The following is a 72,089-nucleotide window of genomic DNA, read 5'->3' as shown; positions in this document are numbered from 1 at the left end:
AGAATGGGCGACAGAGGATGAAAAGCATTTCAATTGCAGGAGAACAGTGTTGTTGCAACACTGTCACATCAGAGCACCAGCGGTTGTTCACAAAGAACATTAATCCTCCTCCACTTGACTTCCCAGCCGCAGCGAAGTCTCTGTCACAGCGAAACGCGGAGAAGCCATCTAACTGTACAGCCCCGTCTGGGACTGTCGCCGTCAGTTTTGTCTCCACGAACGCGAAAACAGCCGTGGATTTGAAGTCATTCTCCCGTGAAACAAGCATCCGGAGTTCATCCATTTTATTGGGTAAAGAGTTCACGTTGCAGAGGAATATACCTGGCAGCGGTGGACGCGAACTTCTCCGCCGTAGGCGAACCAGACAACCTCCTCGCTTCCCCCGTTGTCTTCTGGTCCAACGTACAGCGCTGGCAAAGAACGCTGTCCCCCTCAGCAGAATATCCAGTACATCCGTGGAACGGGTGAGTAATGATGGTAAAATGTCCAGTGGGGTAGAACACCCAATGTTCAGCAGCTCTTCTCTTGTGTAAGAAGGCTCACACGACACGTACAACACGAATAACAGACAGAATGCAACACACGTAGTCACCATAGCAGCCCTGGCCGGCGCCATCTTGGAAAAAGCTGTTCTTTGGCTTCAATGAAGCAATCTGGGAGCTGGTACTGATTGTCAGCTGATTGTCAGATGGGCTTCAGGTGTGAGGCTGAGCTTCCCCTGCATGGTTTGAAACAATAAATGAATAAATGAATGCACTCAAACATCATTACTTTATAAAGAAACTTCAAAGTCATTACTTCAAAATCAAATCAAACTAGGAATGAGTGTCACTGCGGCTGCTTTTTCCTACCCATAACCATAGGTCAGACAGGATTGTGTCAGTCTTTCTGCAGGCTCGCCATCTTTCAGATTCAGTTCTAGGCAATAAACCTGGCCTGGATCAAAGAAAAAGGCCAAATGAATAGAAAAACAACAAATTCAAATAATCTGCTGCACTACAGGCTTGAAACAAAATAATTCCATTAATCTCCCCAACTAGGCATTGGCATTAAACTCAAAATACATCAATTCAGTAATCAACGTTGCAGCTAACATACACGCATTACATTCCAAAAGAAATCGTTTAACATTTAGATACCAAAACCAAAAACAACATAACATTTCAGAGCACATGGTCAGCTTACCAAGTGACACATTGTTCCTCCATCATACACAGCCAGTGTATCGAGTGGATCAGGTAGGCATGTTCAGGTGAGGTAAATCTAAAAGCCAAATTATAGTATGGGTAAGTATAATGAATGAAACTGTTAGAAATTGGAATAGTTGTTGGAATAATGAACAGTGTACAGACCTGCAGCTGCTGCATAATGTAGCAGTGAGTAGCAGCAACCACCAGCACCATGCGGCTTCCAAACAATCTGAGAGGGGGGGAGTGGCCTCAACTCAACCACTATTTATACCCTTGCTTAAGAAGGTTGCCATGTTTGGTCGGGTTGCCATGTTCAGTTGCAGTACCAGGGTTTTCACGGCAAAATGTTGTAAAATGTATTTTAAATGCATGAGGTAAGGCTTGAACAGGGGACTTCTGGAATGATAGACAAAGGCCTTACCAGGTGAGCTATGCACAGCTCTGCACAGTGAGAAAATATTACTTTAAATGTTTGTTTTAGAAGCAGAAGAATAATTTGCATAAAACTTGCAATGTTGATAGAATTATTAAAAAAGCATGTTTCAATTTTTAAAAAATCCAATCTGACAGATCTTTAGATATTGGTCCAAAGTTCATGTAAAAAAAGTTCTGTGCACGTGACGCGAAAGTTCCGGAATAAAAGCGGGTTTAAGTGTTTTACGAACTGCTCCAAAAGGCGGAAAATCGAAGGGCGGAGCTTACTTAACAAAGACACAGATGTCTTCAGCTTGAGTCAAGGCACGCGTGTAAGCAAGTTGCATGTCTTCAAACGAAACGAGGCATGACTTATGCCCCTTTAAAGTTTGAGTTTTCAAACGCTTCGTATAGCGCCCCCCTTTGGCCAATTGGAGTAAGATTGCTTTCAGTGATATTTGGACTAACCCTCGACATATTTGCCAAATGCCATGAACGTGTCACTTTGCATGTATGATTTAGAGGCAGAAGAATAATTTGCATGAAACTGCATTATACGGTTAATTATTAAAAAATAATGTTTCGCTTTAAAGAAAATCCGGCCGCTGTGCGATGACCGTGTTGGTCCAAAGTTCATGTAAAAAAGGTTTCGCGCACGTTACGCGAAAATCCCAGGAGGAGATAGATTTTGACTGTTTTTCATATAATTCAAAATTGTGGGAGAGGTAAAGGTCAGAGGTCAAAAGTCAGAGCGTAAAAGTTGTTCGGCATGAGGAGACGCATAAGTGTATACAGGTTTCATTGCTGTACCTGAAACAGGGCATGAGCTACACCAGTTCAAAGTTGGCATTTTTCAAAGGCTTCCTACAGCGCCACCCTTTGGCCGATTGTTGCGAGCTTCGCGTTTTAGCCGTTTGGCATAGTCCTCTGCCATACTGCCGAGTTTCGTAAAAAGCGACTGCACGGTCTAGCCGCTAGAGAAAAAGTGGCGGAAGAATAATAGTAATGATGAAGTCCAATATCAATGAGTGGCCATTTGCCACTTCGTGGCCTTGGCCACTAATAATAATAAATGTTTTTAGTATTGTGTGTAATTGATAGAAAATAGGTAACTGTTGGGGTGAACTACTCCTTTAAGACAATTTTTCAAATAAAGATATATTGTTTTAATGTTTTACATTTTGGGACAAAATGTTACATGCAAGTGTCCACTCTTCCTTAGTGCCCACTCTTCCCTAGTGCCCACTCTTCCCTAGTGCCCGCTCTGCCTTAGTGTCCACTCTACCTTGATGCCTAGCCTGATTTCAGACTCTGCGCTGAACCAGTCCGCTCAGAGAGTGGAGTGGGCGGGTCTATGGGCTGGAGCCAGGCAACCTTGATGCCCACTCTACCTTGGTGCCCAGTCTTCCTTGCGTTTGAACATTATATTAGCTATGTTTAATTAAAAAACATGTCATACAGTTGTTGCAACCGTAGGTCGCAGTTTACTATGAAATCCGGCAGATCCTGTCCGTCAGTGAGTGAGTGAGTGAGTCAGTCCGTAATGCCTCAATGTCTATAGCTGACCTGTTGTGACCATAGACTGTAAAAAAACATATGGACGATGCGAATCCATTGGTTTCTATGCGACAAAAATTATGCTTTTTTTGTCCCTTGTATGGGTGTCGCCATCATTGTTTGAATGGTACCCCAGGAATCATAAGGAATGCTATTAGCTGCCAACGGTCACGTGCAACCGCAGGGATACATGGGAGAATGTGGTCGGAGCCTCCCGAAATACAGCACACGAAGAACACAGCCGGCTGGTATCAGTTTAGTTGGCCACGCCCCCCCGCAACTTTATCATCAATTTTAACATAAATGGGACCATATTTGCACAATCTCATGGTAATTGAAAGGCGGTTTTTCACTAGCGACAGGAACCATAAAGTATTTATGACAATGTTTATTAACTGTTTTACTGCTACGGACGTTACCGTTCGCCCCAATTCTGAACGTCGCTCCTCGCCAATACGGCCGTTCGTTCGTTCGTTTACCTTGTTGATGTCCGTAAGCTGATGTGTACCTAGATGGCCCTTTGGCTCATGTAATGTGCGATGAAGTACTAAATGTACAGATAAGACCCAAATATTGAAATCCCAAATACGGAATAGACTTTCACCATGCCATATTTAATGCCTGTCTTAACCTCCTGGAAGTCTTAAGGTTTTCTTCAGAATATGGAACCTGGCATGCCCCATTTTGGGCATGTCATTGAAGGCCAAGTAAATAATAAATAAATACGTAATGAGAAACATTTCTGAAAATGTGTTGTGAGCTTGTACATTGGCTTTCAAAACAATGGCTTATTATGTTTCTCTGTGGCTCAGTGGTTAATGCAGACATACTATCATTGTAAAATGTATAGCATATTGGCATAGACAATAAGGAGTTTATTAAGTATTTTTTGTAAAAGAAAAAAAAATGTGTTGATTGATTTGTGATGGTTGAAATATTTAATACATTCTCGGTAGTTTTGCAATATTTAGTTTTTATAGACGCATTTGGGCATTCTGAGATATTTCCACTCATTTGAATGATCCGCTGCCTTGTACATGGTACATGACGACGCCTACATTTAACTTAGTTTTTAACCACATTTTCCGGGTTTATATTTTAATAAAAAAAATGCTCAAAACTAAATAAAATGCCATATGATCCATATGAGTGTGGTGTTGCCAGGCAAATACCACCAGGAAAAGTAGTGTTGCTATGGCAATACTGGCAACATAGGCGGTGGCAGCCATGAGAGAGAGAGATCTCTCTCTATAGCACTGCTGCTAAGTCAAAGATTGTCCATTTCAGATCATGAGAGACAAGCCAGTGGGCCAATTACATGAGTTATATTTACTTTGTGGGCCACCCCATTAGCTGAAGGCAAAGCAACAGCTAGTCTTCCTAGGGTCCATATAGGATACATACAAATATAAAAAACATGAATACATAATTACAATGAAATACAAAAATAACAAATTAACAAATACATAATTTCAATACATAATATCAAATCAAAAATGTAAAATTAAGATCCTGGTCATGTGGTCAGCTGCAACATATGTGTCTTTAAAGAAAAGATAATTTGGTCTGCGTTAGATTAATGTGAGAATGACATTGATTGATACATAACTGTATGTTTGAGGAGATTGGTTCTTGGCGCAGGAAGTGTTAAATGACCAAGGCTGGCATTCCTGGTTTCATAATTGTGTGTGATACTTGAATTTAAATACTGCTTATAAAAATAATCGGGTGATTGACTTAAAATAATGTTTCTGAAGAACATCAATAGACTACAATGCAGTTTTTGTTCCACCGACAGCCAGGTCAGGTGTGTATGCATATGTACCGTATAATACTAGTGTGTGTAGAACAGCCAAGAGCTAGTCTGGCAGACACATGGGCTAGTTGACAGACACATGGGCTAGTTGACAGACACATGGGCAAAGTGGCAAGCATATTTCTACACAAAAAAGTGTTTTTGCTGGTCGAAGTACAGTCTTACTTTTATGGTATGATGATGTTTATGTTAAAGAAAATGTACCCAGGTATAAACTTATATATCATGCATGTTGGTGATATTCCAATGTATAAAATTATGTGAATCATTTAGGTAAAGATCGGCCTGAAGCATTAAGCTAGCCAGGTTTTGTCAAAATGGTGGCCGTGGTGGGGAAAGATGAACCAAATGCCTTGGGGTAAATTGAACTAATTATATGAATCACCATTCATATTTTTTATTAGGTCTTTACTACTCAAATTATGCTGAATGATCTTTCATTTTGATGAATACACTCATTTAAGAGAAGTTCTCAATATTATTTGCACACATTTTCACGATTTCTTCAATAGTTAAAGCATTCAATAATTGTATCAAAAGGTGGTCTTTCCCCTATTTCATGTGTTTGGCTTGTGGCTCCGGCCCTTACCTGTCCTGATGAGCCCTCCGTCTGGGTGTGTAGGAGTGTTAATGTTGATGACTCCTCCTGGTCTGTTGGACTGTTAATGTGGAACTAGTGGCGGAGCGTCAGATATAAAGCAGCACACACATTACGTCACGAATGTTCCTGATTTCTGTGTTAACTCTATGGGCTTTCCCCTTCAAAGCTCACCGGGAAGTTGCTGAGAAATTTGCTGAATGGGCGGGGCGTGAATAGAGTCTATTCCTATAAACACATCAACCTGTGGCTTCATCACTAGAGAAGAATGTACAGGATTAAGAGTCTAACTCATGCACCTCACCTCACCTACCTCACCTGACTATAGAATCATACACTTAGGGGATGAACCCAAAATATTTGGCCACCCACAATATCCGTCCAAAAAGGGAAAAAGAGAGAATTTTCTAAAGGGTTTTAACAGAGAAAAAAATATCACCAAAAGAGGATGTTGTGATGAAGTAATCACCGAAAGAGGAAGTTGTGATGAAGTAATCACCGAATGAGGATGTTGTGATGAAGTAATCACCGAATGAGGATGTTGTGATGAAGTCATCACAGAAAGAGGATGTTGTGATGAAGTAATCAAAGCGCGGTGACAAGCATGTCGTGCGTGCTGGCTGGCTGGCTGGCTGGCTGGCTGGCTGACTGACTGACTGGCTGGCTGGCTGGTTGGCCCTATAGTTTTTGTGTGACTGTGTGACTGTGTGTCTGTGTTTCGGCATACTACTGTGTATTTTTGGGCATTCTGGGTCAAATTAACGGTTAACCATTGGCCATCACCATTTCAAACATTTGAAAGATAAAGGTTATTTTTCAAATTAAAAGGTCAAAATGACCCAAACAGAACTTAAGGTTTAAGACATTTAGATTGTGTTAAAGGTCACGTCTCACCCAGACACAGGTTCTGACACTAATTTTAACCTGATGGTCAAGATTACATTTCTCCCCTGAGCAAGCAGGCTGGCTCTATTAGCATAATGGTAAAAAATGTCGACCAGGAAACAGAGTTCAAATCCGGGGTAGAAGAGGAAAGTTATATAGTGCTGCTTTAAGTGATTTGAAGTAATTTATTCAATTTATTTTTGCAAAATCTAATTGTTTTGAATATTTTTGACCCAATTCTATAAAATGTCTCCCAAAGGTAAAACACATGCTTCTATGTCAGTGGTTCTCAAACATCTTCAGGTCAAAGACCCCTAGAATTGTATGGAATTGGCCGTCGAACCCCATCTCGAAATATATTATGTACCAGGGACCGCCCAGAAGCAAATATCTGATGTTCGCTTTAAAAAAGATATTTTCAAAGATTTGCCCAAAATGTCATGATTATTCAAAAATAGCAGACCTACACAGCGCGGCACTCGCGCTGTGAGCTTGTATATGATCTGCTATTTAGTTGTTAAAGCATAAAATAATGGTTAAGTAATGATGCGTAATAATGCGTTCCAGGTCTTAAAAACTCATTCACTGCTAGGCCCGATAGTCCCGAGAATATGCTAATGTCCCTCTCTGCCAGGCCCGATAATCCAGAGAATTTCCCGTTTTTGGACCCCAAAAAATGTAGTAGGCATGATAGCAATCGCGGAATTGCATGTTTAACCCCCATAGCAACCCCATCTTTAAAACATGGCAGCCATGTTTGTTTACATTTTAAGAAAACATTAGCTCTGGTCCATCGCGTCTCCTCCCGGAGACGCTCTGACAGACCCGTCGGGAAACGGCTAGACTCGAGATTGTCGGCCCCTCCGAGCGCTCAACATCAGTCAAAATAAACAAAACTATTTCACTACTCACCAAACCAAAGGTAGTTTTGCGTTGTTGAAACTCTATTCTCCGCGGTGGTGAACCCCTCAGCACCCCACCGACTCTGCAAAATACACTATTTTTGGCATGAAATAAAGTGCATCCAACTCGACCGCCGCTTATTTCCGGGTTGTGAACCATTGTATCTGCGGTGGCCGCTAGGTGGCTCGAGGTGGGTGCGTTTTATTTCATGACAAAAATAATGTATTTTACAGAGTAGGTGGGGTGCTGAGGGGTTCACCACCGCGGAGAATAGAGTTTCAACAACGCAAAACTACCTTTGGTTTGGTGAGTAGTGAAATAGTTTTGTTTATTTTGACTGATGTTGAGCGCTCGGAGGGGCCGACAATCTCGAGTCTAGCCATTTCCCGACGGGTCTGTCAGAGCGTCACCGGGAGGTGACGCGATGGACCAGAGCTAAGAAAACATAATGGCTGCTAGTTCATGAATGCCTGAACGGATTTCCATTCGGATTTTTTTGTTTGAAAGCTGTGAGCAATGTGCACACACGTGGTGCATGATCTAGGCATGGACATGACATGATCAGTGCACTATGAATTACATGGAAGTCTATGGAGAGGGAGGCACCTGGAACTTGGAAGGTATTTTCAAATGGCCGCGTATCATGGGTTAGACTTAACAGGTTTTGTAGAGCTTTACCTGCAGTCAGACTAAATTCTACAGGGCCCACACTACAGAGACACAAGTTACTGCACAGTATAACTTATATTAAAGACAACTCCACGGTATAACTTATATTTCTATTAAACACAACTCCACTGTAGGCCCTATAACTTCTCACTTTCTTCAAAGAAGTTACCAATGATGACGAAGGGTCTGTTCCATTTCATGTAGCACAGTGGTTCTCAAACCTTTTATTTCAACGACCCCCATACGTCTGAGAGTGCTGTACAAATGGAACCAAATGGACCTGTTGTACACTCTCAGAGTTACACACATTTTAAGTCGCTCTGGATTAAGAAATGCCTAAATTGACCAGAATGGAACAGAGCCTTCATTAGTATCATTGGTAACATAATAGGAAGTGAGAAGAGACCCAACTTCTCTCCCAAATGGCTGTTGTGCATATAGCCTGTTGTGATTATACATAAACTACTCTATGTTTATATTACAGTACCATAGCACAGTGGTTTTCAACCTTTTCAGGCCACGGCCCACGACCCCCCAAAATAATAATACTTGAACTGGGGACCCCCACTCACGAGCTTGTATATTTTAAAATGGTCAAATATATAATAATCAAAATCTACTGTCTGGATTAAGAGCCAGTAACTAAAGTTTTCAAATAATTGTAGTGGAAAAGTACAATATTTGCATCTGAGATGTAGAGGCGTGGAAGTAAAGATATTGGAAATTGGAATTACAAAAACTGTACTTAATTACAGTACTTAAGTAAATGTACTTAGTTACTTTACACCACAGGTGACATGTGAGGGACAGTAGATACAGTACATCCTCTGCATTTAGCCATCCTAACGATTGGGAGCAGTAGTCAAAATGTATTTTGACAGCACAAGTATTGCTCAGTGTTGTCATTATATTAACAGGTATGAATATGCAATCTCTTTTGACATTAATTATTATTATTAGTAGTTAGTAGTAGCTGTAGCAGCAGTAATAGTAGTGGTACATTACTGCATTTATTATAGTCTATCTATTCAGACACATTTAAAGGCCTGATCGTTGATGAGTTAAAAGCCAAAGTGATGTCATACTACAAGGACATTTTGTATCTTTCCCTCTATATAAGGGGTGGACAATTATTTTTTCCATGGGGCCACATGAACAACAGAAAATATTGTGGAGGGCCGGGCCAAAAGGCAGTGCTCCCCGCAAGATGTGCTCCCCGCAAACACACAGCTTTACCTCTGACTTCAGTAAATAAATACTTAGCAGTCCAATTTTTGTTGAAAACCCGGCATTCGGCATCGACTTTCCACTTAGTCCATGCACAAGGTAATATTTGAAAATGTGTTTATTTTGTAATTTGCCATTAACCCTAAAAGGGCCGGTCAGAGTGAACCAAAGGGCCACATTCGGCCCCCGGGCCGCACAATGCCCAGGTCTGCTCTATATGCCCCATGAGCTACATTACATCCAGCTTAATTACACCGTCATCATCATGCCTAGGTGTGCTGTATGTAAAACAACCACATGACTTCATTCACCACATGGCCTGTACACAACCTGTGCTTGTTTTGGAGCACAGTTGAGACATGGAATGTGGTTAAAGGGGTGTGTGTGTGTGTGTGTGTGTGTGTGTGTGTGTGTGTGTGTGTGTGTAAACTCATAGCCTTCCTGCTGAGGCAACGCTTACAGGAACTGCACAGGAAGACATACCGGTATATGGTCATAAGGAACTGCACAAGACATATATGGTCATAAGGGAAGTAATACAAATAATGTTTTTGATGTTCTCACAAGTATACTAATGTGCACGTCACACGTGTGTGTGTGTGTGTGTGTGTGTGTGTGTGTGTGTGTGTGTGTGTGTGTGTGTGTGTGTGTGAAATGGTGTGTTTTTCAGTCCTGGGGAGGTGAGGGTGTTTTGATCACTTGATGAAGGAAATGTTGGTCTGGTAAATTCTTTCCTCTTCCGGAAACCATTTAATTTGTTTCTCGCAATCTTCGGGAAATCCTACTGGATTACGGAAGTTGGTCGTCTACTCTGTTACCTCATGCATGACTCACCAATGGAATGAGGTTTAGTATCGCTCTATAAAAATTACCTGAGAAAGGAGGGGTGGAGGTTGTGGTTTGGCAGCCAAGGAGTGGGTGTGTAAAGTTTGGCATGGATAGGGGCAACGGTGGCGAAGATATGAGAAGGGCAAAAGTGTGACGTGTGACTGACAGACAGACTGACTGACTGACAACCGGGGGAAGTTTTGATAGTCACTGCGAAGGGTTCATATTTTAGATTTTAAAATGTTTTCATTTACTGCTTTCTATCGTTTAGCGATTTTAATGATTTTGATTTCAATGGGTGGGGGCATGTGTACAAGTGTCTTTTTAGACACAATAAGCCGGCGATTTCTTTATTATACTATTTACAGTAACACTACTAGCCCCCATAAGTCACATCTGCCCATGAAAGATTGCTGTGCATCTTGGGAATGGGCTTATTGTGTCTAAAAATTACATGTTTAGCCACTTGTACACATGCCCCCAGCCACTGAAATTAAAATCATTAAAATGATAGAAAGCAGTAAATTCTTTTCTCTAATTACAATCTAAAATATGAATCTCAATCGATCTAAAAAAAGAAGGGAAAAACGGTTGTCCTTAGTTTAATACATCATATGGAGCTTAGACATTTACATTTTTGTTATTTACATTGACATAAGACTGGGTCAATAAGCATGGTAGCCATATTGAATTGAATAGTAGGGATTAACTGGCCTTGTGTAGCCAGATAATTAGTGGTCTCCACCTAAGCCAGTGGTTCCCAACCTTTTCAGGCCGCAACCCCCAAAATAATCATTATTTTAACTGGGGACCCCCCCACCCTTAGATCGGCTATTTTGACGGTAGCCATGCGTTTCCATAAAGCCTTTTTTTTTTGCGCATTAAGGCGTTTGCACATACATCTTTTTATGGAAACACTTCAAAATTTGAAAATCTTTCATTTTTCGCAAAAACATTTATGCGCTTGGAGGAGGTGGATTTTGAGGCTTTATTGAAAAAACGTAATGCGCATTAGTGAATGGAAACACTACAGCGAATTATGTTTTGAATTAAAATGCCATGGCCCAAAAAAAATGTGATTTGTGTTTTATATCATTTTTATTGTTGATTAGAATAGTCACCTTTACAACAGCTTGTATGCTGAATACGCAACACAGCCAAATGTGTGGGTAGCGCCCCTCAAATACAGTAATTGTCAAAATTGCCTGCAATACTGTTTATATTGTTCTGTATAGGTATTCATCTTTGTTGCTTGGTGCATTGAATGATTGCACTCTCCCACAATAATAAGGAAAAGAAAAAAACAACACATATTGGCCATTTTTACACTTCATTTTAAACTTGGTGTCACAGAAGCCCAAAATGAGAGTGAATGCCAGCAGAACAATATTGCAAGCGATTTTGGCATTCCTTGGGGGGAAGGGGGGGGGGGGGGGCTACCCACACGTTTAGCTGAGCTGCTCATTCCATGAATGCCCGATGTTTACAAGCGTAGCCTACCTTGTTGTAAAGGTGACTAATCAACAACCAGTAAGACTCCCTAATCGGGAGATAAGCGACCGTCAGGTCACATGGCCTCATGGTGGCGCTAGAAGAGGGCCATGTGAGAAATGAGGGGTGGGGTCTCCGCGCCGCCGAGGCGGACGAATAGGTACCGCCCCCGGCTCTCCCGGTCACTCCTAGCCGGAGTTACGGCATTTTATGTGAGCTGCAGTGTAGGGGGTCCTCCACTGGGGGCGCCACCACTTTTGCATCGGTTCTGGAGCACCAGGAGTCGGTGGTCCCCGGGAATTCCCCGTGAGCAGCCCCGTTGGGGTGGTCATTTGGTCATTTTTGCACATTTGGTCATTTTTTACATCTGGGGGTCCCCCAGGGACCTGGGGGTCCCTGTAGCTCCGGGGGTCCTTGGAGGTTGTAGTTTGGCAGGTAAGGAGTGTGTGTGCAAAATGTGGCATGGATGGGGGCAACGGTTGTGGAGATATGAGCAGGGCAAAAGTGTGACGTGTGACGTGACTCACGGACGGACATTTTTTTACACCTGGGGGTCCCCCAGGGACCTGGGGGTCCCTGGAGCTGCGGGGGTCCTTGGAGGTTGTAGTTTGGCAGGTAAGGAGTGTGTGTGCAAAATTTGGCATGGATGGGGCCAACGGTTGTGGAGATATGAGCAGGGCAAAAGTGTGACGGACTCACTCACTGACGGTCAGCCGGTGGAGGTTTTGGTAGTAAATGCGACCTGACGGTCGCAATAAAGATGATATCAAACACAATACCAATTGGTATTTTTAAAGGGGATATATAATGGACCGAAGTTAAGTTTCCTTACTTTTTGTGTGTATATCAATAATGGTCTCTTATCAGTACAGACAGTACTACCATCTTACATTGCAGGAGCAAAAGGGCCTCTTAGCTGTGAATGGGAGCGTACTATACTTCATATGGTTATTACAGTATGAAGACAGATGGCTTTTCAGAACAGTGTTACTTGAGGACAGGAGGAGAACAGGAAGTACCAGCTGAACTAGTTGTTTGTTTGTCAACATTTCATTTAAAGCATGCAGATGGAACAGAGAATGATGTATGTGATGAGTGATTAAAGACGTGGATTTAAAGGAATGCAGTGTCACGAATAGTTTGATGCAAAGGTGCCTAACATATTGATTGATTGATTGAAGAAGAATTTATTAGAAGTTTTGCAATAGAAAAAAGTACAGTTTCATGACAGTACAAATCACTGGTACAAAGTCAACTAAAAGGAGATCCTAGTAAGCCAAGGCTTATTTCCACAGGAACCACACTTTATGTATCTCGTATAACATTGAAAGACAGACAGATAGAACATAGTACTTTATCTAGGATAATATCAATTTCAAAAGCAGAAAAAGCATAACATCAAATACAAGGGCAGAAAAAAAGGGGTGGGAGCGTGGGGGTTTAGTCTATTTACAAGTCACGGGTAGCAGCCGCCTTAAGGTGACTTTTCATACCAATTTTGAAGGAGGCTATGGATTTGCTCTCCTTTAAGTGGGCCGTTTGGTGATGCCGAGATGTTAACTTGTGACACCCGTCCCTGAACCGATTTAAACCTGGTGAACCATGACCATAAAACACTTGAATGTGTGAACAAAAATAAAAAAAATAATAATTGTGGGCTCGCCTGAAAGGTTATCTTCATTATTTATTTACCAAGTTCCGCCACGACAGTACAAAGGCAGGGCCCTTAGCCAATGAGGTGCAATTGAGGTGCGGAAGAACATCTGGGAGTGGTGTTAGCTGGAGTATCGGTTGAGCTTCACATGACAGTTAGCACGCTGCAGAATATAGTCACAAGCGAGCCCACACTGTTTCGTAGGAACAGTATTTCTAGTTGGACATGAAATTCTAGGCACGGCGCAAGACTGACAAAAACAGGAGCATTTGCCAAGAACGAGGGACTCGGGAGCCTCCGTTATCTGCTATGAATGTTTAGTTGGCAACCCACCTAGTGTGGGTTAGTTGGCAAAATACAAGTGCAATGACCTGTATAAACAATGCATAAAACGTTTTAGTTGGTAACCCACAGTTATAATTAATACCATTATATTCTTTAAATGTATAATTACTATCTGAACTGGGGATTTATATTTATTTATTTTACTGCCGCAAGACAGACAAAAGCCACTCCTTCACATATGACTTCTCCTTCTGCTCTGTGGATGAGAGTATCTCTGTTAACTAGAAATAGTTACTACGCAAGTGAAAGAACTTCAAATTCTCTTATGACCACTGATTATGGTTGCAAAGCTGAAACTTAAAGGAATTGACGTTAGGGGCACCACCAGCAGGACTCACTGTGCTGTTAAGATGAGTGAAACCTATGGACAGAAGGTCCAGCTATGCAGGTTCCTCGTTAATGGCTGCTGTGTCGTTTGAAGATTTCCGCCTATAGCGACATGCCCAGGTCAGCGTCACCACTCGCCACTGAACTCAAGCGCCCGTTACGGGGCAAACATTTGCCCAAAAATAACCGATTCATGATCCATATATATTGTTCTTCTATATACATTATGTTGAGATCCATATATATTATTCTTCTATATACAGCAGGGGTCTTCAACAGGGGGTCCTCAGAGTTACAACAGGGGGTCCTCCAAACTACAGGGGGTCCTTTGTGTGATAGAAAGAAAAAAAGAAAATCTCCTTTTTAGCCAGATTCTTAACCAGATTCTGAGAACTTTAGCCAAAAATAGCCGATCTACAAGCTCACACAGCGCGAGGCGTTGTGAGCTTGTAGATCGGCTATTTTTGGCAAAGAGGTTTGGTGTAGAGGGGAAAAAGAGCAGACTAAGTACAGAGTGAAAGGTCAAGTTCGTTAAGTATTGACGGTCAACTGTGACTCTGTGAGACACTCATCTGCATGCAGGGCAACCACCTGCTCTCCCTGGGTTTGGCTCGGGACCAGGGGTCATCAATTGTGTGTCCATGGCAAAGACTTGGCTTTGTCAGTAGCACAACTGTTTTTTTACACACCATTATAATGTTCTTATTTCTCCAGGTTTTCTTCAGAAAATGTATGACAATGATTTACTTGACACTATGGCACATTTAGGAGTCCACTAGTACTAGTGGTTCTCAAATGTTTTATTTGCAAGGACCCCCATAACACTGAGTACGCGAATGGAACCAAATGGACCTGTTCCATTTGTACACGCTCAGAGTTAGACCTGTTATGGTCATTCAGGGCTAGGTCTTATGGTACTATTTTTGTCTGGGGCAAAAATTTACTTTTGACAAAAAATGTCCACAAGCCAGCGTGGCGATGACCCCTGCTCGGGAGCAGATCACAAGCCTCACACACAGGACGGTGAGAGAACCGAAATGATTGCTCCTCAAAACACCATGGTTGGAAATCTGTTGGGAATAGCTTGCGTGTAACCTGCATATGTGCGAGCACTCTCAATGTCTTGATGTTTATACCAAACTGGGCTACATTTTCAGTCTCTCCATCTCTCACTCAGTATCATCCTGCAGGAGTCAAGTCTCTCCATATAAGGTGTCAAGTCTCTCCATGTCTTCTTCCATGGCTTCTGTGTCTTTGCATCTCTAACATCATGCTGTAGAGGGCGCTGCAGCTCCCAGTCCACTCTGCTCCAGCTCAGCGATCACAGACACGTGTTTGAAGTCCGCTGGACTGTGGTTGAACGCCTCCACCAATCGGAACGTCTCCTGCCTCGGCGTGCCGTAGAACAGCTGCACCTGATTGGCCAGGCACTGGGCCTGGTGGACGCTCTGGAAAAAAGGGGGGAGGGGTCAGAATGGTACGTCCTCCTATAATTATACAGACATCAGCCACCATCAGGCTGATTTTTTCAAACACATTTTTGGACACTGCCCCTACAGCTTTTGCCCTAAAATCACGCAAATTGGTACACAGTGGCCCTCATTTATCAACGTGGTGCAGATCAAAATTTGGGTGTACACCGAAATTTAGGGAAGTCTCGACATTTATCATTTCAACTTGACTTTGACGTTGGCGTAGGGTAGGATCAAATCTCACGTCAAGTCCAGAGGTGGTGTAGGATTCATCCTACACCACTTTGTTCCATTGTAGACGTGCGGAGCAGCATTGTGTAACTATTTGACAGGCAATGGACACATGTATCCACTCGAAAATGTATATCCAACACAATAATAAATAATCCTGTGAAAATATTATATATATATTATAGCCAGCTACATCGCATGCACGCCGATTTTATTTCCAAGTTACAATGACAAGCAATCAAAATCTAGCAACATGGAAGCAATCTACTGTTAAGTGCTTTAACAGTCTATATTTTAAGATTGCAGACCTGGCTCAGAACAAGCACATTATAGCCTACGAACGCATGCGAGAGCATTTTCGGGACCAGTGCGGCGCCGCTGTGATCTACCGTGAGGCGTGAGCCTCCAATTTATACAGTGACGCGAGTCCTTTTAAATATGGATAAAACCCGAAGCTCCAAACCTGGCTGTGCCCAGCCCCGCGCACGCACGCTGCGGATGATTTATTTGGGGGTCCACGGCCCACCTGGGAGAAGACCAGCCCGCGCAGGAACGGTACATGATCGCTAGTTCAAGCACTTTAACGTGCATTGCGCTCGTCGCCGAAATTGGGTTAAATTAATATCCAAAACGTAACCGTGGGGTCTCTCAATTTATACAGTAGATACTGTACACTATGCTGGAGTTAATGATGAAACCCGACGTGGCGAGCCTTGAGATCATGGCCATGGGGAATATGATTGCTTGTAACCAAATGAACGCGCTCTGTCTGCGCACGCATGGCACGGGTAGGCAATGGTTTAAATTAATATCCAAAAGTATTCATGGCAGTGACCAGTGACTTGTGTCATTCATGTCGGCTGCGGTGCTATAGCCTCCTTGTCAAAGATTGTACGGTTGGTTAATCCCACGTTTCCACTGTCAAAGACTGCTGTGTAAACCAAAATGCTGCTGTTCCAAGTAGCCTAGTTGCGTGTGTAGGTGTGTGCGTGCATGTGTGCGTGGTCTGTGTGGGACTCGGACATGGCTTTTCTTTGGTTGTTAGGTCGTATTCGGGTTGTTCTGGTCGTAAAATCGGGGCGTTTCGAGAATAATTAAGGGCGTGTTATTTAAATTTCAGCCTGCGCATTTATCAACGCTGGGATCAAATGTACGCCAGGTGTGTCTGTTTAGGAAGCATTGATAAATGCTGTGCACACGTTGCCCTACACAAAATTTGGTGAAAAAAATAGACCATTTTTTACACTCCATTGATAAATGAGGGCCAGTATGTCTACCCTCATCTTATCAACGTGTCCCATATAGCGCCACCATCAGGCCGGTTTTTTCAAACACATTTTTGGACACTGCTCCTACAGATTTTGCCCTAAAATCACGCTGCGACCTGACGGTCGCTTATCTCCCGATTAGGGAGTCTTACTGGTTCTACAGACATCAAAATCTGTCTGCTGCCTGGTTCTCCTCAGTGGCTGGAGCAATTGATCTGAATTTGCACACCCGCATTGACCATTAGCATATGCACACAACTGTGATGCCTGTTTTTTCACTTTCCCAACATGTAAGCTGTTTATTAGTGTTTTTATATAAACACCAGAGATTAAAAGTTCAGGCTACGGGACCTAACGCCGCCATGGCATTGGTTAGAGCACCCCAAGCTATGGGATGAATGAATCAAACTGCACACGGCCACTGCCAGATAGACAGACTGCGCATGGCCACTTCAGACAGAGAACGCTGCAAACTTATAAAGGATTAAACTTCATTACATGTCCACACTGCGTTTTATGCACAGGATGGCGCTTTATCATCTTCATGGCACAAGCATGCAGATTCACGCACAATGTACTAATCTAGGTTACCTCAAACAGCGGACTAGTTTAAATGATTTCAACATTTTATTCACAGAAAAAAATTAAAAAGCGTTTAAACACTGCTTAAAACCTTTCTCCACACCCACCAGAGACATAAAGTTTGTTCTCCCCATTCAGAAAACAGACCGTTATCCCAGATATACTGCTCAAGATTTGTCTATTTAGTTGTTTACAGGGGTTAAGGCCAAAACAAATCCCAAAACTGAAAAATGTCAAACCAAAACCATGTCCCAATATGTAATTATTAAAACATGGCGTGCGCTAAACAGTTCTGAACTGCCTTCACTGAATGTGTGTGTGCCAATCCATGCCTCATTGTACAGAAGTATGTTCTGAAGTTCTGTTGTATTCTATTGCTATTCTGGCCAATTCAAATACTCATATCTTGATTTGAAATGATTATTGTACCTACAGTAACTGTAGGTATTGACGGCCACATGGTGCATAGCAGCAGTTAAAAACACAGAGGAAGACACTTACAGTATACACTTACAGTATACACATGTAGCCTCAGTAGTCATTTGAACAGTTTACAGTTACAGTTTAGGCATTTAGCAGACGCTAAAGCGACTTACAATAAGCAGGCAACACATCAATACAGCCATTATGCACCTTGAATGCAGGGAAGAGGAAAGGTTGCAAGTGGGAACAAAAGAAAGCCCATAATACTATGTTATTTATTTTTATAATCTGCACTGATCTCAGAAATATCAGCCCCTATATGGAATCCTCAAGATTGAAATCGGTCCCCGAGACTGATAGAAATTTAACCCCTGTGTTTATCTGAGTATATGAAATATCTGCATCGCTCTAATAATAATCTTCTTACAAATTGAACAAACTTTGAACCAACCAAATCCTGTTGGATGGAGTATACATTACTTACTATGAACTTGCGGTCCATCTCTGCAGTCATGAGGATGATTCCCTTGTCTTTGCTGAGCTCAGCATAATGGTAGAGAATCAACTGGCTGGGAGCATGCTCTCCTAGGGTCTGACAGAGAATAGAGGTGCAACACTTTATCCGGCTCATCCATTTAATAAGATTATTACAAATAAAATAAATAAATAGGTCTGTCAAAATGATTACATAATCGACTAATCGCAATTATTGGACATAATCGTGATTATCTTTCATAATCGTTTCCATGTAGAAAAAATGTCATATATTTTTTTTAAAGTCAAACATTGTGGGAATAGCAGATCTACAAGCTCACAACGCGTCGCGATGCGACGCATTGTGAGCTTGTAGATCAGCTATTTCTACTATAAATGTTCTGTTTTAAGTATAGAAGTTGTCAAATATGTCAGTCATTTCTTTGTATATTTAGGTCATGTGTCATATCTGCTATGTGCAACTTCAAAGCCTAAAAGCCAAACAGAAATGTAATTGTCAACGAATTAAATCGTTAATCGCAATTATTTGAGTGATGACAATGAATGGTCAAGTAAAATGTCATAATTGTGACAGCCCTATAAAGAAATTGCACTGGTGCAAAGTGAAATTCGCATGTCAGTTATCTCCATACATGGAGATCCATGATCATACACACACATCTGTGCTCATACACATAAAGCCGTCTCCATAAATGGAGATCCGTACACACAAAGCCAAACGCAGGAGCGGTTAGCACCGCTCAAGAATAACTGATAATCAATAATTTTATGAAATCTGATGTCAGGATATTGATAGAGGAGAACTCTCTCCTAGGGCCTAAGAGTAGAGGTGAAAGAGTTCAAGCTAATCGATTATAAAAAATATATATACAGTCGTGGCTAAAGGTATTGGCACCACCTGTGGTGAGTCCAAGTTGACTTTAATCTTTAGTAACTACCTGTACTAACCCACCCAGTTTAAATGGAGTAAATCCCTCATTCTGCTGTCTTGTGTCACACACAAGAGCATGGACCAAACAAAAAAGGAGAGAATTGTCAGGAGGTCAGAGGTCAGACATGGACAATGTGAAGGCTCCAAGTCCATCTCCAGAGACCTTGATGTTCCTTCACTGTGCGCAATCTAGACGATTGTGTGTTGTGTGTTTTTTTTTAATGCAAGGGTGCCAATACTTTCAGCCACAAAATGTATTGACGAAATGTATTGACGACTATGTGCTGTGTTATTGCTGTTTATAATATGGATACAGATATTTTCGAAAATGCTACATTAATGAAAATAAACCATCATCACCAAGAGAATTTGAAGAAATGTATCTGAAAACTTAACAGGATTTATTTTTTTCTTTTGCAAGGAGTAAATACTGGAAGGTGATGGAACTGGACTGGAAAATATTCCATGGTGAGCTCTGGACACAGGAGTTGGTAGAGGTTATGTGTTATTTTCAAAGTCGAACCAACCACAACTGGTTCAGCTCCTGAATAAACAATATCTATAATCATTGATGAGAATAAAGACCTCAGTGTTTTCTGATGTCTTGTTTTTATGTGCACACACTATATTATATTATTGAGGTATAAAGGGCAGAGCACGTTTCTGATTGAGTAGATTTGTCAGGGTTCTTTAGATACCTCAATAAAATGCACATTTTCAATGTGCATGCAGTATCATTTATGTCTTCTTTTCTTTTCATGGGCCAATCATTAAAATACAGTGTTAATTCATAAAGTATGCTTGCCACCAGGTTCTCACTGTCTCTTGCTATTCACCAGGCAGGATGATTTTATAGGGTGTATATTTCTATACTTTATTCATATTTGTTTCAAGGTGTTATTTATTGTGATGCTATTCTTCTTGTCCTCGTCTATAACTTGTACTGCTGTGCTGGCTCTGGTGCCTGAATTTCCCCCACGGCATCAATAAAGGTATCCATCTAAATATTGTCTTAAATGCCTTCCATAGAGCTTCCAGCTCCAGTTTGCCACCCAGGCTTCCCAGTGCCTGATGGAAAGCTGATGAAATCTACCAGCTTGAATTACTGGACAAGGAAGAGACATTAGTGACCTGAGATTAGTCTAGCGTAGCCAGACAATTATTCCTAGGGCTGTCACGATTATGTCATTTTACATGACGATTAATTGTCACTCAAATAATTGCGATTAATTGTGTTTTTGTCGTTGACAATTACTTTTCTGTTTGACTTGTAGGCTTTGAGGTTGCAAGTAGCAGATATGACACATAACCTAAATATACAAAGAAATGAAGGACATATTTGACAACTTTACACTTTAAAAAGAACATTGATAGTGGAAATAGTCAATCTACACAAGCTCACAACGCGTTGCATCGCGATCGGCTATTTCCACTATTTTTAAATGTTTTAACATACAACATTTTTCAATATGTAAACGATTATCACTAAATAATTGCGATTATGTCTAATAATTGCGATTAGGCGATTAAGTAATATTTGTGACAGCCCTAATTATTCCTCTCTGAATGCTATGTAGATTCTGGAACTAAAGCTCCCGAAAACAGAAAGGAAGCGGCCATCTGTTCATTTCCATCAATATCTTCTACTCTCTTTTAATAAACCTACACCTGTACCGTGCAGTTCGGCAGTGTGTGGGCATATTCTTTTATCATTGATGTACACTCGTTTGCCTACACACCTCGACCTGCTCTTAAAGCTTTTATTCTAGGTGTGTGAAGGTTTCGCATGAACATCAATATTTCTTTGTAAATAACTTGTGTTTTAATTCCCATTTCTGATAAGCAGCAGCAGAACAATTTGATTTACAGTAGGCCAAATTTACGCAACCGCAAAGATGAAACGGAAGCCAGGGGAAGAGGCAGAACATTGTTTTACTCTGACTGTTTTCAGCGCTTCCTTTGCACAGACTGTTGACTCACACAATGTTCAAATGCTTCCGTCATTGTCTAGTAACCTACAGTATCCTATCCTTGAAAACAACACTTTTGGCACGAACCAATGAGAGCGGCCCGTGGGTGTACCTGGACATTGACACTAGCCAATGAGAGCGGCCTTTGGGCGTACCTGGACGTTGATGAGGGAGGTGAAGTGAAGTTCATGCCCCGCCCACTGACCCAGGAAGAACTCATAGCCTTCCTGCTGAGGCAACGCGTACAGGAACTGCACAGGAAGACATATATGGTCATAAGGAAATACACATATGGTCACATATATGCACAAGACATATATGGTCATATAGGAAATACACAAGAAGACATGTACTGTATGCGATTATTACCTACCTACCTACCTAGGCAGAAGTAGGGAGTGAGTGTTAACTTGGAACGCGAGGAGTGCCTAAAGTCAGGGGGGAATGAAGATTTACTATTCCGGCCACCTGGTTTACAATGTCTAGCGGCGCTGAGTCGTCTCATGCGACCTTCGCAACGCTCAACAAGGCGATTTGCTCGCTGCCGCTCGCTCGGCGGTGTCTCATGTGGATCAAGGTTGCCTGAGACGGCACGCCTCTGTCATCTCCACCGAAAGCACTCCCTTACAAGGCATGGTGTACGAAAACAATAATAGCGTACTGTATGGTCATAAGAAACTACACAAGAAGACATGAATGATATAAATAATGACACGCGTGTGACTGTTAGTCAGGGAATATTATCAGAATAGCTGTCAAAGCTGAGAATACCTTTGTTACCAAACGATTTCTTCACCAATGTGTTCGTAAAGGTGTCTAGAAACATATCTAACAAAGATTGAAATTCAAAATCCCTAGGAAAATCTTTGACAGAAAGGGAAAAAATGACTCCCAAAAAATCTGCTTTAAGTGGGATGTGACGGGTCTAAATAGGTGTTTTTAATTATTCTGAATCCATTGCAAGCATTTGTTCGGCACAAAAAACATTCCTTGGGCTAAAAATGGAACCCATACAACTGTGAAAAGTGATGACTCATCACTAAACCATCGTTCTTTTGGGCTGTTTTTAGCCCAATGAATGTTTTTTGTGCAAAACAAATGCTTGCAATGGATTCAGAATAATTAAAAACACCTAGTTAGACCCCTCACAACCCACTTAAAGCAGATTTTTTGGGAGTAATTTCTTCCCTTATATTATAGTGTAAGTGAATGAGAACCAGAATTACCCTAGCTGTCAAAGATTTTCCTAGGGATTTCAATCTTTGTTAGATATTTACTAGACCCTGTTACTAACCCTTTATGAACACATTGGTGGAGAAATCGTTTCATAACACATTTATTCCCAGGTTTTATTAATATCCCCTGACTATGTGTGTAGGTTTTGTGTGTGTGTGTGTGTGTGTGTGTGTGTGTGTGTGTGTGTGTGTGTGTGTGTGTGTGTGTGTGTGTGTGTGTGTGTGTCTGTCTCTTACCACTGGACTGGATCTGGCTCTGTTGAACATGACTTCAAATGTCTGAGTCTGTATGGAGCAAAACACAATTTAACTAAGTAGTGATGATGTGATATCACATTATTATCAGCATTGAAACGTTCCAAGTGTAAAAACTCACTGGTATGACTGCACTGATTGTGTCCTTAGTAGAATAATACTTCATCCACAGCTAAAAGAGACAACAGACAAAATAGATCCAAAGTTATGTACACATACACCTTTATTAATAATACCGAATGTCATATTACAGTCGTGGCTGAAAGTATTGGCACCCTTGCATTTGTTTAAAAAAACACACAACACACAATTGTCTCGATTGTGCACAGTGAAAGAAGATCAAGGTCTCGTGAGATGGACTTGGAGCCTTCAGATTGTCTATGTTTGGTTACAATCTGACCTCCTGACAATTCTCTCCTTTTTTGTTTGGTCCATGCTCAGTGTGTGACACAAAACAGCAGAATGAGGGATTTGCTCCATTTAAACTGGGTGATTAGTGGTTACTAAAGATTAAAGTCAACTTGGAATTACCACAGGTGAGTTCCAGGTGAATAGCCTGCTTGAAATTCAAGTACAGTGTATTAAGTATGTATACAAGTTTCTGTGTAGAATGAGCTAGGATTCTGTATTTATTCTAGTTTTATGTTGTGTTCCTTTTCATTTGCCAAGCTTCTGGAAGATCTTTTTGTTTTTTTCTGTTTTACAAATGCAAGGGTGCCAATACTTTTAGCCACGACTGCATTAATATTAGACATCATTGTTAATAATACTGGATGTCACATATGATAGAGCTTATCATGGTGATTCCCTCTAAACAGATGCTTGGTTTAATAACAGCTACTGTACAAAACCTCCAGAATGATTTTGACATTATAATACATTATGTAACATATATTTTAAATTCATTTGAATAAAATCTAGTTTTAAACCAAGACAGGCTTATAAGAGAACTCAGTTATACAAGTCATCATTTGCATAATTTCACTGTTAAAGTGTTAGATTTTAGGTTAGTTTCAGTATTATTTAAGTCTTATTTCAATACAAACAGCAACACTTGGTGAAGCCAGTTGACTCAGTCATACAGGCCAGTCTGTGGTTCTCAGACAAGTTCATGTCAAGGACCCCAACTGTAAACATAATAGACTACCACATCCATTTGAAAAGAATTGTGATTTACGTATTTATTTTTAAATTATATCTTCTGCATAGTACTGTGTTCTGTCTGTCATTCAATGTTATGAGATTTAAAAAAAAAAAAAAGGTCCTCACAAGCCATAGGCTTTTTTAGCTGTATACTTTTAGTTGACCTTGTACCAGTGAACTGTACATCAAATGGTATTTGTTTTGACCAAGTACCTTGATGCTGACGATAATCTTTTTTTCCTCCAAAACCTTTTTCAGAAATAGCCGATCTACAATCTCATTGCCATTAGCATTAGTGATAATAACAAAGTAAAAATGATGACCAACTGTATGCAGTAGCAGCAGAACATCAGCTACATGTTAGACATGATGATCTCCTATCAGCCTGGGCAGTGGACACAGCTTTAGACCCTCTGCTAGGATTCTCCTGGCTCCCCAATAGTCTCCTCTCTTCACCCAGGATGATCAGGATTTTACAGTCAAGGCACTCAGGCTTTGGAATCAATGCCCTGCCTGAGGATCTGACACTAGGATAAATCTGTGTCTTCCTTTAAATCACTTTAGTGTGTTATTTTTTTTAATTGTGATTATTTTCTTTGTGTTAATTAATGTTCTTTTGCCCAGCTCTTTTACCTTCTGTAAAGCAATTGTGACAAGGTTTACAAAAACTCTACACCACACACGCTGTGGACTTGTAGATAGGATATATCCGCTAATTGGAACAAGTGTAAAATAGGGTTTAAGAGATTAAATCTAGGAAAATATGAATAGTAGTTGTTCACACAGTAGGCTAATGGTTTGCTTGGTAATTCAATGTATTCTCTATGCAAACCAGCTTTAAAAATGTCCAAGCTTTTTTTCCAGCTTGGAAATTTTAAAAGCTGGTTTGCATAGAGAATACATTGAATTACCAAGCAAACCATTAGCTTGGCTTTTCTGTATGTGAATGAGGCATTAGTCCGTATTTTAACATTTTGGATATAGATATTTTTTGATTTACCTGACTGTAAACCACAAACTAGAAGTTTTGAATATGTTAAATTCTTAAAGGACCAGGTCACCTCTGGGACAACCAGATTTTATTTTATTGTTGTTTGGGACACGATCAACACAATCCTAAGTACTTTTTTGTGTTCAATCTGTGTTTTTAGATATTTTAGGATTTCAGCATGCTACAACTGGTCATATGATGCAAAATGCATCATACTCCCCCCTCATTTTATTGGATTCGATTTTTTTACTCAACTCAATTTTACAATACAGTATATTAGGAATTATAAGACATAGGCCTAATACTTATGGAAAGTGGAAACAGTATATCTCCAACAGTTTGTGGAACAACAGTATAAGTCCGTACAAGCAATATTCAGCAGACAAAGGGAGCAGATAACATTAAAACAGACAATTAAACTAAATGAGGGGGGAGTGCATTAACAATTTAACAGATTAAAAATGACTAGTTTGTGGTTTACAGTCTGGTAAATCCCCGAATATCTATATTAAAAAGAAAACATCAAATATGGACTTATGCCTCATTCACACTACAGATATATAGTTGAACGTTTTGCTTGGTAATTCAATGTAATCTCAATGGAAACCAGCTTTAAAGATGCAGGAGATGCTCAGAACAAAGCTTTGAAAGCTTTAAAGCTGGTTTCCATTGAGATTACATTGAATTACCAAGCTAAACGTTCAACTATATATCTGTAGTGTGAATGAGGCATTAGACCGTTATTCGTCTCAGGTACTCAATGGTAAAACCGACCTGTAAATAACGTACTTGAAAGTCTTTTTTTCCACTCTCAACCAAATACAAAAAATAGCCTATCTACAAGCTCAAATTTTTTTGGCAAATGTTCCGCCCCAGGATTATGTTCACGATAATATCGTAAAACGCAGTTTTTCTGGTCACAATAATATTCATGACATGACATTTTCATACCGTCCCACCCTTACTGTCCACATGTTTATTAAAATGTGATCTTTAGGACTGACTGACAAATACAAGTGATCAGACCTGATTTGTGTATTCAGACATCACCGAAAATAGCAGAAACTGGCCCACCCATTAAGACCACTGATCAGGGCAGCATTCAACGGCTGTCTTCAGTGGGTGTGTGTGCATTTTCAGAGCATGTTTATAATCATCGATCAATTGTTCGTTTCCGGCTTGGAGCAAAGGAACTTTTGGTTGATTGTTAGATTAGTATTTTTTATGTAAAGCATCCTAAACAAATTCAAGCTGTTATTATAGGATAATATAATATCAGATAGACCTCAGAAATCTCTTCTCTGATCTAATTGTTGGGAATTATATAATAGATATACAACATATATAATAGAGATATACAGTAACATGTACAGTTACAGTATATAACATGGATATGTGGACACATGGACTGACCTCAGAAATCTCATCTCTAGTCTTGTCGTGAATCAATTCCAGGTTCAGGATGGATCCTAACGTCTGAACAGGAAACAATTCATCACATGGTGATCCAAAATCCAATTAATCAACTTGATCAAGAATAGATTTGTTTTACTATGAATTCAGATTAATGTAAGGTTGTTTTTACCTTGTCTTTAGTAAAGCCTCCAGAATGTCCTCCTGTAGACTGTTGGCCTTTCTTGTCCAACTATAAAAAGATCAATGTTTGTATTTACATCTTATTCATCAACAATGTTCATATATCTAGATGTATATCATCTCACAGTTAGTAAACATTATTTATTTAGGGGGGAAAAAAATCAATCCTACATTAAATTAATTTAATTACATTAGCCAATTTGACTCTCGTATATATGATCAGATTGATTGTACCAGCATGTTTGATACATTTTGAATACCATTAGCCAGTAGCTATGCAACTCCCAAAAAGCTTTTGTCCAATGCTAGCTTAGAATAACTTCCTGCTTGCCAAGGTTTGCCTTGACAACAGCCTTGGCAAGCTGGCAAAAACACTTTTATGCCGCCTGTCAAAGGTACTGCTGCTGTGTACAGAAGTGGAGGTTTTGTGCTTCCATGGAGTCAGAGTGATCACTGACCCCTGGTTGTGGATGGAGCGTCTCCATGGAGTATGACTGCAGTCTGAACTATTAAAGTTGTTATTGCTGAAGTAGAGTTACATACATCTCTGTCTGTCTGTCTGTCTGTCTGTCTGTCTCCCTCTCTCATCTTAGTTTATATCTGTCTGTCTGTCTCTCGAGGCAGATGTTTGCCGTTCCAGTTTCTTCCAGACAACTTTATTTTTCCTATCAAGTGTTTGCTCATGGGGAATGTTGGGTCTCTCTGTAGACTAGAGCAGGGGTTCCCAAACTTGTTTGGCTCAGGGCACCTCTACATTATATTCATAATTTTCACTCCCAGCACCTTATATTTATAGGATATTTTAGCAATTATGTTACGAGGAAAACATTGAGATAATAGCCATTTTGGTTAGAACTGCCTGAAAATAACTTTGTACTTTAACTTTATACTAAATATTTGTGTCCAAATAAATTCCAAATATTATCAAATTATCTCGCAGCACTCCTGGACTGCTGTCACAGCACCCCAGGGTGCCCCGTCACCCACTTTGAAAACCCCTGGACTAGAGTATGGTGTATACCTGCGCTTCATGTAAAATGTCTCGAAATAACTTGGCACTGCATGAATAACATTGATTTCAATAGATGGTGTACTGACTTGCTGATATGGAGCATAAACTCTAGTTGTGAGGATAACATGACACATGAATACACATCAATGTTAAATCAGTTTTTGTACAGTGTTGTAGCAGCCTGCCTCCTCCACGTTAACAGACAGACAGCATTAGTTCCTAGTCGCACATTTTTTTATAACCGATTGAATCTAGGGTTGCAATACCTCCCATAGGCAGCCAATGCATCAAAACAGTTTTTTGCTATCTGATTGTATTAAACAAATTCAAACTCACCAATATTGTGGCTCTATGGAAAGCTTGGAATTCACTCTTTCTATCTGCAAAGTGTTTGTTTCAGAAAAATCCACAGTAGACATGTTATGAGTTACTTTCTATCCAAGAAATTTGGTTCAGGTGATAATTTTTTCTAACTCCTGGAGTTTGGAAGCGCTCATGGAAAATCACTCAACGGTCCTGTGACCACCTGGTTCTAAATGTCACATTATACAGGAGGCAGCGGGACATGGCGTTATAGAAGATGAGCGCTTCCGAAGTTCAACACTTAGAAAATAAACCATGTCTGCTCGGATTTCTTGACAGAAAATAAATCATAACAATTATACAGTGGATTTTTCTGAAACAAACACTTTGCAGATAGAAATAGTAAATTCCAAGCTTTCCATAGAGCCACAATATTGGTGAGTTTGAATTCGTTTAATACAATCAGATAGCAAAAAACTGTTTTGATGCATTGGCTGCCTATGGGAGGTATTGCAACCCTAGATTCATCCGATTATAAAAAAAAATCTAGTGTTGCAATTTGCGGCTAATTAGTTCCATTAGTCTCAGAGTAATGGAACTCTCAGAGTGTCTGTCTGACTGACAGACAGACATCTAGACAGGACGGACAGACTAACAGACAGGTTAACAGACAGACAGACAGCATACCTCCTGCTCCATCATTCTGACAAACTCTGATTGCTTGGAGTGTCCAATCGGTTCATTCTTCACTTCATGACGTTTCTCCAGTCGGGCCTTGAACTCCTGAGGTTTGGCACTAAAATGTAATGGGCGGAAGTAGACATTTAAAGATGGTGGTGATTATAATCATGTTAAATGCTTCTCAATTATATTTATCAGTAGAAAACAGTGACATTATTTAATATGTCCATGTTTATCATCTGACAGGATGGTGGCCCTAAGTTGAGAAACAACGACATCTACTGGCCGTTGGCACATTGCAGAGACTAGAGGTCGAAATGTTTAACCCAAAATAAAGTCTAGTTATCCATTTAAACTCACACTGTGTCAACATTTGCACAGCCACAGACACCGTTTTGAATCATAATAAAATTAGTTTAGAACATCTGCAGCGCGCAGTGCAGTGTGGTTTAGCCATGTTGTTATGTTATTATAATGTTATGTTATGAATGCATGTTAGCATGCTAGGCTACCTGCGCAGCCTGCGGATCTTGTCCTGGTATTTGCTGTAGTAAGGATTGTCCTCCAGAGGTTCTTCTCTTGGCTGCTGAACGCAGAAGGTTCTGAAGTGAGTTGGAAGCAGACCCGGGATGAGAGGAGAAGAGATGCCTGCTCTTCTGACCAACAACATCCCACGATACCAACAGGACATCTGGAGCAAGGCCGCCGCCATCTTTCCTTCACTGCCCATTTAATGGTCCGACTGGGAACCAGGTCACTGTGCATTCATTCCGGGGTTCCACCAAAACAACGCTGATAACTTCTTCTTCTTCTAATGGGGTTTCCGGCAGTGTTGACGCTTTAGCGTATTACTGCCCTCCGCAGTTCAGGGTGGTATTGGGGGCTTTTAAGCCGTGACATAATTTTGTAGGCAGAGGAGAATCTGCCCCCAGAGCATTTTCTGTCCCTCGCTATTTCAAAAATCAACGACTAAAAAATAACGACTAAAGTATAATTCTAACACTTTCCTTTCAACAACAAAGAGAAGAAAAATGTGTAAATAGTAAAAATAGTAAAAAGATTCACGGAAACTGGGGGCAGAAATTCTCCTCTGCCTACAAAATGATGTCATACTTAACAGCCCCTGTCTGCGTTGCGGAGGAAAGCCAGGATGCTCCTCTCCACAGCATGATGCTCCTTTCGCTGACTGAACAGTGATTTATAATCCAAGATAGAGATTCCAATATCCTCCAGTTCTTTGCGTAACTGAGCCCTCTGTTCCCTGTATTTCTCACACTCAAGTAGCACATGCACAACAGTCTCCGCTCTCCCACACTCACACAGTCCATCTGGATGTTTCCCAACAGTTTTCAAGCAGCTGGCTAGCCCACAATGTCCAAACCTTAGCCTAGTCAGTTTGACAGAGTCTCTTCTGTGACTGTCCCCCTTTCTCTTCATTGTTCCACTGTTTCTCAAGCCCCTCTTTTATGGTGCTATAGAATTCTGGCTTGCCCAAAGGGATTTTCACATTTATGTTCTCTCTCTGTAGCGAGTTTTTGGCCAACTTGTCAGCTTGCCCTCTACACCTGCATGCCCTGGGACCCAAAGGAAGCCTACATCACAACCTGCTTTCTCCATCTTGTTTAAGCATATAAAGCTTCGTTTATCAGATCGGCTCTCGCTCTCGATGTCCCACTCCTCAGGGCCATCAAGGCCGCAGCTGAATCAGAGCATATCACTACTTTTTCGGGTTTCACTTGTTCAATCCACCATAATGCCCAGATTATGGCCATTATCTCTGTGGCAAAGACGGATGCCCCGTTTGTGACACGCAAGCCTTGCTGGACCTGAGGACCCACAACATAGATTCCACACCCTGCTTTTTGGCTGTCCTTAGACCCATCCGTAAAAACCTGCATGTGTCCCCGGGGGTTTCTGACTTTGTTTTGAAACCTCTACGCCTCCACACGGGCCCGTGTAGAAAAATATGTGTGTCCACACGGTATTATAAAAACGCTATAAATCCCTGTCTGCGCGTCACCGAAGCGGGTGGCGCGTCCCCCTGCTCTCATGCAATCATTGCAGCAGCTATCTATCTATAGGCTATGCATCGTCCAAGTTTCACAATCTTCACACTTTAACATGCACAATTGCTATTTAAACATTCATTTAACTATTTCTAGAGCAGGAGAGGGGAGAGGAATCGTCGAGTGTGGTATTCTCTCTCTCTCTCTCTCTCTCTCTCTCTCTCAGTATTAAACGAATGTAACTCTATCAATCAGAACTTCGTGGTCAAGCAAGCATCACTTGGTATTGAGAGAGAGAGTGGTGCGCTCTCTCAGACGGACTTTTTTTTTAGCTTGCGCTGATCGTGGAAATAATTTAAAAGGAGGCACATGCCGTGAATAATCAACATATTCTCACCTTCAAAGCGTCAGACAACTGATGAGAATGGACAGGAGTAATGCCTGCATGCGTGCGTATGTCTCCATTATGCTTGAAATCATTTGATATTGGCATTTGATATCCAAACTTTGACAAAGAGAAGAGGCAAGCGCGTCGCGTCAGATATGCTCCGTTAACAAGACTAGGGCTGTATCTCGTTATTGATAATGAGCACCTTAACGATCCGGCTTATTGAGCCGGTGGAAAGCTACAAATTCAGAACATAACTGCCCAGACAGCACAGCGGCGTCGCGCCTATTTAGCTTCGGCGGACAGCGCGACTTGGACGCAATGGGCTCATTGGACCTCGCTACGTCCGCTACGTCCGCGCTGTACAGCAGCGCTGTGTGATGCTCATTGGAAAGATGCATTTGCTACGTCGCTGGCGATGCGGCAACGACATATCTACGCTCTCTGCGCGATATTAATGCCTACGGTTGGACGCTTATTCTCCCTCCCCCCTCTCTTCTCCCTCCCGTCACCCCTTCTCCCCTCCCCTCACGCTCCCTTCTCACCCCATCCATTCTACACTTGCAAATGATGTTACTATGGTTTGTATTCTTACCTGCTAACTGCTGTCCTTACTGGCTGCTGCACCTGGTAATGGAAGACTTTCCTATGTTCAGTTAAAACGCAACCATAAAAACCCTAATAAAAAGGGGCATTGTTGTGTCTGTGAAAAATCAGACCATCACGTACTTCCTAATAAACTTTACTTAACTCCAAGTGCAGAGCAGCACCAACAACAGCAGTGTGAAAACGTACATCAATCAATCCCAGAGCATCACAACAGGGCAGGCAAAGCTAGTCAACAGAAGCACACATCAAACTGAGGATCTAAACATAACAGTGAGACATGATGCAGTATTAAATATTTCATATTTATTTAACTGTTATTGTATATGCAGCAATAAACCTTCAAGCAATTAATAGAAAACAGATAGGCCTACATTTAAAATTGCCCTATTAAAGTTCCTATCACACAAAAAATTGAAGGACCCCCGGTAGTAAATCTGAGGACCCCCTGTTGAAGACCCCTGATATAAGTTCACAAAAATTTGAAGGACCCCCGGTAGTAAATCTGAGGACCCCCTGTTGAAGACCCCTGATATAAGTTAAAAACTCAGTATTCAAACATTTATGTACCAGAACAAATGTAGGCTATATACCATAATTATATATAATGCACTTGACCATTTACAACCAAATTTGAATGGACCAAGAACTCTTCACTGAGAGTAAAAACATTCACTGAAAAAGTAGGCCTTATGTTGGTGAAATGATCAGGCCATCACAGTTTCCCAATGAATTTACTTAGCAAGCAGCAGCAACATGAGAACGAAATGACTGACTAATCGATCCCCCAAAAAACCCACAGAGCAGAATAGAACATCAGTCAGTAAGACATAACATGCACCTTGGGTTTATGAAAGGCGCTATATAAATGCAAGTTATTATTATTATTATTATAACAGGCCTAGTAGTCGTAACATTATTAAATTAACTGAAAAATTATGCATATATTGTGTACTAGCAGTAGCTCATTAGGTGTTTAAAATGTTTGTTTAAACAGTTCCTCATTTTGCTGTGGGCCGCTTGGCAACCCCTCCAGGACCACTGCATGTCACCGGACCACCAGCCACATTTTGAGAACCACTTCCTTACGATATTCACACAAAGAATACAGCCTGTTCTAAATGAAATGATCAAATATCTATAATGTCTATAATAGACACACAAATTACCTTGAGTATTCTGTCCTCCCTTATTTAAATTATTTATTTACCCAAGCACTGCCTGGGTTCAGTTGCTGGTTAATTACAACATATAGCCTTCTGTGAGCCCATCATTATGAGGGTAAATTCTTGACTGTCATTTGTGGATTTAAATAATGTTCCTGGGTCAGTAGCTACTGTCTACCCCTGATGTATTATCCTCATATCTCCATATTTCAAGAAAATATTTCAGTAAAAGAATGACCTGCTAAATCATATACAACTATACGGTATACACAAAGCCAGCACAGTCTGTGTCTCCGGTCATACACAGCTTGTTAGCCATGGCGGGCCAGAGCTCGGCCCTGGAAGACTGCAGGGGGGCTTGCAGCACTGCATGCTGCGGTAGTCGTCCATGTGTTGATGGGGCGCACAAGCTGGATCTTACCGAGAACGCGAGCCGTCACAGAACCAGGGGCTGAGGGCCAGCTGCACACGGGTGCAGACCGTGTGCAGGCTGATGAATGTCTGGGGGAACGCAAACGCCACACACGCACACACACTCACCCACAGATGCACACACACAGAGAGAACAGCGATATTTAATTATCTGGATAAAATAAAGAGTTAAATGGCTCTATATTGTGATAGTGATAGGCATTAATACAGAGAGCATTGATGGACTTAGCAGCATGTGTGTGTGTTTGTGTGTGTGTGTGTGTGTGTGTACCTGATAGATGTGGTTGAGTTTGAAGTATTTGAGAAGCAGCAGCTGCAGCAGGATGGCAGAGATGGCCTTCACGATGATCTCTTTGTGGCGATTGACATCAACACAGAGTTTCATGCTCTGCACATTGTGGTTCTGCAGCCACAAATACATGTTCCCATAAGTTCTACAGTTTCACTGGGATTGTGAGTGCATCACATTATCAACAGACACATTAACAACCATTTAGGCTTGAGGCTGATTCTAAAACACCTTCTAAAGCCTGACCTAAGTTTTCTGAAACTTCAAATAGTATTAAAAATTACAAAAACAAATGTTGCTACATACTGGACAGTACATGTACTACACAACAATGTGTTGCCATCCATAATAGGTTAAATCCATAAAAGACTGTGTCACCACTTTAACCATTATTTTTTGGCTACTGGTATTCAAAAATAGCAGATCTACAAGCTCATATCTGGGGGTCCCTGCACAACATATTTTGAGATGGGGGTCAGCGGCAAAATACATATAATTGTGGGGATCCTTGACATGAAAAGGTTAAAACTACATTAGGCATTTAGAAGAAATTAAAAGAAAGGTCCAGCCAAGTTTGTGTTTACATATTCAGATCTTTGAGCAATGAAGGATTTAAGTTATAACAATAATTTGTTGAATTAATACTAAGGAGTACTTTGCTCGTGTCGTTTCAATCACACCCAAAACTATGTCTTGAATGCCATGGCCTCTTATATATTATTATTGCTTTAATTATTAAATTGCAAGGAGCTCTCTGCTGAAACAGCCTAGGTGCCCAGACGGCTACGCCAGCTGTCTGTGAATTTCCGTTTTAATCACCTGACTTTAGGAGCCCAGGGCAGCCCCTTGGGGAAGGACACCCTCTCTGACAGACCTCGTCCCTCTCCAGGGGGAATGGCTCTGCCTCTATGGAGTTGTCATTGTTGTCATCTTCATCCTCGCGGGGGGTCGTCGGCCTTGTAAGGGTCTTTCTCGTTGAACGCGTCCAGGTTGTCTTGCTTTATCAGGGACTGTAATTCCAGAGGACAAGGTGGCGATGAGCACTGAAAACAGCCTGACGACATGTCATCAAAGCATGCGAGGCAGGTGCACAAATTAACAGAGCAGTTCACCCCAAAACATGACTTGTTTTTTATCAATTACAACCCCATGAAGCCTTGAATTCATAGAGATGTTTGGCGCAATAATTTAATGACAGGATATTGGTCAATATCAAGCCTTAGTGAGTGGGAGATTTGGCTTTACCCTGAGCCATGTAGAGGATGGCCCTGGCCACCTTTAGCCTCCTCTCCCTGGCGATCACCTCCAGACCATCCAACAGCCGCATGGCATGGGCTCTGTGCTGCGCTGCATCCAGCTCCGTCCATTTCTTATCAGACACTGTGAGAGACAGCAGTGAAATAAAACAAGAGCGCCTTGAGTGGAACATGTCTTTGTGTATAATGATAATGATAATATAATTGTTTTTTGTTGCATACCATGGGTTCTGAAGTCCTCCTCAAAAAAAAAAACACAAAGAGCAAATGTTCACGTATCAGCATGTGCTGCATTTGTCATAACCACTAGTGACCGATCTCTAAACATTCTGTGACAAGCCTTTGTTAATTTAGTCATACCAATTCATTCCTTCCCACGGTTGGCACTGCCGTTGTACTCTACTGGCTCACCTGCCAGTGAGCCCAAATCAGAAGGACGTATTGTAACTGCCTCTGTGGTATTCTTCCAATTCAACAACCCCCCACTGACAGGTGTCACTGTAGCCCAAAGATCACCCTCCACACCCAGTTTTCCTTCCCTGAACACAGGCCAATTATGCTCAGCCGAGCCGGATTCTATTCCACACTTGCTAATGATTTTCTTACACACAAATTGCTGTTTTACAAAGTAAATGCTTATCATATCCACCTAAGATATCTATAAAATAATAATGGCAGGCATTGACACTATGGCCATGGCTACACGGAGCTGGATATTTCTGAATCTAGAATTTTTTTGTGCTGTTGGGGCTTGTAGCCACATGAAGCTGGATATTTCGGACGCGAAGCTGGATATTTTTTAAACCGGAAAAATAAGTGGAGAGATTGAAAAATATCCGATTCACTGGATCTGTGTAGACAGGGAACCCGGATATCTCTGAAGACTTTACTGTGTGTGTGCTTGTTAGTCCTAGATATCTTTGTCATGTGGACCTAGATATCTTTCTATGTGGATAACTGAAAAACCGGGATATATGAAATATCCAGCTCTGTGCTGTGGACCTAGATATTTTTCTATGTGGATATCTGAAAAACCGGGATATATGAAATATCCAGCTCCATGTAGCCATGGTATAAGGCTTGCCCAATGCCCATCTGCCCCCGGCAGGTAAATAAAACTTTCGGGCAGGTGAAGTTTGCTTTCAGGTTGCCCAACCGGGCAAGTGCTCGTTTTAGAGGGGACGCAACTGTCTATAAACAAAAGAGGAGCTATCTGTCTAAACACCTGAACGTGGCCAGAGCGCTATGTTTTCTGGCCCGTGGAATGTAAAATAAAAGCACTTTTTACTGTTGCTATGTAGGTATTTGGATAAAAATGTAGGTACTGTATTTTTTTCTTCTTCTTCACATTAGCCCCAAATAGTAAAAACAAAAGAAGTGTTAAATTGAACAGTAATTCAAATCTTACCTATCATTTTATAAAGGACGTTTTACTTTCCGGGCAGGTGGGCATGACCTTTGGGCAAGTAGAACATGACCTGGACTTGCCCAACGGGCAAGTGCTTCCGAGACCTCAGTGTCAACGCCTGAATGGTATTAATAATAGTGGGTGAATATATACCTCCACAGGTGATTCGGCACAGCCATGTTGACATACAGGTAGTAGTATGGCCGGTTGTCCTCACCGGTACAGTTGCCTGGTAGAGGACTGTCCAGGTTGAAGATTGGATCCAAGTCCACGATCTGAATAGACGACAAATCGTTATGCAGAAAATACAGTAAATTTAGGGCAGGTTTTCTCAAAGTGTGTGCCATGGCAACTTAGGGTGACGTGACGCAAGGGGGTCCTCTCTATGTTCCCCAGGTTCTATGTTCCCCTCCTCACAGCATTAGTTTTAGTGAGGTTAGCGTTGGGGTAGGTTAGGTGGTAAGAAAGTGGGGAACATAGAAGCTGGGGAACATAGGTACGGTCCCGACGCAAGTATAGGGTTGCCACCTGAATACTTTTACAATATTTGGAATTTATCAATATCGCTTCAGTTTAACCACTTATAGTTACTGAAGTAAAATGAACCTGCGTTGCATTGTACTTGGTGCATTCATTTTCAGCCTACAGGATCTTCACCAAAAATAGCAGATATACAAGCTTCACGTTGTTGTCAGCCCTTGTAGACCTAGCTTGTGGACAGAATTTATGGTTTACAGTCAAACACCTGAGAAGGATTTATATCAATATAGACTGCACATATTACTGGAGAATTGTTATCTTTAAACGGCTTCACCGACCACTTGTATGACACAGACACTACACGAATAAAGACAGAACCTATCCAACGGTCTCTTTACCCGTAGGGGCATAAGCCTGCTTCCTGGGAAGGTACAAGCCAAAATATCACCCTCCTCTTCTCTTTATCAAGCTTGCTTTAATAGCATTGGAATGATACAGTACAATTTCAGCCATTAAAATGCTAAAAGTAGGCGCAATGTCAGACCCATCTATATTTAATAATAACCATCCATTACTTGTATTACAATTATAAGTGAATATCTCTGTATGATTGCATGCACTGACCACACCACCTAAGCGGGGGTCTGGAGGTCCCAAGAGGGTTGGCAAGAGAAATGCAGTCACTTTGAATATAACACCTTTACAGCATACTTTTTCAACCTGGATCCCTCATGCCCTGAAGTCACCTGTTGCTGACCGTGGTCTTGTCTGGTCTGGTCATGACTCTTGTTTGTAGTTCATGGGTCACAGAATCAGTCCACACTCCACAGCCATCAGCCAAAAATCTAAGGCACAATGCATGACACCCAATAACAGTTTTAACAGATTAAATGAACAGGGAGTACTACAGTATATCTTTTCTGTGTTTCTTATCTGTACCTTTACCAATCCATCTTTTAATAACCATTTGTTTATCATCCAATTTGTTCAACAATCTCCAATATATCATGTTAGGGTTAGGGTAACCCTAACCCTAACCCACACCTCTGTTCAGTTAACAGGAAAATATTATGTGTACAGTACACTCTCTCATTAACTAAAGGGTGAAAAAGCAGTTACCTCTCTGTTTACATGTTGTCATTTACTGATGCTGCTAGACCAGGGGCACCCGCGACGGCAGTCAAGGGGTGCCGCGAGATGATTTGATAATATTTGGAATTTATTTGGACACTTGAAAAAAGATTTAGTATCATTTTAAACTTGAAGTACAAAGTTATTTTTGTTCTAACCAAAATGGCTATTATATCAACATTTTCCTCGCAACATAATCATCATAATTCATATACAAGACTGTCCACAAAACTAGTGAAAACAGCCGATCTACAAGCGAGGCGTTGTGTGCTTGTAGATCTGCTTTTTTCACTAGTTTAGTACATTTTATAGATAAAATTGATCTCCTTTTAGTAGACCTTGTACCAGTGCAGTACCGTCATGAAACTGTACCTTTTCCTAAGTAAACTTCTAATAAAGTCTTCAATAAATACATGGGTTGCCCTGGGGTGCCCTGAGACAAAAAAGTTTGGGAACCCCTGTGCTAGACATGCCATGCTAAGTTACGTCAACATGTCGGGGACAGCAAACAGCAAACACTAGGGTTTCAACTCATTTGTCCTTTTGGAGTAATAAATCCTCCCTTGCCAACGTTGCTAAAGCTGACATGTTGACGTAACTTAGCATGGCATGGCTAGCAGCATAAGTAAATGACATGTAAACAATAGCTACTAGCTAGCTAGCATGTCCGTAAACTAGCAGTTAGGGACGGGTGTTTTTTCAGCTCAATATAACATTAAATATAAAAACATATTTGACATGTCATCAATGACATTATGAAGTTTAGAAAATAGCCTAACTAGTTCTAGTGCATAACTGATGTTTTACATATACAAACCTGTTTGAAACATGAAATGAAGAGAGTCAGTGCTGCTAGCCGGGGTTGTTGTCTTTAGCTCAGCTGAGATGCGTGGTAATGTGACGCAGGCACAGCTGTATGCCATGGTCTCATGCGGTGGCAGTAGCTCTCCCGCACCCCCTAGTGGCGAAAGAAATGAAAAGCTTCTGGGAACCCAGATTACAGTAGCTCTAACTACATAGCGGCGACTGAGGGGCGACGGAACTTCACGGAAGGACAATGGCGCGCTCTGAAACAGCTCAAAACGACCCAAAAGCTATGAACCTGCCAAGGCAGCAACCCTAACGCTACGAAGCTTCATATAAGCGACCTCGCGACGAGCTATGGTGCTGTCTGGGTGGTATCTTTTGAGACTGTGAGATCGTGGCTGACCACCATTTATGAAGATGACATTTGACAAGAGTAACACATATAATTAAAATCATTCATTAGGCTAAATAGGGCTCCATCCCTAAACAAGACAGCTGAGCTCTCTAATGATCACATGTCGTGAATGCGCTCATAAATATGGATATTCTACAGAGACCACCATGGGTTTTTCTCATAGCAAGGAGGAGGAGGCGAGAAGCACAAGGTGACGTAAGCATGCAAGCAAAGAACTTCTCCGTTTACGGTGTCCACAAGGCAAAATAAATACGCCCGGGTAACAAAAATGCACTGCAGCCGGAGTTTTGGAAACTATTCGTCTAGTCCTCCGTTTGCATGCGTCTGCATGTGGACACCCATGGGCGTTCGTGGCTTTACCTCCCCGGGGATTAAAAATACGTTGTCGTCTGGACAGGGCCTAAGTGAGGATGCAAAGAAAGACATGGTGAATGATAACAAATGTCCTTTGAGAAACAAGTACTTTTTTGTCATCAGATATCATATCATATCATATATTAGAATCAAACCTTTAAGCATAATTTGCACAGGGTTAGATCCACTGCATGAAAAACAGAAAGGTTGGAATTCAAACATAATGGTTTTGTGTAATTTTGTCTCTTGCCCTCCAATGGTGCAGGACAAACATTGTCTTTGAGCATCACTGCCAGGATCTGTAATAACCAACCCCTGCATACACAGAGGTTCCACCAGAGAAAAGGAGGAAAAGCAGGAAGAGATGCAGCCCATTCCATGTAGCATGTGTGGGGGATCAGATGGACAAGCACAAGGAAGAGGTTCATGTATGGACAAAATTCTTTAAAACTAGATGTTATTGTGAGGATTACAATTATCCACAAGACACCGTAACCACTTAATAGAATGCATACAAAATTGTGCTTAAATTAGTTTATATCACACACACACACCAGTTTTCTTTTATATATAGATTTTTTTTAATAGAATTTCAGGCAGTACAAAAATAACACCAATTGCTGTGAAATGATATAGGCCTAAATGCAGAAACATAATTATAAATCAAACGTAGTGATATTTCACTTAAAGAAATGTTTTTAAGTTGATTGATTCAGTAGATATTTGATATTCATAAATGCATTGTAAAGAAATAAATACAAAAATACAAAAAACAAAACAAACAAAAAACAAACATGGTGCCCACACCATATTAGGAGGGCAGTATGAGTCACCAGCCCCATAGACAGGTGTTTTCCATGAATATAACATTAACTTTAAAATGTTTGAAGTTACTTTGTGTTTGTAGGAAGGGTCTGATAGGAGGAAGGGAGGGATGCAAACGTCTGGGGTGGAAACGTCTGGGGTGTTCACAAAAGCCTGAGTAGACGATGAAATTACAAAAAAGAAAAAGAAATATCCCTTTAACCGCTACCGTCCCAATACTGAGGCAGACATTTTGCAAAAAATTGTTGCAACAGAGCCACAGTGGAATAAGGAATTGTACATCAAGCCGATTCCCACTACAGAAACAGCAGATACATTCCTGCCTCCTGCTCCTGTGGGCCACGTTGCTCAGGCACTGTTTCTAAAGCTTTCTTTCATCTCATAGACTAGAGGGTACCTCTATGAGATGACATCATGGTACACGGAAGTTATGCGGGAATGCCTACTGACAAAAAAAAAAAAAAACTGTGTCAGTAAGAGTCATGAGGAGTTTGGAGTGAGGAGGAGTGCTTCCAAACTCCCAAGGCTTCATGCGGCTTTGCCACTCAGTCTGTCCATGGTGCTGATGCTGAGTGGCATATGATGCATATACCCTCTATTGCACTTTCCCAAGCACTGGGTCACCAAAACATTTTTCTTAAAAACAAGAAAAAAAGACTTACCTCTGGAATAGAATAGCCGCCCTAAAGTGATCCGTTCTCTCATGTGCAGCTTTTGTTTTTGATGTTAATATCAACCAGAGTTGCTGTCAAAGCAACTCTGCAAGACACTGAACCCCTAGTTGCTCCCGATGAATAGGTTAGATAGATAGATACCTTTATTATTATCCCGCAGGGGAAATTCCAGTTGCCCAGAGGCAGCACAGCAGTTAAGGTTACAAGTTACAGAGACTTAAGAAAAAGAGTACTGTAGTATGCAGTCCAAAGAGCAAGCACAAAAAAAGATAAATAAAACATAAAGTGTCAAAAGCTATTGCAAAAAAATAATATATACATAAAGTGACCACGAAACATTCAACGCTCATAAGTGACACGTCACCCACACAAAAAAGCTATCCTCAAGCATAACTTTGTGCAAACAGTGCCAAACAAAAGAGTGCACATAACAGTCACTGCTAGTCAATGCAGCCATATCAACACCGCAATAATACACAGTACAACCAACACAACCCAATAGTGCAGGGCCTGCAAAAAAAGTGACCAATGCAAATAAGTCAAGAATATATATAGTATATTTTTCCTTTGAAAGCAATAATGGGAGCCACAGAAAGATGCCACAGCAACCCTCTCAGGGAAAAGTACGTCAGAGTCAGTAGTAGTAGTGCAAGGTAACAGTTGTCCTAGGTAATCCAATGCAAGCGACCATCATGAGTCTCGTTGTATTGCTTGAGAGCGACCGGCACAAAGGACTTTCCAAGTCTTTCGCACCTCCGTCCTGGGTGCGAGCTTCTAAATTCTAGGAGAGCTAAGGCAAGGAGCGCTCGTTTTCACCAGTGTCGGCAGGTTAGCTACTCAGAGCTTTAGTTTCAGTGAGGTTAGGTTTAGGGTTAGGGTTAGAGTTAGGCATAGTTTTACTGATGTTAGGGTTCGGGTTAGGTTTAGGCATAGTTTTACTGAGGTTAAGGTTAGGGTTAGAGTTTGGGTTAGGTTTAAGTGGTCGCACCTCCGCGCGGTCCAAGCGAACAAAAAGGAGCGCTCCCTAGCTCCAGTTCAGCCAATCACAAGCTTCAAAAATGAGTCTGGGCGTGGTTTTGCCTTAGCTCTCCTAGAATTTAGAAACTTGCGTCTGAAACGGTTGTTTCCTCTCATAACCAAAGATCTCAGGGTAGAGGGGATGGGAGGAGTTCTCCAAGATGGCGACCAGCTTTCTAGCTGTACGCACCCTGGCTATTTCCTCCACCCCCTGTAAGGAGGACCCAACGACAGAGCCTGCCTTTGATAAGGAGAATTGTATGTTTATTTCAAACCTTATATTTCACTCTAAAGCTCTCTGAACTTTTGAAGCCTGACAGAGTGATGGTTGAAGCCCCCATATTCTTCTCACCTTCAAACTGGTTCTCCCAGTTTGGCTCACAGACCCCATGTAGTGTGCTCTATTGTTTCAGATTGCTAATCAACGACTGTCTGCGTTTAATGTATTGGGAGTCTTTTGACAGTATTGTTCTCTGTAAATATCCATGTGTGAAGTTTGTCTCAGTCTACCAAAGGTGTTAAGGCCTTGGTCCGGCCTCCTTGAGGTTGTGGGAAGGACTTAGTTCACTATATGAGATGTTGTTTCTACTGTATGCTTGAGAATTCTCAGAGTAAAACCAAGGACCGTTGTACTTCTGTCTCTTCACTGCATGGTTATTTCCAGACTCAAATAGGGGGTAAATCCCACTCTATCAGCCTTCCTCACCAGTCTGTTGAGGTTGGCAGACACCGCTCTGTTGTTGGTTGGTGCCTTGCATGGTTTCCTCTGCTATTGGTGTATGAATATGCATGGCACTGTCAATGGGTGCAAGTAATGCACAATCTCTGTAAAGTACCTTGGATAAAAGGCGCTAAATAAATGCACCATTTACCATGGTCTTAAAACCATCACAAGCAGAGTCCAAAAGTCTTCGCTACCTATGCCCTGCCACCAGTGCCCAAGCTCAGGCATAGAACGACCTAACTTACACATTTTTAGAGGCACATAGACAACTGCCAGTTGGAAGATGAGGCCCAGAGAAGGAAATGCAGCTGGAAGATGGGTAGATGCAATAGGTGTTCGATCATCCAAATTCTGGATTGTCCACAGAGACTCCATTCATAGCAGAGATTCACCATTCGTAGACCTGGAAAGAAGATAAAGAGACACAGTAGAATCAGCAATGGGTTACTAACTATGATGTGAAATATGTGTTTGTTTAGTTATGTATTTGTTTATTGGGAATGGATCCCCATTAGCTACTGCCTTAACAGCAGCTAGTCTTGCTGTGGTCCAAGACAACAAATACAATAACCAAAAGAAAAGGAGAATGCCATCCTCAATGTATTAAATACAAAGCAATTGTCAAAAAGCACATCATTGCTCACATAAGTTAAAAAGAAAGAAAGACAACAGGGATGTACCAAAACTATGATGTAATCCAAGTTGTTAATAAAATGTCCTGAATATGTATAAAGTCGCAGTTCACTTTTAAAACCAGCCTTTCCTTTGATGCCATGAACATCACATGAAAGCCCTTAATGCAACTGCCCAATAGAATACAGCTCTATTTGTAGGATTTGACCTTGTTAAAGGACCTACACCATGAATTTTCACTTTTTCTATTTTAAAACCTTTTTTTGGGGTCCCACTGGCACCTTCTGTCCTCACAAAGTCCTATTTCTGACCGTTGTGTCTTTCTCTGGTTTTGGGCAGACAGAGATGAAAAGCTTTCCACGGGTTCTCAGAACAGTGCTGTTCTGAGAGTTGACGAGAGTGACGTCACTCTCGTTTCCCGTTTTTTTTTTCAGTCAAAAACATTTATTTTTTTTTCAAAACTTTTTTTTTTCAAAACTTACAAAAAAAACTTTTTTTTTTTCAAAATTGTCATGTGAAGCTTGACCAATCCTCAAAGTATGGTCTCATTGGACATTTTTAATCATCCAATCATCAGACCGGGACGGACGTTACACACATATTCTGGATGTACGGGACAGATAAAACCTGTTCATTCTTGACTGGAATGACCATATATGGACATGAACGGGACACACATGGGACACACATGTACGGGACAGATAAAACCTGTTCATTCTGGACTGGAATGACCATATATTTTTTTTTCAAAAAACTTTTTTTTTTTTCAAAAAACTTTTTTTTTTTCAAAAAACTTTTTTTTTTTTTTTTAACTTTTTTTTTTTTCAAAAAACTTTTTTTTTTTCAAAAAACTTTTTTTTTTTCAAAAAACTTTTTTTTTTTCAAAAAACTTTTTTTTTCAAAAAACTTTTTTTTTTTCCAAAAAACTTTTTTTTCCAAAAAACTTTTTTTTTTTCAAAAAACTTTTTTTTCCAAATTTTTTTTTTCAAAAAAACCTTTTCTTTTTCAAAAAACTTTTTTTTCCAAATTTTTTTTTTCAAAAAAACCTTTTCTTTTTCAAAAAACCTTTTCTTTTTCAAAAAACTTCTTTTTTTTTCTGGAAAAACCCCACTAGATGTGCCCCTGAGCAAACAGAGGCCGTTTTGGTATTGCAGCTGGAGAGCCTCATTATAGTAGAGCTAGAACAAACAAAAAGAATGGTCAGAGTGTTTGTTGAGGGTTAAAACCTGTCTAAGACTAAATTTTGAGCATATATTTATACAAAAAATATAGTTTTAAAAGCATGGTGTAGGCCCTTTAAGGTGCACCACTTGCCCCTAAAGTGGAATATGAGTATTTGAACAATATGTTATATTATTATGAAGACGTGTAGGAGTCTGGGTGTTAATGGCTCTATGAAAATTATTACGTTTAGCTGAAAGCATTTCCCGACTCTTTAAGTCAAGTAAGACATTCATATACCAACAGTCTCACTTGTTCTGGATAAACAACCTAGAATCAGTATTGCAGCCTTCCTTTGAGCTACTTGTAATTTATTTAGCACATAGCATTTTGTTTCAGATACCATACCAGTAATCTAAATCAGGGGTTCTCCAACTTTTTAGCTTGAGGCCCAAAAGAGACGTTTTATGTCTCACTGCGATCCAACGAGCCGAGTAAGCTTGTGGATGTGTTATTTATTTCACTATTTTATTTTATTAATAATAAAATTATTTTAAAATACATTTAACGTTGTTTGAAAATGTATGACATTCTTAAAAAAAATACAGTTTTCTGAAAATGTTGGCCGCCGTGACCCAAAAAGGGGTCCCAACCCACTGTCTGGGAAACAGTAATCTAAAAGACATAAAACCGATGAGAAAAACACTTGACAAAACAACTGTGCTGTGTGAAAATACCTTGTTATCTCTCTGCCCATTTTGGCAACCACTTTGTTTATATTATTATCCAACCATGACAATGTAGAGTCAAGCCAAAGCTTTACAGTTTCTACTGGTACTATTTGATCTATTTGAATAATATTGGTTTCATTGTCTGATAATAACCAAAAATTATACTTGTTGTTTTTGATAAATCAAGAATACATTTATTCATTTTAATTCAGCTATGTATTATACTAAGCTCACTAGATATAACCTAATTGCGCTCTGAACATGTTGGGGCGGCATAAAAAAAGATTAGGATCATCTGGGTACATTGTGAAATTAGCCTTATAACATACAACATGTATTGACTAATTGATGGATGGATCGATTCGATTGATCAAAATTTAAAGTTTGACATGAATGAAAACATGAAACATTCTGTACCTGTCCTCATTACCAGCTGGATCTTCAGGCGGGTGGAAATTGCAAACAGACTTCAGAATACTTTGTCTCTTCTTATAAACCAGGACACTGATGATGATGATGATGATGATGCCGAGAGTGATGATGACATAACCCCACCAGGGAAACTCTCCAACTGTAGATAAAAAGACAGATGAAGAGGAGGGAAGAGAGAAGTTGAAGAACAGAGGTTCGGTCATCCATCCTCTACACACACACACACACACACACACACACACACACACACACACACACACACACACACACACACACACACACACACACACACACACACACACACACACACACACACACACACACACACACACACACAGTAGGGTGACATGTTGCATGTATTACCTTCATCTGGTTTGACCTCGGAGGCAGCAACCGCAGGCCTGTCTTCATGGCCCCCATTAGACCTGGGTCTGTCCTCAGAGACATCATCAGCAGACACGGACACTAGAGAGAGACAGAGGGACGGGGGGATGTATAGTTACTTGTGCCAGTAGAGCATGCAAGTACTGCATGTGTTTAAGCGCTAAGCACAATCAGGGACCAGCATTCCTCTTGTGCACAAGTAGGCCATGTATGGCCCACTTGTGCAGAGCATGCCATGAGTTGCACTCACCACTGACGAGGAATGCTGGTCGTCCCTGATTGTGCTTAGGCTAGTTGCAGTTCTAGTTCTATATACTGTACATACATGCCACATACTATATACATATACACAGTATACACACAGTATATTTATACTGTATGTACAATATAAAAATGCTTTTATTTATCAGTAAAATGTATTGTCTTACCAACAATGAGTTGAACAGTGAATGTCTCGTCAGGAAGGACACATGTGTAGGTTCCTTCATCAGATGGTTCTACTCTGGAGAGTTTGAGGGACACGTTGCCTTTCTTCACTTCATCCATGAAGAGGGAAGTTCTTCCCCTGAAGGAAGGATTCTTATCATCATCAAATTCTTGCCCGTTCCTCTGGAAGTACACATATTGATGAGTTGGTAGGTCTGTTCTGGACCACTCTACAGCCAGGTTGTCAGTGGTAGGATCAACCTCACATGGTAGAACAGCATCATCTCCAACAGATGTATACACTTCCAGACAATTCCCTGAAGATAAATAAGATGAGATGAACCTTATATATATATATATATACACCGGTGTGTGTGTGTGTGTGTGTGTGCGCGCGTGCGTGTGTGAAACCACCTATGTTAGAGGATTTACAGAAAGACGCACTTAAGAAAAGGCACTTAAGAAAAGGCGCAAGTTTGCTCCTCGTCAGAGTGCAGTCTTGTTTTTATAGAGGTTTATAGGTATAATGCTATTATGACACATCTGTATTGATAATGTAATAAATACAATAGAAAAAATTATACATTGGCCCACCACTATAAAAAGGATAAAAACACAATGAAGCCAATTATTTCCATAGAATGATGTAGTGAGGAGTGAATGAATGCGTGCACGACTGCGCGTGTGTTACTTTTCTCCCCCCACATTATTTGAATTTCCAGCATTTCAAATGACCTTTTGTCCACCGTTTCAATGTACATTTAAATGTAAGGGCTACACAGATTTTCTATTTCATAAACTGTAGGGTAATTGGCTTGCACCATAATTTACCTCCACTGTTGATGAGCAGATACAGAGACAAAATTAGGAGGAGATTTGTGGAAAGTCCCTTATCGTGGTTCATGTGTTGGTATGTCATCTTCATATCTAAAAACAATGAGAAAGAAAGAAAGAAAGAAAGAAAGAAGCTTAGTTCCCGTTCACAGTATCAATCTGAGTTATACTGGCATAGCCATGGAGAATAGATTCTAATTGCAGCCGGAATACATTCTTTTCTGATAACTTTACAGTACACCTTTGATGTAGTTACCTCATCATTGCTTTAAAATAATATAATGAACATTTTTACTGTAGGCTAATGTAACTAAGCTTACTGGATAATGGTTTGATTCATGTTGATCTCCATGAAGTGTACTTCACGAGGCCAGCCTAAAATGCAATTGTGAATGACTAATCTATGACTTATAAGTATGACTCAAGATCTGGGCAAAGTTTCAGCCTGATTCGTTACGTGTTTTTGCTCTGAAAAAGTATAGTCTCAATTGTTTCTCAGTTATTCTTATAACTTCAAGACGACAGACGACAGCTTAAGTACGGCATAAGTACGCCTTCTGTCCTGTACAGTATATCTATACTATAATTTTGCGAATGTCTGAGTGAGTGTCTGAGTGTCTGTCACAGCGTTTCTCCTCAGTGGCTGGAGCAATTGATCTGAAATGGCATCACCATAAGCATATGAACACACCTGACATAACTGTGAAGCCCGTTTGTCACTTTCACAAATCATATGCTGTATATTAGCATTTTTATGGTGTATCTACTATCTATTCTGCATCTAGCTTGAGGCATATCTATTCTGCATCTAGCATGAGGCAAAATGTTTAACCAGCTCTGTGTGTGTGTGTGTGTGTGTGTGTGCAGGCAGGCGGGTGTGTGTGCAGGCGGGTGGGCGGGCGGGCTGGGGGGGGGGGGTGCGGGACGCAGAGTATCTCTGTAGCATTAAACGAAACGGGTTTCTTACATTGATGCTCCTACAGTACATCATGCAAGCACCAGTTAAAGTTACTTTCCATCCCTCATATACTGTGTGCACAGTGCACATCCCATAACCCACACACTGCACATAATTTTGGAGCTCATATCTTTGAACGGGTAAGGGCTAGTTATACATGATTTGAATATGTAGGCTATAGTACATTCTCAGACTCTGAATTTTCCCTTAAACTTTTTGTTGTTTATTCCCAAAATGATTGGCTATACTAGCTTGGTTCCAGCCCCTGAATCGCTAGCCACGACCCCTTTAAAAATATGTTTAGGCAATTCAGGGAACATTGAATAATGGAGTGAAACGAAATGAAAATTCAGGGTGTCAGGCTATGGATATACAGGTTTTGTAGCAATTTGTTGCAACTGTAGAAATGTTTAGCTTTAATCGTCAAATGTTAAAAAATGTACTAATCCTGGGGGCGCCCGCTGACAGGCGCATACCACTGTAGGCTCTGATGCCTGACAGTGTGTCGCGGGTTCGAGTCCCCATCCCGACGACCTTTGCTGGGTGTCACTCCCCATCTCTCTCCCCATTTCCTGTCAGTCTACTGTCCTATCAATAAAGGCATAAAAGCCCCAAAACAAATTAAAAAAAAAGATTGTATTAATACTGTACATTACTTCCAAATATATATATATATATATATATATATATATATATATATATATATATATATATATATATATATATCTTTTACATTTTGGAAAACAAATAGCAGATCAACAACCTCACAACAATACGCATCACGACACAACGTTGAAAAGGTCAAATGTTTTCAAAGCATAAACGGGGTTAAATTAGTTAAACATTTTGATGCTGTAGTAGTAGTAGTAACTCATTTTGCTGAGGAGGACCCGATGCTCGGGACAGACCCTACTTTGGGAACTGGTGAGGTTTGTAGTAGTTCTTACTAGACTTTGGGAGGAGGAGGGAGCTGCTATCAAACAATGTGGCTTCTTTCAATATCTTGACAATAAAACACGCTGCCTGCACTGCAGTGCATGGGACACACACACATGACGCTCTGAGGACGATTAATGTGACACAGAGTCAGATCCATTTACATTTTTTGAAACAAACTTAAGGCTTAAAGTTTTTAGTCGATCAGCTTGGAAGACTTTTGTCCTCATGCTCTCTCAGCTGAGCCAGGTCTCAGCTGGGCTGAAAGGATGCATGCATGCACTGATGATGAACCGTTTGAAAATAGAATAAAATGCACTCCAAAAGCTCACTTGAGTCCCAAGTTATACATTTCTAGGGGTATTAAGAGACGTATCGAGTTTAATGACTTGCAACAGCATGACCTATTTGCATACACGGGTAAGAAAAACATACAAATAAGATGCCCCCCCACCCAAAATGATGTGGAAAGCATTTAAATGTGTTTACGTTTGTGCATCATGAAATAAACAAACCCACCCAGACAGATCAAGTTGACAGATCAAGTTCCCCCCCACCCACCACACACACACACACCGCAACGTGGTTACGTTCCAGACCAGAAGAACAGCAAAGATGCCGCTTGTACATCCGTTGTTCAGCAAGCGACACCGCAGTACTAGAGGGTACGTGTTCCCCACACTCAAGCCCCCACCGTTGAGCTTAGGTTCACCGGGAAATACTCGGTCGCAGAGGGTATACTCTGCCTAATCTAGCCGAAAACAGCCCGATCCGTCCATCCAGGCGTCTTGTAGATCAGCGTTTATTTTCCGCGAGCAACACCGTCTTGGGGCGAAGTGTAAAACCAGCTTGGTTTACAAGCTTAACGGGAAGGAGGAAAAACGAGGGGTTTTCAGAGGAAACTAGTGTCGACCTGATGCTTTGCGGATGAAAACACGCCGTTTGAGCGCATTTTTAACAAGCAAAGTCGTAGCGCGAAACAGCCAATGGTGGAAAAAGTACTACGTTTTACCAGTCAAGTAAAAAGTATCAATACTGCAATGAATGTAGAACAGTTACAATACAAGTAAAAGTACAGAATTAAAAATGTACTCGAGTAAAAGTAAAAAAGTAATGGTATCAATTGTGTTAGTAACTAGTAACTAAAGTTCAAGTGGAGTAAAAGTACAATATTTGTCTCTGAACTGTAGTGAAATAAAAGTATTCATAATTGGAAATACTCCAGTAAAGTAAAAGTACCTCAAAACTGTACTCAAGTAAATGTACTTGTCTTAGTTACTTTACAACACCACCAAGCGTGCAGCGCGGAGAACCACGACAACCACAAGAACCAAAACAAAGCGACAAAACTCCCATTATTATCATCATTAATACATAAACCCCAACAGCCTGAGCAGCAAAACCCCCCAAAAAGAAACGAGGCGAGCACTTTGCCAAGTTAGCTAGCAATGCTAACGGTAGTTGTGCCTGCCCTGTTTTCAAAAAGTTGTCACGGGAACACAGAAACTCGCACTTTACCTTGTTTCTTCTTCCCAACGCAAACGAGAAATTAATTTGGCGTTTAAAGGTAGCCGAAACCCCGCCGGTTGGAGCGAAAGAAACAAACTCATTACTTAGTTTGTTGGTGAATGGAGCGCCGTGTCTTTCTGTGTTTCTCTGCAGACTGAATCATTGAGGGACTGCAGTGCCGACTGATTCGGCTATGTTCCGTGAACAAATTTAGTGTCAGCAAATATAAGACTACCGGTGTCGATCTCTTCAGAATAAGAGTACCCGAACGCCATTGAAAAACGTTTAATTTGTATATGATATACACATTAAAAATATAGATTAAGGATTTAATTGAAGCTATACAACGAAAATTATGTTTCTGTGTAAAAATAACGTTTTAATGACAAAAAATATATATACAACTAGATAATTGCTCTTCAATGGAGTGCATAGCCTTTACAAATTGGACACTGGAGAGGAGACGGCTTTTCGTGTCGGCACTTTTGACACACGCACGCGTTCACAGAGACCTCCTCTACCACACCACACTCTCCGCTAAGCGGGAGAGGCGGCATTGCAAAATTTGATGGCCGTCCAGTGGGGCCAGGTGCCAAAAAAAAGTCCTCAAATGGCGCCGATTTCCGACTCTAGTGGGCGCTGGAGAGGAGACTGCTTTTCGTGTCGGCACTTTTGACACGCACGCGTTCACAGAGACCTCCTCTACCACACCACACTCACTGCAGATTAGATTATCATCTCTAACCCTTAGGGATATTACACTTTCAAAGTCATTTTATCGTCTAATCAGGCTTTTATGAACACCCTGAACAGTTTTTAATTTGCTTGATTCAGTATTTAGATATTTGATGTAAATGTTACCAGGCCCGACACGCCCAGGCCCTCTCCACATACACACCCATTGTAACTTCAAACTCCATTTTAACCATGATAGATTCATTAAAAACACCCGTTGTTTTTTCTGTTGACTCATACTACCCTCCTAATACGTGAGCAGGCCGTGTTTTTTCGATAACTTTTTTCATTAATTTTTAATAATTATTTGGGAAAATGAAAAATATTTAATACAAACATTGATTATTAAAAATAAATGAAAAAAGTTATCGAAAAAACACGGCCTGCTCACGTATTAGGAGGGTAGTTTGAGTCACCAGAAAAAATAATGGTTGTTTTTAATGAATTTATCACGGTTAAAATGGAGTTTGAAGTTACAATGGGTGTGTATGTGGAGAGGGCCTGGGCGTGTCGGGCCTGGTAACATTTACATCAAATATCTAAATATTGAATCAAGCAAATTAAAAACTGTTCAGGGTGTTCATAAAAGCCTGATTAGATGATAAAATGACTTTGAAAGTGTAATATCCCTTTAAATTCAACCAATTCTTGGACTAAAATTGAGTTTTACTTGATGGCCTTCCTGCCCTGGCATTTGGCCTTTGTGCCCTCAAACAATGGACAACACCAAAGGCCAAGTGTCCTTGCCCCTAAAATGACGACATTCCAGGCCTGACCCCACCCACCCATTATCTAATGAGCAATCTAATCATTATCTAATGAGTGGGTGATTCACACATCATGGACACTTTATGCTAACCAGAGTAATGGTAACAGTAATGGGCCAAGTGGATGAACGAGCGGGCACATAGGGTGACTATGTCATTAGTATGGCTGTTTTTTATTTTAGTCAATTGCAATGAATTATTTAATTGTGTCTTTGTTGTTGACAACTACATTTTTGTTTGGCTTTAGGCTTTGAAGTTGCACATGGCAGATAGGTTTGAAGTGAACATAAATTCCACTTTGACTGTAACTTCAGTTCAAAACAACCTTGGAAAATTTCAAATGTGTATGAATGTGGGAAATGTGTTGTGTGTGATCTATCTAAGAGCCAGCGTGTGCACGGCTTTGCTCGTGAATATTGACACTTCATATTCAATCAGTACGGTACACTTGAACAGAGTTAAATCAAATGTGGCTAATGTGAACTTGGGTGAAGTGGAGGATGATCCCACAAGCTAATTGTACAGCCCATTTTATCATGATTTATGAAAACACTCTTTGACTCTTTGACGTCTGGCCGTAGTAGACAGCCCTCCACGCTTATTTTACACCTCTCCAGCTTAGCAGAGAATAAAAGAATACAGACAAGGTTTTGAAAGTTAAAAAGAAATACCCTTTAATTACTCATTGCAAATAAAACTGAACACTTTCACTGGAAAGGAAAACATTACCATTTGTCTTAATGTGGACTCAAAGGCTACTTTGGTAGTTTAGTAATCACAGTTTTGATCAATGTACTGTGAGTGTAGGTGCGCTAATAACAACAAACATTATTCCAAGGTATATCATGCAAAACTGTTCTGGGAAGTGCAATTAAAAGGTGCAACATGCAAAAATGTACAAAATGCTTTGTACCAAAGTGCAAACGTCAAGCAAAAGTAGCACACACAAAACATAATTGCAACATTATTCAAACGCAAATCATGCAAAACTGTTCTAGGAAGTGCAATTAAAAGGTGCAACATGCAATGCACCAAACATCACTCAAATTTAAAAAGTTACAAAATGCTTTGTACCAAAGTGCAAACGTCAAGCAAAAGTAGCACACACAAAACATTATTCAAACATAATCATGCAAAACTGTTCTAGGAAGTGCAATTAAAAGGTGCAACATGCAATGCACCAAACATCACTCAAATTTAAAAAGGTACAACATGCTTTGTACCAAAGTGCAAACGTCATGCAAAAGTAGCACACACAAAACATCCCAGGAAACATAAATATACATAGTGCACACCCAGACACATTGCAGAGTCCTGTGATCAAACATTTGTTTTTAGATGAGCACAGTAAACACAAGACCGAAAAAAATCAAAGGAAAGGCCAAAAAGAAGTTCCCTGCTGGTGTCTTGGGAACATCAGTTAACTTGGGGTCCCTCACAGCCTCCATTGGTGACGTTCTCCTGACCTACAACATAGACACAACAGAGCTTTTTAGGTAGTTTGTCCAACATACAGTAAATCACAGTGCATGCTTTTATGTATGTACTCAGAGAATTAACTTTCTGCTTGACAACTCATATATAACACAATCTCGCTTTTCACGCTGGCTTTTGAAAGTGTTGAGGCTCACATCAAGCCGGGGCGGCATAGCTCAGGGGTAGAGAAACTGGTATTAGAGCACGAAGGGTATAAATCCCGAAGGGTTCCCAGTTCGAATCCGGGCTCCCCCTGAGTTAATGTCGAAGGGTCCTTGGGCAAGACTCTGAACCCCTAATTGCCTCCGGTGAGTAGGTTGGTGCCTTGCATGGCTTCCTCCGCCACCGGTGTATGAATGTGTGTGTGAATGGGTGAATGTAATGCACAATCTATGTAAAGCGCTTTGGATTAAAGGCGCTATATAAATGCACCATTTGCCATTTGCCATTTATCAAACAGAACAGCTTTTGAAAACAAATAAGTGTAAATACCACAGCTGCTTTGATCAGTTTGAACTATGAAATTGGGACAACTGTGATAGCACTCATATCTAAATGTGATTCCCATACCAATACCATGCAATGCAAAGTACTGTAAGGCTAAGTATCTTTGCCCTGCCACCAATCAAAGTCACTGGATTGGTTTAAAGATGGGGTCCGGAAGTTAAGATTTCAGACACTGGTGTCTACATGACAAGAAAGAGAGACATGTTTCTACTGATGAGAAAGTGGTAGTGTCAGCTGAGAGTCGGAAAACAGCGCCATTTGAGGACTTTTTTTGGCACCTGGCCCCACTGGACGGCCATCAAATTTTGCAATGCCGCCTCTCCCGCTTAGCGGAGAGTGTGGTGTGATAGAGGAGGTCTCTGTGAACGCGTGTGTGTGTCAAAAGTGCCGACACGAAGAGCCGTCTCCTCTCCAGCGCCCACTAGAGTCGGAAAACAGCGCCATTTGAGGACTTTTTTTGGCACCTGGCCCCACTGGACGGCCATCACATTTTGCAATGCCGCCTCTCCCGCTTAGCGGAGAGTGTGGTGTGGTAGAGGAGGTCTCTGTGAATGCGTGTGTGTGTCAAAAGTGCCGACACGAAGAGCCGTCTCCTCTCCAGCGCCCACTAGAGTCTGAAATTTGTACTTTTTCTATGTCTAGCCGCACTGTAAGGCCATCAAAACATTTTTTTTACATCTCTCTGGCTTAGCGGAGAGTGTGATGTGGTAGAGGAAGTCTCCCCGAACGCGTGTGTGTGTTCAAAGTGCCGACGCAAATAGCCGTCTACTGTCCAGTGTCCAATTTGTAAAGGCTATGCACTACAGTGAACAGCATTTATCTATTTAGATATATGTTTTATTATTAAAACTTTTTTTTTACACATAAACATATTTTTTGTTATATGGCTTTGTTCAAATGCCTAATTTATATTTTTAATGAGCATATAATTTGCAAATTCAACGTTTTTCAATGGAATTAATTACAAGCATTTTATTTTGAAGGCGAATGCTTCAAACCGGAAGTCTTATATTTGCTAGCTCTGACACCGGAAGTTCTATATTTGCTCAGTTCACGGACCTGACTGATTCTCACTGTTCTCACATACTTTTTGTTTCCCCGCCCGCTGAAAAAAAGAGCCCGGCTCGCCATTGGCTGGCCAATCCGCGCTCGCCGCCGCCGATTGGCCAGGACGGCCGTCCGTCACGGCTGTGACCGGAGCTTAGCCTCAGCGCGCGAAAACGCCGCTCACTTCCGAGAATTTGGCGCGAGGGTTACTAACGCTACCCGGGCGCGCTGTGCCGAAAGCGGTGACCTATCGGATTGTGTGACTGACGACTCCCAATAATGTTGCCGTTTTTCCCCTTCTATTTGGGAAAAGTCGTTGGGGGTGGAAATTAAACGCCCAAATAGTTGGTATTCTAGGTTTAAAAAAGTTGTATTACACCAACATCACAGAATCACCTTTTCTTGTACACAGTAAAGCAAAACAGCGCCCCCTAGAGTCACATAATTCGCTGGGTCACTAAATGCACTGTACCACAGTGAATGAACTAACCTCGCCTAACAGGCTTTCTCCCGGGAGAGAGCCTGGTGTTCGTTCACAACAGACCGTTTGGTTTCCGCCTAAAGCGCGGAAACCACTAGTAGTCCAGTCATTTTAGGCCAAAATTAGGCTAAACCTCAAACAATTTGCAATAGTAGCAAACTCAACTGATTTTGTATCCTCGATATGTCCTTCTTCTTCTTCTTTTTGGTTTTTAACGGCGGTTGGCATCCAGTATATCCGGTGCATTACCGCCCCCTTCTGGTCCATTTTCATGAACCAGACTTAAAGGACAACTCCGCCCTAAATCACTTCTAGGCTCATTTTCCTACATACCCTATAGTCAAAAAATCCTTTAGGATTCCGATAGAAAAATCCTATAGAAAATCCTTTAGGATTCCGATAGAAAAATCCTTTAGAAAATCCTATAGGGACTGTCGGTTATGACATCACCGCAAGATTCGGGGCTTAACTCCGCCCACTTTGGCGGCCATTGCCATTGCTAGGTCTTGGATGCATCAAGATCAGTCTGTACTAGTTCTACTTGTTGAGCAAGCAACAATACTTTTACTTCAATTGCTCTAGGCTTTGATTGCATTTCAATAAAACCATATTTGATCAACATAACGATCACACACATTTTACTGTTTATAGGGAATGTTATATTATTATAAACCGATCTTTATTTCCAAAGCAACGGATGAATGTGATGGCTGTTCTGATCTGCTTGTGCTCTTTCTGTGCTCATGCATGGACAGCCGAAGTCGTGATTTTAGCGCGATATCTTTTTATTGGGAGACAATAATGAGCACCAGCAAATGAAAGCAGACATTCCAGTGAATATGGACACGTTTAAATTTTTTTTTTTTTTATGAAAATTGACCGAGTAATGGCCGGGTCAAATTGCAAGTGGTCTTGGCAGTGGCCCAATAACTGGCTCTAGGCACGCTATGTGGTGTAAAGTAATTAAGTATATTTAGTTAAGTACTGTAGTTAAGTACACTTTTGAGTTATATGTACTTTGCCAATATTTTTACTTCTTCTCCACTACATCTCTGATCCAAATATTGTAACATCTTAGGCCCACTGTTTACAGGGAATGTTATATAATTATAACCCGATCTTTATTTCCAAAGCAATGGATGAATGTGATGGCTGTTCTGATCTGCTTGTGCTCTTTCTGCACTCATGCATGGACAGCCGAAGTCGCGATTTTAGCGTGATATCTTTTTATTGGGAGACAATAATGAGCACCAGCAAATGAAAGCAGACATTCCAGTGAATATGGACACGTTTAAATTTAAATTTTTTGATGAAAATTGACAGAGTAATGGCCGGGTCAAATTGCAAGTGGTCTTGGCAGTGGCCCAATAACTGGCTGTAGGCACGCTATGTGGTGTAAAGTAATTAAGTATATTTACTTAAGTACTGTACTTAAGTAGGCCTACACACTACACTTTTGAGTTATATGTACTTTGCCAATATTTTTACTTCTTCTCCACTACATCTCTGATCCAAATATTGTAGGCCTGCTTTTACTCCACTGCATTTATTTCAAAACTTTAGTTAGTAATGCTAGGCCTTCTATACTTTTGATTATTATTACAAAACATCATTAACCACTTCAGCATATACATATATTTTGACCATTTGAAAATAGACGATCTACAAGCTTACAATGTTAGATCCATGCTATTTTCAAAAGATGTTTTGATAACTTGAAAGGGACATTCTGCACAATGAGTAGGCCTACTTTTACTGTTGGTACTTTAAGTACATTTTGATACCATTACCAATACTTTTATACTTTTACTCATGTAAATTTTGAATAGGCCTACTGGACTCCGACTTGTAATAGAGTACACTTGCATTGACCAATCCATCTTATCTACAACCAGCGAACTGTCAATGCTGTTCTCCGGTCATCGCTTCCTTTTATCCAAGAGTCTCACAAAAAAGATAGCGACGAACATGGCAGGCGGAAGTGGCCGATTTTTGCAAGGCCAGGCCCAGTCCTCACCCCCTATAGGATATCTTCTTATAGTATTATAAAATCCTTTAGAAAATCCCATTAAGAATCCTATAAGAATCATTTACAGTTTTGGAACAGATTCTATTGGATATTTTCTTATAGGATAATAATCCTTTAGAAAATCCCATTAAGAATCCTATAAGAATCCTTTACAGTTTTGGAACAGATCCTATTGGATATTTTCTTATAGGATAGGTGCCTTGCCTGGCTGCCACCTACCAACAGGGGGTGGTGTTGTGCTGACTGATTTATCAGGCTATCAGTGTTAAGACATACAGTATTAGATTTGACATTATCATTGACATCTTGAGTGAGATTCGAACTTAAGACCTCCCGTGCTTGAATCCTGCCCTGATCCTCTGCGCCAGCTCCTGTTAGTAAGGATTGGTTTTTGGTCCTATTTGACATTTTATAGGATCCAATAGGATTTCCCCTACACAAATCCTATTGGATTTTTTCTTATAGGATTATTATCCTATAAGAAAATATCCAATAGGATCTGTTCCAAAACTGTAAAGGATTCTTATAGGATTATTAATGGGATTTTCTAAAGGATTTTTCTATCCTATTGGATTTTTTTCTTATAGGATTATTATCCTATAAGAAAATATCCAATAGGATCTGTTCCAAAACTGTAAAGGATTCTTATAGGATTCTTAATGGGATTTTCTAAAGGATTTTTCTATCAGAAATCCTACAGTTCCAATAAAATCCTATTGGAACTTTGAAAAATCCTATTGGATTTCCAAAGTTAGATATAACCCAATAGGATCCTATTGGAACTTTACAAAATCCAATTGGATTTTGCAAAGTTCCAATAGGATCCTATTGGACTTTACAGAGTTAGATATAACCCAATAGGATCCTATTGGAACTTTGCAAAATCCAATAGGATTTTGCAAAGTTCCAATAGGATCCTATTGGACTTTCCAAGGTTAGATATAACCCAATAGGATCCTATTGGAAATTTGCAAAATCCTATTGGATTTTCTAAAGTACCGATAGAATCCTATAGGACTGTATTGGAAATTTGTGAAAAACCAATAAGATCCTATAGGATTTTCAAAATCCTATAGGATTATATTGGAAATTTCGAAGATCCTATAGGATTTTTTGACTAGGGTATATTGATCCAAAATTACTGTCCATGGGGTCTATTAGGCACAAATGCCCCTGTTGTCCAGTTTCCCCAGCAGAACCCAGCAGCTCTCATAGCAAAGAGTGGAGCCTATAAGCCTATCACTTTTACACTATTTGTTGTGTTCAAAAGTGTTTTTATTTTTCATGAATGTGTTACTAGTTGTCATTACAAACATATCCATGCCATCGTTGGCCCAAAAAAGCCATCACACTCTGCTAAACAGATGATATGCTTTTATGTGTTTTACCAAGTCCCGGAAAAGATGCCCTGTGATTGGCCAGTACAGTCACTTTGATTGGCAGTTGTGCCGAATGCTCACCCCAAAACATGATTTATGTGATGGTGGTGGCTTGTGTGGGACAACCAAGGCATGGATGTGTTTGTAATGACAACTAGTAACACATTCATGAAAAAATAAATCACGTTTGACTGCAACAAATAGTGTAAAAGTGATAGGCTTATAGGCTCCACTCTATGCTATGAGAGCTGCTGGGTTCTGCTGGGGAAACTGGACAACAGGGGCATTTGTGCCTAATAGACCCCATGGACAGTCTTTTTGGACCAATATAAGTAGGAAAATGAGCCTAGAAGTGATTTAGGGTGGAGTTGTCCTTTAACAAACTCAATCACACTCATTCATACGTCCTTTTTCCTCTATATTCTATCAAATAAACCTGTTTCTTTTAAAAACTCAATTAACACTCTCAAATTTTTTCTATTCTCCATTTTTAACAAACTCTTTAAGGTAACTTCCTGTACTTCTAATTCCCTCATTTTATCCCTTAATGTCTCCCTCTCTGTCTCATAGCTTCTGCACACCATTAACACATGCTCTATTGTCTCGTCTTCTTGACAACCCTCACATAGACCATTCTGATGTTTTCCTATTATCTTCAATGTTTTATTTAGAGCACTATGCCCCAACCTTAATCTTGTCAATACCATTTCTTCTTTTCTTTTCCCACTCCCCACCCTTTTGACTCGAATACTCTCTTGAATATTATAGAAATGTCTTCCTTTGACCTCATTGTCCCATTTTCCTTGCCACATTATATTAACCCTTTCCCAAATCACACTTTTAACTTCTGCTTTACTAATATTTACATTCATTTCAACTTCCACTTTTTCTAATGCCTTCTTGGCCATCTTATCCGCCATCTCATTACCCTTCACTCCTACATACCCATAAAAACTTTATTTCACACCCTTTTAACATTATTCTAGTGGCTGATTGCAGGACCTCATACAGTAACCCTTGTCGACTATTTGAATGAAATGATCTCATGCTAGCTAGGACTGCTGTCGAATCTGTGCATATCACAACCTTTTTAACTTGAACCAGTTCCACCCATTTCAGGGCAACAAGTACTCCCAACATCTCTACTGTGTATACTGCTAAGTGGTCAGAAGTTCTTCTGCTCAATTTTATTCCCTTTACAGGAACTACTACAACAAACCCGGTCACTCCAGTTTCAGGTTTCTTAGCACCATCTGTGTATACTTCCATAAACTCACTGTACTCTCTTACCAAATACTGAGTAGCTTCATTGACCATGTTCTCCTGTTCGATCTCTCTCTTTATTTCCAACAAATGCCAGTCTACTTCTGGCCACGACATCCTCCATGGGGGCATTATTGGATATGCCACTGTAGGACTTAACTTCATCTCTGCCACACCAAACTCTTTAGCAATTTCATTCACCACCCTTCCAAAGATATCCTTCTTACATTTCCCATATTCCCAGCATTCCTTCAGAATTCTTTTTGTAGGGTGAGACTCACTGTGGCCTTGTAACGAAGCCCAATAGTTTCCCATCAACTGTTTTCTTCTCAGCCCTAACGGCATTTCTCCTAGTTCTACTTGTAAAGCACATACTGGACTTGATCTGAAAGCCCCACTGCATATCCTCAGAGCCTTTGCTTGAATCCCATCCAACCTTTTTAAAAGAGATACTGCCGCTGAACCATATACTATACTTCCATAGTCAATAACAGATCTTATCATAGCTACATATATTGTTTTCAATGAAGCACAACTTGCCCCCCATTCTCTACCCGTCAGACATCTCATGACATTAATTACTTTTTTGCACTTGTCCTCGATTTTCTTTATATGGTCTACCCACGTTAATTTAGAGTCAAACACCACTCCAAGATACTTCCTTATAGGGATCACCACTGCTTCCTTCCACACACTTGGCAACTTCCCCTCCTTCCACACTTTATTGTATAATTGTAACAATTTATCCATACCATTTGGTCCCAAATGTTTTAACATTACATAGCTCACTTGATCACCACCCGGAGCTGAAGGTTTTGCTTTCTTAACTGCTCTCACAAGCTCTGCCATTGTAAAGTTTTCATCTAACATCTCCCCTGCTTCTTCCCTCATATCCAGTACTCCTGCATATTTACTAAAATTAACCTCTCTTCTTCTTCTCCCTTCCATTGTTAAATTATCCACACTGTGAACCTTTGCAAATGCCTTAGCCAATACTTCTGCTTTATCTTTATCGTTTACTGCTGTGTTCTCTTCTGTTGTTATCACTGGGTAATCCCATTCCCTCCTTTCTCCTCCCATCTTTCTTATCATTCCCCACACTTCTCCTACCGGGGTTGTTCTCCCTATAGTATAGCAGCAGAGGCCCTCAGATTTTGAGATACCCCTACCCGAGTTAGAACAAAACACAACAATGTTTTTTCTTATCTTTAGGGTGTCCCATTAATGAAATGGATTGTTGTGAAATTTTATTTTTTGAGGAAATTAGTTTTTTTGGCTATGCTTTAGACTTAACCCAATCTCTTTAAAAGGCAAATCCGAATAGGTTAAAGCTGACAAAAAAGCCTTTAACTGCCTCTAATCTTCATACAATCTGCTGAGAAGTGAACCAGGTGTCTACCCTACATCAACAAAGAGTCAGAATGCAATTTATCTAAAGAAATACTGAAATATTGTCCTTTAAACAAACCTTTAGTTTAGGCGGAAATTGTACTTTTGTGGTGAGGACTCCTTTACTTTCTGTCATTGACAAGAAAAACACATATTTATGTCGAATAAGCTGTACTGCATTGCCTAAGATGCTACTAAACAATAACCAGTGGTTGTGTGGAGATAGCTAGTACAGTTTTATTGCAAATCTGATTTCTTTAGACATACCCCTCCCCTGAAAAAGACAAATTAGGTCATTCTGAATGGGAGTTGGGTGCATAAGTCAATGGTGGTCATCATTTTTGGGGAGAGAAAGTCCAGGTGGCTGAACAGTATCTCCTACAGAAATCCAAGTTAAGCGTGTCTTGATATCACAAATTAATAAAGGTATAGGCTAATAATAATTAACAAAAATAAATAACAATAATAGACGGGTTCTTGGCTGTCCATATTGAAGTAAAAAAAAAAGCTCTGGTGGCAGCCAAGGAATTCTACAATTTCACTTTCCCAGACCCACCCCTGCTCGAGCACCAGTTCACCCATCCGCACCTCTCTTCCACCTATGTCCTAAACCTTTCCCAGGATACTGCTCTTGTGCAGAGCCAGTCTCCTACACCTGGAGGCAGCTCAACATCACCACCCTACCCCTCAGTATCACTTTGGAGATTTGAGAGACTTTTTCTACCAATGACAATTTAACACACAGTAAATTGTTCTGACATCACTCGTCAAGAAGGTCTTTGAGATTCTGTTCCTGCATCTCATGGTGAGTGACTCCCTGGACCCAGTTTTCATACTAGGAAAACACTGGTGTGGGAGATGCTATTATCAACCTGTTCCACAGTACCTGTACACACCTGAGGTCATGTAACACTGTGAGAGTCATGATCTTTGACTTTGCAGACTGTCACCAACACTGGTGCTCCCCAAGAAACCATATTGTCCCCTTTTCTGCCCACCCTCTCAACTTCATGGATGACAATGTGGAGGATTACAGAGCCCTGGTGGAGAGCTACATAGTATAGTGAGAGTTAGCCCTGAGAGTGATCCTCCCAGGGTCAGCACAACATTATTTTGTCAGTCCTTTGTGCCAGTAACCATCATGCTCCATAACCAAGTCTGACCCACATTATGTTATATCCTGTTCTTTGGGATTACAGAGTTCTGCTTGACTCTGGCACACATGCACACAGACTACTACAGAACCAATCATGCCCTCCTTAAGGGGATTCCAGACGGTACGCGGTCACCGCCTGCTAGTAATTCATTTTCAATGAGAGGCGGGCGGCTATTTTGTCCGCGCAGCGAAGTTTAGAGGCGGCGAGGCGAGCGGGCGCAGTCCCGTGAAAATCCCCGCGAGCGTGCTCGTTTGTGCATGCGTACGCGGGCGGTGAGAGATGGATTGTGTTCATCTTTGTGAAATACCGCGCAGCGTTTACTCAAAGAGCGAGTGTGTTTGTGTATCACCGCGGTGCTGTCCCCGCAGATCCAAGCGGGAGCCCCGGCGGCAACCGCTGTCCGTCTGTAGAGCGCCTGAGTCTTGACCAATCTGGTGTGGAGAGTGAACATGCAAAGAGCAAGGTTATTGAATTGAATTGGTAGCCTACGTGTGCACTTGCCATGTGACTAGTCACATACACAGTTTGAGCAGCATCAGACAGTGTCTTGAAAAGCCAGACAGCATTATGATGCCCTGGCACCCTCCAGAAAGATATCTTTCTACTTGAATGTATGAGTGCACAACTTTATCATTTAACCACGTTTGCCTTAAAATACATTTCCACAATTAATTTTCCACAATTAATGAATGGGAGACTCAGTATAGGAAAAAAAGACATTGCTGTTTTGATCGATCTAATCGTTTTAGATAAACTACATTATTGTCTTATTCATATTGATAGTTTGGTGATGTGGTACAGTACAGCCACCTTTCCTTCCCCTAAAATGATGACCATCGTTAACTTATGCCCTGTTATTATGTCACCCAACTCCCATTCAGAATTACCTAAAAAATAATGACATTTATGCCATATAGGCCTTGTTCTAGTAGTTTTAGATACACTGCATTATAGTGGGTTATTCATTTTTCAGTTACTATCAAAACTTCCACCGGCTGGCTGTCTGTCTGTCTTGCCAGTCTGTCCGTCACACATCACGTCACACTTTTGCCCTACTCATATCTCTGCCACCCCTACCCCATAAAGAAAACACATTTATGGACACTGCTCCTACAGATTTTGCCCTAAAATCATGCAACTTGAATGGCAAATCACAACCTCCGCCCCTGATTTCTCCCATGGCCCTCTGCTAGCGCCACCATCAGGCCGACTTTTGCAAAACGCATTTTTAAACACTGCTCCTACAGATACAAATCACAACCTCCGCCCCTGATTTACCCAGCAACCAATGGCAATTTCTGTATACATGCGACCTGACGGTCGCTTATCTCCCGATTAGGGAGTCTTACTGGTATTCTGACAGTTTGGTGATGTGGTACAGTTCAGCCACCTTGACTTTCCCTCCCCAAAAATGATGACCAGTGTGTCACCTAACTCCTATTCGGATTCAGTTTGTCTTTTTCAGGGGAGGGGTATGTCTAAAGAAATCTGATTTGCAATAAAACTGTACTAGCTATCTCCACACAACCACTGGTTATTGTTTAGTAGCATCTTAGGCAATGCAGTAACAGCTTATTTTACATAAATATGTGTTTTTCTTGTCAATGACAGAAAGTAAAGGAGTCCTCACCACAAAAGTACAATTTCCGCCTAAACTAAAGGTATGTTTAAAGGACAATATATCAGTATTTCTTTAGATAAATTGCATTCTGACTCTTTGTTGATGTAGGGTAGACACCTGGTTCACTTCTCAGCAGATTTTATGACGATAAGAGTGAGCATTCTCAAGTTATAGGCTTTTTTGTCAGCTTTACCCTATTCGGATTTGCCTTTTAAAGAGATTGGGTTAAGTCTAAAGAATAGCCAAAAAAACTAATTTCCCCCCAAAAAAATATTTCACAACAATCCATTTCATTTATGGGACACCCTAAAGATAAGAAAAAACATTGTTGTGTTTTGTTCTAACTCGGGTAGGGGTATCTCAAAAACTAAGGCCTTTTTTGAGGACTTGCTGTAGGACTACTATGTCACTACAAAAACTTCTCCAGCTTGCTCTTTTTGTTTGCTTAATTACTCTCCTTACCATAGCTTGAGCTCTCTGATATTCTATCAGACTGTGTATATTATGATCTCTTTTAACTTTTTTTAATGCTTTATTCCGGGCTTTCACTGCTTTTGAACTCTCCTCTGTCCTAGCCTGCTTCCAGACCAGAGACCCCGCCCACTCTCAGAGTGGACTCTTTCTCTGGTCTGGAGCTTAGTACATGAATCGGTTTTTATTTTCGGCTGTCCAATGAGCGCGCTGGGTGGGGGTGGGGGTGGGGTGGGTCTAACGAATATCCAATCCGCGCAGCAGTTGAAACGATTCAAACGAAGTTCACACACACAGAGGAAGGCACACACACACACATGCACCAGCGCACTGATTTCACCAAGCTGTTTAATGTTGATTACAAGTTTCTGGTCGCAGTTCTGTGTGGAAGCAGTCACTGGCACAGACAGAGACACACACACAATCACACACACACACACTCCCCGACGGTGCGTCGCGTCCACCGTGCGTCTCGATCACCGTGCGTCGCGATCACTCGCGCGCGGACACGCGCGTGCACGCTCGCAAAAAAGTCCCCCGTAAATCGCTCAGAATGGAGCACAGTTTCAGACTAAAGCGTGAGCTGAGTCTGAAATCAGGCTACCTCTGTCCACCACGGGACTAATTTCCTGTTCCTCGTTTTCTTACTCTTAGGGATTGCTTGGCTTGTTGCTGACATAATTGCTGCAGTCACATTATAGTTACAGTAATGGTATCTACCTCACCGCTCATATCGACTGACTCCATTATTTCTTCACTTACTAACTTAAATTTGTCCCACTTTGCTTTCCTGTATACCCACTTCTGTATCCCATTTCCAGCATTCATTTCCACTCTTCCTCCTACTGAGCACATTATTACATAATGGTCACTTCCTAAGGCTTTACCTGTCATCTCCCATTTACTAATTCCTGCCAATCTCACTGATACCAATGTTAAATCTAATGCTGATTCATTTCCTGTTCTCACGTCTATTCGAGTACCGCTCCCATCATTCAAACATACCAAATTCATCTCCTCCATCAACTCTTCAATGACTTTACCATTTGTGTCAGTATATGCTCCTCCCCATAGTGTATTATGGGCATTAAAATCTGCACACAGTATTATGTTATTCCTATCGATACCTTTGATCCTACTTAAGCTGTCCAGCTCCAACTTTTTGCATGGGTTATAGTAGTTCACTATGGTCATCTCCTGATCCCCCTCCCATACTTCTACTACTATATACTCAAGTTATTTTCCTTTCTCCAGTATCCTATATGAAATACCTTGTTTAATAAACACTGCACATCCTCCACAAGCCCCTTCCCCTTCAGCTCTATCTCTTCTTATGACTGCATACCCATACAAAACAAAATCTAATATTGGCTTCAAAAACGTTTCTTGGACACAAATTACATCTGGCTTTTCTTGCATTTCTCTCACAAAGTGTTTAAACTCTTGTCCATTCGCCACCACACTTCTAGAATTCCACTGAAGAAGCTTCACCATGATTTATATGTTTCCTTGCGGGCTCCTGACTACTGCTCTGCTTATTTATCTCATCTTGGATTTCCTCCCAAACCAAGCCTTCCATTCCCAGTTGCTCTCTTGCTACCTTAGCTATGATCTGTATACTAGTAGTCCTTGACGTTGATTTGCTTGTAGCGTTTATTGCTGCAGTGATAAACACCACCAACTGCTTTTTGTCTACCCACACTCTATTACTGTGTGTCTGCTCTCTTATCTGCTCTCTTGGCCCTCTTTGCCCAACTCCTCCTGCCATCACTCTGTGTGTTACCTCTCTCTTCTCAACCGTCTTCAAGGCTTGTGCATAGGTTACTTTATCCAAGACTTTAACTTTCTGAATCTCCACTTCTTTTTTCATTACAGGGCATTTCCCAAACGTGACGCTATGTTCACCCCCACAGCTGCAACACTTTGATTTTGTTTCCAGTTCACACTCCCCATAATCATGGTCTTGTGCACCTCGCACACCTTCTCTTTTCCTTGCAGAACTTTGCAATATGTCCAAATTTTTGACACTTGAAACATCTCATTGGCTTCGGAATATATGCTCTCACATAGAAACACATAAATCCCAAGTAAACTCTGTCAGGTATTTTCTCACCTTTAAATTCAATCAGCACTGTTTCACTCGTTACCTTTTCTGGACCCTTAGTCATCCTCTTTATATTTACAATTTCTATGCCACGGGCATCCAAGCTCTTCTTCATCTCCTCCTCCTCCACTTCAACAGAAACACCCGTGATCACTCCTTTACAGCTTTTGTTTCTCTGTCCTCCAACTACCGCAACCTTCACAACCTTTTTATCTCCAATCATCGTAAACTGTTTAACCACTGCCATCTGAATCATGTCGTTACAACCAATAAGCAAATTACCATCAGGTAACACTCTAGCATATTTTATCTCTCCACATTTCTTGTCAAGCTCTCTCGTCAACTGCAAAGGATTCATCTTTGACACTCCACCTTCACCGGCTGCAAACCGCACCACTACATTGCACCGATTGTTTCCTCCATTACCCTCTGAATCCTCACCTCCTTCCTCCTCACTCAACATCTCCACTTGTTCTAGCTCCGATACGTCCGATTCCGAATCCGAGTCTTGTATACCCTTTCTAGCCCTCTTCTTGGCTTCTCTTCCCTGGTTCTGCCTTTCCAAACTACCTTTCCTTCCTCCACCTGCAGCTTTCCCTACATTACTCTGGCTCACTTTCCCAACCGTCCTACTGGACCTATCCTCATCCGCCTTACCTGTTCTACCTTTGTTTTTGTCCATACTCCCTATCACAGACAAAACTGATATAAGAAAATAAAATAAAAGAAAGAAAAGAAAGTAAAGAAAGAAAGAAAGGGTACCGTTCCGGACCTTACAGGCCGTCGGTCGGTACCCCTTCACCTCTAAATCCTACCACTAAACCTATGCACTAAATGTTAACTCTCCACAATCACACATCAATAGTAGAAATAAATCTTTTCAGAAAAAACGTCAACTGGATGCCAAATTGCCAACCGCTCCAACTCCAACCACCAACTCGGCGTCTGACGTCACCGGATCTCAATCAGCGACTCTCGATATGTCCTTAGTGAGGGAAAAAAAGTCCCAAGGAATCCCACCAGGGCAAAGTTTTGAAAACGACCTACCTACCTTCACTTACTATCTACTATTACATTTTTCTTAGAGCCGCATCCCACTTCCAAGCCCAGACACGCCCCCTTTACATCCACCCCAACTCATAGCTAGCTCAGATGTAGGTAGAATGCACGGCACAGCCGTCCGCTGATTGGCCCCCCGTCGCCATGGTGACCTCCGAGAGACTATCAGTGCAGAAGCGCGTGGAGAGAGAGAGAGAGAGAGAGAGAGAGAGAGAGAGAGAGAGGCACGTGCGACAGAGAGAGAAACGAGAGAGAGAAAGAAACAGAGTGTATATTTCCTCTGTCTGTGTGAACCACCTAAAAAAGAGCAATTTTCGCGGCCCAAGTCCTTTTTTGGAGGCAAATCGCTATTTCATTGCTGGATCCTGCTATGCATTCACAGAGCTTTTCCTGTAAACAACGTGGTGAGGGGGAGAGACAGGAGCGCCGCTTGCGGCGCGACTTTCTAGTACACTACAATATAAAGGAAAAAATGACTGAAAAATAAATCTGCTTTAAGTGGGATATGAGGGGTCAAACTATGGGTTTTTAATTATTCTGAATCCATTGCAATCATTTGTTTTGCACGAAAAACATTCCTTGGGCAAGAAATGGCCACTCAAAACGATGGTTTAGTGATGAGTCATCAATTTTCACAGTCTTTTGGGGTCCGTTTTTCATGCAAAACAAATGCTTGCAATGGATTCAGAATAATTAAATCCCCTCACCCCTTGACCCCTCACATCCCACTTAAAGCAGATATTTTTCAGTCATTTTTTCCATTATATTGTAGTGTATACCCTAGTCAAAAAATCCTTTAGGATTCCGATAGAAAAATCCTATAGAAAATCCTTTAGGATTCCGATAGAAAAATCCTTTAGAAAATCCTATAGGATATCTTCTTATAGTATTATAAAATCCTTTAGAAAATCCCATTAAGAATCCTATAAGAATCCTTTACAGTTTTGGAACAGATCCTATTGGATATTTTCTTATAGGATAATAATCCTTTAGAAAATCCCATTAAGAATCCTTTACAGTTTTGGAACAGATCCTATTGGATATTTTCTTATAGGATAGGTGCCTTGCCTGGCTGCCACCTACCAACAGGGGGTGGTGTTGTGCTGACTGATTTATCAGGCTATCAGTGTTAAGACATACAGTATTAGATTTGACATTATCATTGACATCTTGAGTGAGATTCGAACTTACTACCTCCCGTGCTTGAATCCTGCCCTGATCCTCTGCGCCACAGCTCCTGTTAGTAAGGATTGGTTTTTGGTCCTATTTGACATTTTATAGGATCCAATAGGATTTCCCCTACACAAATCCTATTGGATTTTTCCTTATAGGATTATTATCATATAAGAAAATATCCAATAGGATCTGTTCCAAAACTGTAAAGGATTCTTATAGGATTCTTAATGGGATTTTCTAAAGGATTTTTCTATCAGAAATCCTACAGTTCCAATAAAATCCTATTGGAACTTTGAAAAATCCTATTGGATTTCCAAAGTTAGATATAACCCAATAGGATCCTATTGGAACTTTACAAAATCCAATTGGATTTTGCAAAGTTCCAATAGGATCCTATTGGACTTTACAGAGTTAGATATATAACCCAATAGGATCCTATTGGAACTTTGCAAAATCCAATAGGATTTTGCAAAGTTCCAATAGGATCCTATTGGACTTTCCAAAGTTAGATATAACCCAATAGGATCCTATTGGAAATTTGCAAAATCCTATTGGATTTTCTAAAGTACCGATAGAATCCTATAGGACTGTATTGGAAATTTGTGAAAAACCAATAAGATCCTATAGGATTTTCAAAATCCTATAGGATTATATTGGAAATTTCGAAGATCCTATAGGATTTTTTGACTAGGGTAATATGTGAAGGTAGGTAGGTCGTTTTCAAAACTTTGCCCCGATGGGATTCCTTGGGACTTTTTTTCCCTCACTAAGGACATAATGAGGATACAAAATCAGTTGAGTTTGCTACTACCCTAGTCAAAAAATCCTTTAGGATTCCGATAGAAAAATCCTATAGAAAATCCTTTAGGATTCCGATAGAAAAATCCTTTAGAAAATCCTATAGGATATCTTCTTATAGTATTATAAAATCCTTTAGAAAATCCCATTAAGAATCCTTTACAGTTTTGGAACAGATCCTATTGGATATTTTCTTATAGGATAATAATCCTTTAGAAAATCCCATTAAGAATCCTATAAGAATCCTTTACAGTTTTGGAACAGATCCTATTGGATATTTTCTTATAGGATAGGTGCCTTGCCTGGCTGCCACCTACCAACAGGGGGTGGTGTTGTGCTGACTGATTTATCAGGCTATCAGTGTTAAGACATACAGTATTAGATTTGACATTATCATTGACATCTTGAGTGAGATTCGAACTTAAGACCTCCCGTGCTTGAATCCTGCCCTGATCCTCTGCGCCACAGCTCCTGTTAGTAAGGATTGGTTTTTGGTCCTATTTGACATTTTATAGGATCCAATAGGATTTCCCCTACACAAATCCTATTGGATTTTTTCTTATAGGATTATTATCCTATAAGAAAATATCCAATATAGTCAGTTTCATTATATTAAGAAATGTATGTTTGTCGGATTTTTTTGGAGATTTGTAAAACTATACATTTTTGGAATCTTCAGAGCATGGGGAATCCAAAAATCAATGTTCCCATTTGCACAGACACCGGCAAAGCCGCCATTTTGGACGTTCAAAATGGCCGACATGAAATACACAATTTGAGCTATCTTGGCTTCTAGACAACCTAGAAACTTAATTAAACATGCCAATCCTATGTTTTCTGGGTCAAGGAATTGAATGAGTAAATGATGGGTGAAATTTTTTTCGGTCCTCCACCCCCTTTCTGGGGGTTTTCTACTTTGGGACCTCCCCGAACAGTACGCCAGCCAGTTAATGTCCTTTTTTCATACTATTTGAGTTATTTTGTAGGTTTTAAAACATCCTGAGTTCATTTATCACACTTTTAAAGCAGCCAGAATAACCCTTCTGACTTTTGGTTGGCGTCTTTCAACACCTGGGACCCCCCAGACAGACCCCTGAGCCTATCTCAGTACTCGCTCTGCTCCTGCTCCAGAACAATGTTAAATTAGATCATAATTGAAGCATAAAAGTTGTTGTAGCTGGGCTCTGAAAACAAAGAGGAGTAGTAGCAAATAACAGGGGTCTTCCACGGGGCTCCGGGACCCCAGGGAGGTCCTCAGAGTTACTACAGGGGGCCCGCCAAATCTTGATGGGATTTGAAACGTTGAATGTTTTTATGTATCCTGGGTTTATTGCGACCGTCAGGTCGCAGTTTAGTATCAAAACCTCCACCGGCCGTCCGTCTGTCGGTCGGTCACACGTCACACGTCACACCTTTGCCCTGCTCATATCTCCGCATCAGTATGACATCACACTGCTGACATCAGTATGACATCACACCGTACACAAATGACCCTTATATAAGACCGGCATTATCTACCGACAGATTAGTAACAAGATGTCAAAATCGTCTAGGAAGGATGGTGTGAGTCATGCTGGCACCCTTCGCGGCAGGAGGAAGCTGGTGCAATCGACCCCTTGGCTTGTCGGGACCCCTGCCTACTAATGGGGTGGCAGGCTATCACCTCAGACTAGAACCCGTACGGGGTGGCCGACACCAGCCCATTGACAAGAGAGAGGCCTTGATGTCCCTTTACTCTTTGATGGGGTGGCCAGTTGACTAAGAGTTTCCGTTCGGGCCTTCTCGATATTGTACAGATTTCCACGGGAAATCTGGGGGTGGCTGTTACAAAGACCCTCACTCACCTTCACGTCATGTGCCTAGTCGTTAGGCAGCCATAGTTACACGTTGAAGGTTGAATCTCCAGATATGGAGATAACCAACACATCCCTCCATATATGGAGATAACCGACGAATCTCACTAAGTCTGACCTCACAAGCCCCATATTTGGACACGAACAACATATAACTCCATATATAGAGACATAGCTGCTGACATCAGTATGACATCACACTGCTGACATCAGTATGACATCACACCGTACACAAATGACCCTTATATAAGACCGGCATTATCTACCGACAGATTGTGGAGACTCCCGATTAGGGAGTCTTAC

The 72,089-nt window shown here is 40.9% G+C and overlaps 3 protein-coding genes across 5 annotated transcripts in view; all 3 read right to left on the bottom strand.

The window, feature by feature from the left end:
* Positions 1–616, bottom strand: part of LOC308289382 (uncharacterized protein) — a gene marked incomplete at both ends in the record, with an annotated part of 12,810 nt that extends 12,194 nt beyond the window's left edge. The window contains 1 exon segment of the mRNA XM_080731075.1: positions 1–616. This exon segment is cut by the window's left edge and continues 864 nt beyond it. Within this exon segment, the coding sequence (XP_080587201.1) occupies positions 1–616 (616 nt within the window).
* Positions 617–14,956: 14,340 nt separating this feature from the next.
* On the bottom strand, positions 14,957–29,213 carry LOC308283518 (ATP synthase mitochondrial F1 complex assembly factor 1-like). The gene is made up of 9 exons (XM_080723959.1): positions 29,005–29,213; positions 28,499–28,607; positions 26,486–26,545; positions 26,314–26,376; positions 22,888–22,938; positions 22,749–22,796; positions 21,432–21,527; positions 18,365–18,472; positions 14,957–15,352 (listed from the first exon to the last, which is right to left on the bottom strand). Exons 1-9 carry the CDS (start codon positions 29,202–29,204, stop codon positions 15,173–15,175), a joined length of 915 nt encoding a protein of 304 aa, XP_080580085.1. The 5' UTR covers positions 29,205–29,213; the 3' UTR covers positions 14,957–15,172.
* A 2,578-nt stretch (positions 29,214–31,791) lies between these two features.
* Positions 31,792–38,552, bottom strand: LOC308281190 (uncharacterized protein). 3 transcript variants are annotated; one of them, XM_080721309.1, is made up of 7 exons: positions 38,472–38,552; positions 37,270–37,368; positions 36,197–36,318; positions 34,625–34,759; positions 34,199–34,389; positions 32,897–33,493; positions 31,792–32,813 (listed from the first exon to the last, which is right to left on the bottom strand). In XM_080721309.1, the coding sequence occupies exons 2-5, from the start codon at positions 37,302–37,304 to the stop codon at positions 34,286–34,288; spliced, it is 396 nt and encodes a 131-aa protein (XP_080577435.1). In that variant the 5' UTR covers positions 37,305–37,368; positions 38,472–38,552; the 3' UTR covers positions 31,792–32,813; positions 32,897–33,493; positions 34,199–34,285. The 3 variants fall into 3 exon arrangements, 2 of the variants coding, with proteins under 2 accessions (XP_080577435.1, XP_080577434.1); XR_013961822.1 differs by having other exon boundaries at positions 31,792–33,493; positions 37,235–37,368; XM_080721308.1 differs by having other exon boundaries at positions 31,792–33,493.
* Between the last annotated feature and the right edge of the window lie 33,537 nt (positions 38,553–72,089).

The sequence above is a fragment of the Nannobrachium achirus genome (genome assembly GCF_963921795.1).
Source record: "Nannobrachium achirus genome assembly, chromosome: 1".
NCBI lineage: Eukaryota > Metazoa > Chordata > Actinopteri > Myctophiformes > Myctophidae > Nannobrachium > Nannobrachium achirus.
The sequence above is the reverse complement of the archived record's forward strand: the minus strand, read 5'-3'. Positions and strand labels throughout refer to the sequence as shown.

Coding starts and splice junctions, on each gene's coding strand:
- LOC308281190 (XM_080721308.1), bottom strand. CDS start 37,304: ATGACCAGACCAGACAAGACCACGGTCAGCAACAG. Junction 36,319..37,269: donor AAGACCACGGTCAGCAACAG/GTGACTTCAGGG, acceptor TCGTCTATTCAG/ATCGTGGACTTGGATCCAAT. Junction 34,760..36,196: donor GTGCCGAATCACCTGTGGAG/GTATATATTCAC, acceptor TGTCTCTCACAG/TGTCTGATAAGAAATGGACG.
- LOC308283518 (XM_080723959.1), bottom strand. CDS start 29,204: ATGGCGGCGGCCTTGCTCCAGATGTCCTGTTGGTATCGTGGGATGTTG. Junction 21,528..22,748: donor GAGCCAGATCCAGTCCAGTG/GTAAGAGACAGA, acceptor CTTCCTGTGCAG/TTCCTGTACGCGTTGCCTCA. Junction 15,353..18,364: donor AGATGGACCGCAAGTTCATA/GTAAGTAATGTA, acceptor CCTTTTTTCCAG/AGCGTCCACCAGGCCCAGTG.